This window comes from Lampris incognitus, chromosome 9 (assembly GCF_029633865.1).
Source record: "Lampris incognitus isolate fLamInc1 chromosome 9, fLamInc1.hap2, whole genome shotgun sequence".
Lineage (NCBI taxonomy): Eukaryota > Metazoa > Chordata > Actinopteri > Lampriformes > Lampridae > Lampris > Lampris incognitus.
In genome coordinates, this window is record NC_079219.1 from 16,478,824 (window position 1) to 16,550,912 (window position 72,089).

At 44.0% G+C, this 72,089-nt stretch overlaps 3 protein-coding genes across 8 annotated transcripts; 1 reads left to right on the forward strand and 2 right to left on the reverse strand.

The window, feature by feature from the left end:
• Positions 1–9,885: 9,885 nt before the first annotated feature.
• Positions 9,886–43,846, reverse strand: hpn (hepsin). 6 transcript variants are annotated; one of them, XM_056286577.1, is made up of 13 exons: positions 43,449–43,846; positions 41,478–41,617; positions 27,535–27,638; positions 27,196–27,237; positions 26,358–26,487; positions 26,123–26,242; positions 25,232–25,272; positions 22,436–22,601; positions 20,475–20,665; positions 17,869–17,964; positions 15,030–15,172; positions 14,510–14,674; positions 9,886–11,896 (listed from the first exon to the last, which is right to left on the reverse strand). In XM_056286577.1, exons 3-13 carry the CDS (start codon positions 27,599–27,601, stop codon positions 11,852–11,854), a joined length of 1,206 nt encoding a protein of 401 aa, XP_056142552.1. In that variant the 5' UTR covers positions 27,602–27,638; positions 41,478–41,617; positions 43,449–43,846; the 3' UTR covers positions 9,886–11,851. The 6 variants fall into 6 exon arrangements, 4 of the variants coding, with proteins under 4 accessions (XP_056142552.1, XP_056142550.1, XP_056142553.1 ...); XM_056286575.1 differs by having other exon boundaries at positions 27,531–27,638; XM_056286578.1 differs by lacking the exon at positions 17,869–17,964 and having other exon boundaries at positions 27,531–27,638.
• Positions 43,847–47,280: 3,434 nt separating this feature from the next.
• Positions 47,281–56,968, forward strand: cd22 (cd22 molecule). Its single transcript, XM_056286927.1, has 7 exons — positions 47,281–47,466; positions 47,778–47,851; positions 49,953–50,158; positions 52,470–52,733; positions 53,655–53,936; positions 55,934–56,033; positions 56,882–56,968. The coding sequence occupies exons 1-7, from the start codon at positions 47,281–47,283 to the stop codon at positions 56,943–56,945; spliced, it is 1,176 nt and encodes a 391-aa protein (XP_056142902.1). The 3' UTR covers positions 56,946–56,968.
• Positions 48,487–48,906, reverse strand: ndufs5 (NADH:ubiquinone oxidoreductase subunit S5). Its single transcript, XM_056286579.1, has one exon. The coding sequence runs from the start codon at positions 48,904–48,906 to the stop codon at positions 48,592–48,594; it is 315 nt and encodes a 104-aa protein (XP_056142554.1). The 3' UTR covers positions 48,487–48,591.
• Positions 56,969–72,089: the final 15,121 nt, after the last annotated feature.

The window sequence follows — 72,089 nt, forward strand, 5'->3', positions numbered from 1 at the left end:
TCTGTGCATGGAAGTCCATTTGACAGGCACATGCAGCTTGGCATTTTGCATGAATGCACACACTTGCATGTTAGCATTTCCAAGATCACATCTGGTGCAGGTGGGGAGCGCATCCAGTAAATGGCCAGCTTGCCTTCATCGTCTGTCCATCCATACTCAGTAGGGCTTGGCACCACAGGGTTAGCCTGCAGACAGCACTTCCATATTGCTGCCTGATAGTTGGCTCGTTGAACATGCATAAAGAGACAGTCTCTACATGGTGGCAGCTGGCTGGACTCAACCTCTCCCCTTTTGGTGCAGAAGAGCTGGTAACGCAGTTTGTTCACCTCAGCAGTGCTGCTATTAGCAACATACATCCGACAGGTGAACTGCTCAATTTTCTGGAACAGCTCATCACTCACATTCCATGTCTGTCCCAGTTGACTAAAAGTCTCTTGGCAGGAAGTGTGCTTTCTCACTATCTTCAGGGCATTCAGCTTCCCTCGACCAGCGAATGCACTGACAGTGTCGCAGCCTGTGAAGGCATGTAAGCCAATTAGGCTGTCACAGATGCTGTCTCCAAGTGAACTTGCCAGTTTGGTGATGTCCCACACTTCTGGTAGATGGGACAGGTGATGTCCTTCTGGAAGCCAAGACAAAGCACCATGACATCAGTGTCCTCAGCTGTGATGATAACTGACTTTGAGCCTGCATTTGCTGCATGCAATGCATGCAGGAGCAGACGGGTGTCAGCTTCTTCATGTGTGGAGTGCAGTTCTGCTGCTTCCTCACACCCATCTTCTGTCAACTTGTAGCAGGTTTCCTCACAGGTCATGTACATGCACATCTGCTTCATCTCTCTTGATCCTTGGACTCTGTAGATCTGGATGAGACCATTTGCACCTGCCTTGACCTGTCAGGTCTCTCAGCTGTCTGAGGTACATGCTTCTATACTCAGCTGTGAGATAATATTTGGTCACAGCTCCTGGCTTCAAGCTGAATCCCTTTGTCCCTCCAGCTGTTTGGGTGTCTTTGTTCACCGTTTCTTCTATAGCGTGGTCAACAGGGATTCGGCCAAAGGGATTGGTGGAGCCCAGTTGGACTGAGAAGCCTCCTTCCATGAATTCTGTGTACACATCTGGGTGTGTGATGGGCAGCTCAGACATCTGGGCGTAGTAGTAGGGGAGGTAGCGTGCATAATTCATCCTGTCATAAGCAAAGCACCATGGGATCATTGCTCGAATGCTAGCCAAGTGTAGCATCCAGTCTCCCTCTCTGGATGCTCGGATGAGCCCCAACAAGATTTCAACCATGTCCAAATAGGACATCCAGAAGTTCGAGAGGCTGCCGTTTCCACCTCTAAGGAACTCACGGTAGACTTCAAATAGATCCATGATGCATGTACAAGAGCTGTTCTCGAGGACCTCTTTCAAAGCATGTTGTGAGACTTCTTTCCCAAGGCTGTCAATGGTCTTCAGTGTCTCATTCAGGTGAACCATGTCATTCCTGTGAGTTTCTTCCAACCAGGACAGGAAACCATTCAAGGTCAGTCGCATGAGAGCCTCATACAGGAGCTTGTGTAGTCGCACTGCCCTGTTGTACTTGCGGCCATCCATAACACCAGCAATTGAGTCTTCTGCAATCATGCCAGACTCAATGCAGAGGTCTTTGAGTCCAGCATCTTGGAAACGCTTTCCTATTATTGCCAGCAGTGTGCAGATGGTGTGGAATACCCCAAGCCTAACGATGATATCATGGAACTTGTCATGGTGTTTCCATGTGATCTCGACAGCCTTCGCATACAGGGCTTGGTCAAAGACACAGACAATCTTCCTCAGGCCTAAGCACTGCATGATGCTCAGTGACTGGTTAAGCACCTCGTTGACAGTAGACATTTGTGTCGCTGGAGCATTGATGGTAGGCAGATAGCCTATATTGTCGGGGATGACCGTCATCTCTCCTCGAGTCAGGATGTTGAAGCCTGTCCAGCTGCTGACTGACTGTTCTTCTTGTTGTGACATGCGTGCTAGGACCCAAAGAAGGTTTTTCTCTCTGGCAAGCTTAGTATTGGCTGCAGTATCGGCATCTGACTTTTTGCTTTGTGGTGGCCCTACCCGTTGTCCAGCATTGTAAGTTGGTAACATTGGTGGGGGTCCATCAATGCTTCTCTTCTTTGTTTTGGGAACAGTGGGCATGGGTTGGACAGGAAGTGGGTTGACTGGCTTTGCTTGCACAGCAATCCCATTGATTCTGTGAGATGTTCCCTCACCACTGACAGTTTCTTCAAGACGGTCGATATTGTCCCAGGCTAAAGTTGTGAATATGCCAGGATGGATGTTAGCTGGAAGGGCAATGCCACTCCCTGATGATGAGAGTTTCTGGAGACACAGGGCAGTGTTGATCTCTTCCATCTGTGAATAGGACACACTGTGACCAAGTCGGTTGAGGATGTTTATCAACTCTACATTTCCTGTCAACGATTTGACACTGAATGGCAGAACAATGTGCTTGGAAGGCTTGGTATTTCCACATGTCACTGCATATACTATGTCATGGCCAAATGACTGCAGAAGGCACTGCACTCTCTGGGATGCATGATCAGGATCATTTGAGCCTGTGAGTAGAGAGTACAGGAAGATAATGAGCGACTCTGGAATGGTAGGACATTCTGCTTCTGGTTTGACTTCAGGCGGCCAGGTTTGAGGAACATCTTGACTTTTAATGTCTGCTCTCAATTTGATGGCTGCTTTGGCTATAACATCTTGTGCACTGACACTTTTCAGGGTCTGCAGCTCCCTTTTGAGAGACTGATTTTCTTTGGCAAGTTCCCTCATGGACAAGTTATCGGGATAGAGGAGGAATTTTCCTTTCTCATCAGGGAATATCTGCAAGGCTCCAGCAAACTCACTCTCCAGGTTTCGCCTTATGTGCTTCTTGGTTGATTCCTTGACTTGGGCAATGCCTTGGGAGTTCATTGAAGCTACCAGTCTAGAAGAGAGATCAGTCATTGTCATCACTTGAGGATTGCCAAAAAGCTCCATCCTGATGAAGAGGAACAGCTCATTGTATGCCTTATTCACAGCAGCTTCATACTGGGCTGCAGCATCATCATCTTCATTGCTGGCAACCTCTCCTTTGGAAACCTCTTCTTTGGTGTAAAGTCTATAGCATGACCTGTGGTAGTGCCCTTCAGCTGCTACAAGGTCTCTACTCACAATGGCAAGGATTCTGCTGTCCCTTTTCTTTGTGGCTGCACTCCTGATCTTTGCATCAGCTCGCAGTTCTCGACACTGCACCAGTACTTCTCTCGTATTCTGTGTCTTGGAATATTTGCTGTTTTTCTGACAAAATATGCACTCTGCATCATAAGTCCTAGATGTACTTGGAGCATGTCGAGCTACTCTCTTAGATTGTTTCTCTTCAGCAGAGACACAACTTTTCTTTTCTTTTGCAAGGAGGCCATCAAGAATTTGCTTCATAGTGAAGATACTGCGACACTTTCTGTGGTAGTAGATTGCTGGAATCTGTCCCTCAGGAATGTCTTTTGCCAGTTTCAAAACTGGTGCATGATTTCGTATCTGAGCTGCCCTGAGCAGAGTTCTCCATGAGTCGACACTTTGTAGTGAAACCAGCTTATCTGTATCATCAGAACAGTGGATAATGCACTCCACCCGTGGGCGCTTTGGTATTGGGTAAAAACTTGCTTGTTCACCAGTGGCCATATTCAGTCAGTTTTCACCTGCCACATACAAACAAATACATGTAACTTAGGTGTATGAACACTACTAAAAAAAAGTTTACTTTGCTTCACCAGCGTCATATTACCATTATTTATCTTACATAGCCACAAATACATTATCTAGTTGCTATGCAACAGCTGTATTTTGTCCACATGAGGCCGCTAAAATCAACACAAGATGAAAGTTCCTCGTAGCCACTTTAACTAATCATATTAACATATACATTAAAAGAACATGCTAACATTATGGGAAATTAGCTTACAATCTTCTCCAGAGTGAGACAAGAAGATAGATACCAGTTTCCTCTATATGTGTTTAGTAGAAAGCTATCTGGCTGCACGTTAGCCTAGCTTAGCAAAATGAATGGAAGTACACAGTACTGGTTATCCTTGGTTGTTGGCCAACTAAGAACTGTCCCAGAGTTTAAGCTAGGCTAATCAGTACCAGGGGTGTTGAAATGCTATATTTGTAAAAATCTGGGCAAATACACAATCGTGAGAGGCACAGAAACAGGTTTCCTGAAAGAAAAATGAAATAGCTGCTCATTTGGAAAGGTTATCATGTATTATTTTACTTCTGTTAGTGTACCAAATAAAATGGCACCAGTGGAGTTGTGTCACCTTGGGTGATATCGATATCTGGTCTGACCCATCGACTAACTGGCTTTGGTCTAGTTAGTTTCTTAGTAATAATGCCCTTCTAATTTAAGGTTCACACAATGAAATAGTATGGGTATATTATACATTTCCTGAATCTTTACAGTCCTGTGAGTATTCCAGTTTTTGTGTTTTGTGTCCCTGATATTCCTAGATGCCACAGGGCTAAAAGAAAGTATATAGTTTAGGCGAACATTGCAGAAAGATGTGTGTTATTGACGGGTTGAAGAGCTCAAGTGACCTCTATATTTGTGAGAAATATCCACAACAGGGCTTGAATGAAAGCTAAGAAGGTCCCCTTTAAAATGATACCAAAGACAATATTATAGAACATTGAAAAATGTCCTGACCATGAGGCTAAACCAGGATATGCACCAGCGTCTAAAATGCAATTTACTTTAGGGGGTGGTTAACTTCATGAGCTGATAACTGTGATACAGCTGCCACTCAGGAATGGTTATCATACCAAAATATCATCTACAGACATGGATCCTTTCAAAAATTATAAGTAAGTTTTGCCACCTTGAGTGTACCGAAATAGGAAATTTTGGGCTCTGGCCCATGGACTAGAAAGCCAGATGTGGGTATGAGTCCTGGTCGCTGCACGGACGCCTCCTCGGGTCAGTCGGGGCACCTGTTCGGAGGAGGGGGGGAATAGCGTGATCTTCTCACGCGCTGCTTCCCCCTGGCGAAACTCCTCACTGTCAGGTGAAAAGAAGTGGCTGGCGACTCCACATGTATCAGAGGAGGCATGTGGTAGTCTGCAGCCCTCCCCGGATCGGCAGAGGGGGTGGAGCAGCGACCGGGACGGCTCGGAAGAGTGGGGTAATTGGCCAGATACAATTGGGGGGGAGGGGGGGTCCAAAAGAAGAAAAAAAAGAAGAAAAAAAAAGTTGTGAACATTTATTGATTATAGATGATTAGCGTGCATTTCCACCCTTCAGATGCATCCTTTAGATATTACATTGTGGTGACCCACATATATATAACGAGAGACATTCACCTAAGAGGACGGTGTACCTTTAAGGGAAGAGGCGAGGGGTCAGATAATGCACTTCCGCTTCACGGTTCGGTGTCATTGTCGAATGTATGACATGCTAAGTTGGAGCTAGTAAACTACCTCGACTACGTCTACTCTCACGTCTCCTGTCTCGTTGTTTTCTAACTCCACATTGGTGACCCCGACGTGATCGAACTACTAATACGAGTATGTCTGACAACGACGACGCCCGCTCCCGACGCCGGTGCTAACAACATGGCTATTGCTAACGCTAGCATTTAGGCCGCTACTGTGAAGCTACCCGACTTTTGGCAGCATAATCCACGGCCGTGGTTTCAACATGTGGAAGCCCAGTTCCAGCTGAGAGGGATAACGCAGGATGCAACGCAGTACTTCCACGTAGTGGCGGCGTTAGACGCATCGACAACGGCGCGAGCAATGACACTGTTGGAAGCTCCGCCAGCTGCTGGCAAGTACGATGCTATAAAGACATTCCTCCTGAAACTATTTGAACTGTCGGAGCTGGAGAAGGCAGACCGTTTACTGTCCCCGAATGGCCTCGGCGACGGCAAAACTGTCTGAGTTAATGGAACAAATGCTGTCTGTGCTGGGATCGGCTGATCCGGCCTTTCTTTTCACACACATTTTTCTGAGGCAGCTCCCTGCACCTGTACGCACAGCACTGGCCAGTTCTCCTCTCGCCGCCTCCAAGGACTACCGTTCTCTGGCTGCTGAAGCAGACAGGGTTTTCCTGGCCAACCGGCAACAGTTTGTGCATGCCCTGCTACCCCACCAGACCGCCCCACCACCACCTGTGTACGACTATATGGACACCGCGGCTGCGGTGACAGCCCGCCGCCAACCTGACGACGGGCTCTGTTATTACCATGCCAGGTTTGGGGCAAAAGCAAAACGGTGTCGCAAACCCTGCAGTTACAGGGTTCAGGGAAACGCCAAGGCCGGCGCTTGTTAACGGCTATGGGCGCCGGCCGTGACTGCAAGCTGTTCATCAGAGACTCCTTGTCGGGCCGGCGGCTGCTGGTTGACTCTGGCGCTCAACGCAGCATACTACCAGCACAAGCTGTGGACACGATGACCGACAGTCACGGCCCCCAGATGGACGCCGCCAACGGCACGTCCATTCGGACGTACGGTATCAGACATATGGACGTGTGTTTTGGCGGCCGACGTTTCGGCTGGGACTTTGTGATGGCTGCTGTATCCACCCCGCTCCTAGGTGCGGATTTCCTCTGTGCTTTCAGCCTGCTGGTGGATGTTAAAAACTCGCGTGATTGATGCCGTCTCTTTTGCGTCATACCCCTGCACGCTTGGGGGGGCTGGAGCGCAGTGCCTCGCTAACACACTCTCCACCGGGGATCCATACCAACGCCTGCTCGCCAATTTCCCCGAGCTCACCACACCCACCTTCTCCTCGGCGGTGGCCAAGCACGGCGTGGAACATCATATCACCACAGTGGGCCCCCCAGTTTACGCCCGGGCCCGACGCCTCGACTCGGCCAAGCTCGCAATAGCCAGGGAGGAGTTTTCGACTATGGAGCGCCTCGGCATTGTCCGCCGTTCTGACAGCCCGTGGGCTTCCCCTCTTCACATGGTTACTAAGGCCGACGGGGGTTGGCGCCCGTGCGGGGACTACCGTCGCCTAAACAATGCCACGACCCCCGACCGGTACCCCATACCGCACATACAAGATTTCTCTACCCACCTGGCGGGTGCTGCCAGCTATTCCAAAATTGACTTAGTGCGGGGGTATCACCAAGTGCCGGTCCACCCACTGGATGTCCCAAAAACGGCTGTCATCACACCCTTTGGGCTCTTTGAGTTTTTACGTATGCCTTTCGGCCTTAAAGGGGCGGCGCAGACGTTTCAGCGCCTTATGGATTCTGTGCTCCGCGACATGCCATTTTTGTTTGTGTACTTAGACGACATCCTCGTGGCCAGCGCGTCGGCGGAGGAACACATGACGCACCTCAGACAGCTGTTCGACAGGCTCAGCGAACACGGCCTCATCATCAACCCAGCTAAGTGTCAGTTCGGGGAGTCGTCCATCACCTTCCTCGGGCACCGCATCACTCCACAGGGGGCCGTTCCCCTCCCTGCCAGGGTTGAGGCTGTCACCATGTTCCCCCGCCCCCGCACTGTACAGTCGCTGCAGGAATTCCTGGGCATGGTGAACTTTTATAACCGTTTCCTGCCCCGTGCCGCCCACATCATGCGTCCCCTGTATGAGGCCCTGCGGGGCAAGAAGTCTAAGGGCGAGCTGGGCTGGTCTTCGGGGATGGACGAGGCTTTTGTGGCCGCCAAGACTGCGCTGGCCAACGCTGCGCTGCTAGCTCACCCGTCGCCTGCCGCCCCCATAGCCCTTACAACGGATGCCTCCGACTACGCCGTGGGGGCGGTGTGTGAGCAGTGGGTGGGGGGGGGCGGCTGGCAGCCGTTGGCGTTCTTCAGTAAACAACTCCGTGAGAGCGAGCGCAAATACAGCACCTTTGATAGGGAACTACTGGGTCTCTTCCTCGCAACCAGACACTTTAGGTTCCTATTGGAGGGCCGACAGTTCACCGCTTTCGTGGACCACAAACCGCTGACATTCTGTATGGCCAAAACCTCAGAACCGTGGTCTGGGCGTCAGCAGCGCCATCTCGCGGCGGTTTCCGAGTTTACCACGGACATACAACACGTGTCGGGCAAGAATAACTTCGTCGCCGACTGCCTTTCACGGGCGGTTGTTAACGCCGTTCACTTGGGACTCGACTACGCCGCTATGGCAGCGGACCAAGCCAAGGACGCGACCGTTCAAGACTACCGGTCGACCCCTACGGCGCTACGGCTGGAGGACGTGACGTTCGACGCGGCCAACACCACCCTCCTCTGTGACATCTCCACCGGTCAACCGCGCCCCCTGGTGCCTACTTCCTGGCGGCGCCGAGTTTTCGACACCGTCCACGGCCTTTCCCACCCGGGAGTGAAGGCCTCGACCAAGCTGGTGAGCGTCAAGTTCGTTTGGCCTGGGCTCCTTAAGGATGTTAGAGCCTGGGCTGGCTCGTGTGTGGCGTGCCAACGCGCCAAGGTGCACCGCCATACCAAGGCCCCTTTGGCGCCGTTTGTGGTTCCAGAGAGGCGGTTTGACCACGTCAATGTTGACCTGGTGGGTCCCCTGCCCCCCTCCCGTGGTTATACGTTCCTCCTCACTATTGTGGACAGGGCCACCAGGTGGCCAGAGGCTATTCCCTTGTCCTCCACGACGGCAGCAGAGGTAGCACGGGCGTTCATCGGCTGCTGGATGGCCCGTTTCGGCACGCCTGGTGACATCACGAGCGACCGGGGCTCCCAGTTTACCTCGGAGCTCTGGACGGCGGTCACTGAGCACCTGGGGGTGAAGATCCACCGCACTACGGCGTACAACCCGCAGAGCAACGGACTTTGTGAGCGGTTCCATCGGGACATGAAAGCCGCTCTGCGGGCAAGCCTCACTGGCTGCGACTGGATGGACCGGCTCCCGTGGGTCATGCTCGGCCTGCGTTCGGCCCCGAAGGAAGACCTCCAGACCTCCTCCGCTGAGCTGGTGTATGGCCAGCCCCTGCGGGTTCCGGGGGAGTTTCTTCCGGATGCTACGGCTCCTTGGTCGGCCGCCTCTCACCTCAGTTCGTCCCGGAGCGCTGCCGGTGCCTTCGCTCCCGTTCCGATGTCTCAACACTGCCTCCCCCGGTCCTACGTCCCCAAGGATCTGCCATCGGCGAGGTACATCTTCATTAGGCACGACAGCCATCGGTCCCCGCTGCAGCCCCCATACGACGGGCCCTTCCGCGTCCTGGAGGCGGGGGATAAGAACTTTGTGGTGGACATGGGGGGCAGGCCGGAGCGGGTCGCTATAGACCGTCTCAAGCCCGCTCACTTGGACATTGGGGTCCAATGCAATTGGCCCTACCCCCGCGGCGGGGGCGCCCTCCTAGGTCGGCCCCGGCACCTGCCTCTGTTCCTGCTTCGGCCCCGCCTATGGCCCGGGTTTCGGCCCCATCTGTTTCCCCTCCTGTGAAGCGCAGCCGTTATGGCCGCAGGGTCCGCCCCCCGACTCGTCACCTGTTTTCCCCGTGACTTTGCACTATGTCGTTGACTGTTCTGTTGTAGAGTCTATTTTTATGTTCATGACTTGCACTTTTGCTGTTTTGCATTGTTTTGTGTAGGTGAATTCTGGGGGGGCCTGTGTGGTGACCCACATATATATAACGAGAGACATTCACCTAAGAGGACGGTGTACCTTTAAGGGAAGAGGCGAGGGGTCAGATAATGCACTTCCGCTTCCGGTTCAGTGTCGTTGTCGAATGTATGACACGCTAAGTTGGAGCTAGTAAACTACCTCGACTACGTCTACTCTCACGTCTCCTGTCTCGTTGTTTTCCAACTCCACAACATGGACATTTCAGTCTTGCTTGTTTTAGTTGTGAATGCACTTTTTAAAGTAAACACAACTATATAGACGATGACGGTGGCTCAAAACCCATTAAATTAAGGCTTTATTTCAATACAGTGTTCAATACAACAATTTACACTTTACAGTGAATAGCGGTGTAATCGGTGACAATGTTTCATCTCGTAAATATCATAACTGATAGAAATGTACATACATTCATTATTTTTTAAGGGGGTATGGGGTATTTCATGCCACTCACTGTAAGGAAAGAACAAACCAGAAATATATATATATATATATATATATATATATATAAAAAATCCAGCAAAAAAACACAGTGGGATTCTTTCTGACTTGTGACGTAGTGAAAATTAGATTCAATAAGAAGGTGATTTTGGTCGTCGTTGCGCCCTTCCGCATCATTACTCGTGGATCATTAAAAGATCCGTCACACCTCCAACATAAACATCTACATAAACAAAATGACAGCGTCCAATATTTACAAAACATAACAAATACTGATTTAAATGAGTCTTAACTTCGCCAGCTCATCCTCAACACACGGCAAGGAGGTGTTTTCTTGCTTGATCTCACTGCATGTCGAAACTGTTAGCAAAAATATCAGTTCGCTGGTCAAACAATCAAGCCATAGACACCTTTGAAGACAGACCATTTATCAGTATTCAGCAGTAGCGGTAACGTCTACGGTAGCCTACTGCTTACATACGAAACATTGAAATGTAGTGTACCCTTACAGAATTATCCTTAATGTTAAAGTGAAACTCACCAGGGGATGTTATCAAAGCTATCAACCATATTTGGTTTTTATACACTGACATCTTATCCTTTCAATCCATCCACCTCTGAAGTCTGTTTAGCAACATTCACTTCCTGTTGTGCATCACATGCAAAAAGAACATGCAAATGGCGAGTTTGTGCATTGTATAGTTTGGCGTTTTTCTTTCTCTTAAAGTCACTGGTAAGTCTGAGAGAATGCCAAAGTATTCATGTCACCCCGTGATTGAGAGTAATATGAAAATCATTGTGTAAGGTTGACAGAATTAAAAATGAAATTTAGTATTTGCACGACTTCATGGCAATAGAACTTCATATCCAAAAAATAGTTTACAACCGTATGCATTAAATGCATACTGCACCATATTATTCGTGTGGAAATGTTTTGGATTTTTAATTGGTAGTACTAGAAAATCTTTTCTCTTAAGTTTTTTTGGAAATGTCAGGAAAATACTTTTATCATTAAAAGTAATTTGTCTGTGTCCCACATTTATCCCATCAACACTGTAGCTTCCATTTCCTTGAAGGTTAATTTATTTGAGAGGGTTTTAGTGTGTGCTTTTTTTTATATACTCTTATTTAGTATATCAGTCTTGGTGGGAATTAAGTAAAAACTCACTCTGTAATATGTCCATTTGCTGTATTCCTGCCACAACAACTGCAGGATTTGTCCAAAGAAAAATGTGCAAGCAAGTAATTGTTCTGATTACACAGATACAGATATAAATAAGAAAGGGCACATCTGTTTTATCTGCTAAGTAGTTTGCAGCTGGAAAATATCTCCCCCCCCCAAAAAAAAAATGTCCCTTTACGTATCGCAGCATCACCATGCTTAAAGAAACTCAATAGATGCAAATATAAGTTCCTTTTCTTTGGCACCTTACTGTTATGTATCATCAAAATCCTAGTATAATTCTCATTGAATAGTACGTTGCACAAGCTTTAAGACTTTTGACTCTTCAGAGCGCTGTGCCGCTCAACAGTTGAGGACAGCATGGGACAATAGGTGAATTTCCATAAATTTAACAAGGTTGATGGTTAGCAGGGTAAATCGCGTTTTTCTTTCACACCTCCTCATATGAATCTGTGGGTAGCGAGGGAAACATGGAACAGCGATGTGAAAGGGGATGCGCTCCTCTTTCATCCCCCATCAAATCAACCGTCTGCAGACTGCTGCCGAGTCCCTTCACACTGTTGGTTAGTCCTCCATGAGTAGAAATATTAAAAAAACAGACGTAGAAATCTCTTCCTCTCATGTTCGAGCCATCTTGTGAACCCCCTGTGAGTTGTGATAGTTCTGTGGAAGAGAGATCGCAGAGGAAAGGATTTAACACATCTGAAATGACAGAGTGAATGCTTGAAGTCAATTTGGATGTGTCTCATTGTATCTAACAGGGGTGTATTACAAGTTTCATCACAATACGATATTATATCCATTCTTTGATTTTTTTTGATATCACAAAGTCTGCCACGATACGATTTCGATTCGATTCAATTCAGGGGCCTGCAATCGATATGATACCATATCATATTCCCATTTAACACATTCACAGGTTGACGGATGAGATCAGGCAGGAGTCTCCATGGACTATGATGTTTGCGGATGACATTGTGATCTGTAGCGAGAGTAGGGTGCAGGTTGAGGAGAGCCTGGAGAGGTGCAGATATGCACTGGAGAGAAGAGGACTGAAAGTCAGTAGGAGCAAGACGGAATACCTATGCGTGAATCAGAGGGAGGACAGTGGAATGGTGAGGATGCAAGGAGTGGAGGTGATGAAGGCGTATGAGTTTAAATACTTGGGGTCAACTGTCCAAAGTAACGGGGAGTGCAGAAGAGAGGTGAAGAAGAGAGTGCAGGCAGAGTGGAGTGGGTGGAGAAGAGTGTCAGGAGTGGTTTGCGACAGAAGGGTGCCAGGAAGAGTTAAAGGGAAGGTTTACAAGATGGTTGTGAGACCAGCTATGTTATATGGTTTGGAGACAGTGGCACTGAGGAAAAGACAGGAGGCAGATCTGGAGGTGGCAGAGTTGAAGATGCTAAGATTTTCATTGGGAGTGACGAAGAAGGACAGGGTTAGGAACGATTAAATTAGAGGGACCGCTTAAGTTGGACTGTTTGGAGACAAAGCAAGAGAGGCAAGTTTGAGATGGCTTGGATATGTGTGGAGGAGAGATGCTGGGTATATTGGGAGAAGGATGCTGAATATGGAGCTGTCAGGGAAGAGGAAGGCCAAAGAGGAGGTTTATAGATGTGGTGAGGGAGGACATGCAGGTGACTGGTGTGACAGAGGAAGATGCAGAGGACACGAAGGGATGGAAACGGATGATCTGCTGTGGCGACCCCTAACGGGAGCAGCCGAAAGTAGTAGTAGTAGTTATATTGACATCAACTCACAAAAAGCAAATAAAATATGATTTGAAAATTTTATTACTGAGCTCTTCCACACATTAAAATGAAACAATTTAGTATGTTTAATAAAAAGAATAAAAATAAACCTCCTATTATTCACTATTAAGTGCCAGATTTCTCATGTTTAAGAGCAAATGCGTTTTATTCGTTAACTTTGAAGCCTTGATGACCTTTCAGTTATGAACATAAACCATGCACATCTATGCTTCATCATATTGGGTTTAAAAGGTTTTATCTGTGTGCGCCCAGTGGTTTACAGATATTGAGCTTTAAAATGTTCACATCCTAGGTGTATCTTAAAGACGATGATATGGCATCCAGGTAGCGTAGCAGTCTATTCCCTTGCCTACCAACATGAATTTCGCTGGTTCAAATCCCTGTGTTACCTACGGCTTGATCAGGCGTCCCTACAGAAACAATTGGCTGTGTCTGCGGGTGGGAAGCCAAATGTGGGTTTGTGTCCTGGTCGCTGCACTAGCGCCTCCTCTAGTCGGTCGGGGCGCATGTTCAGGGGGGAGGGGGAACTGGGGGGAATAGCGTGATCCTCCCACGCGCTACGTCCCCCTGGCGAAACTCCTCACTGTCAGGTGAAAAGAAGCAGCTGGCAACTCCACATGTATCGGAGGAGGCATGTGGTAGTCTGCAGCCCTCCCCGAATTGGCAGAGGGGGTGAAGCGGCGACCGGGACGGCTCGGAAGAGTGGAGTAATCGGCCGGATACAAGTGGGGGGATAAAAAGGGGGGAAATTCAAAAAAAAAAAAAAGATATGCATCGATGGTACTGGATTGTTGATCGATGGATCGATTCAATGATCAACGATGGATTGTTACACCCCTAGCATCTAACAACCTTTTGTATACTGATGTGAACATTTACACATTTGAGTGAGCATTGAGACATACATCTCTGCCTGTGTTTTCAATGCACATTTAAGTAATTCTGCCTTTTCAGGAATTGATTATTGATTATATGATGTAGACTAAATAATACCATGTTAGTGGTCATGCATCTGCTTTTCAGGACACCTTAAACTGTGAAATACGTGTTGCTATAGACTGTTTTTTGAAAGTAAACTTTATTACTTTTTACTTGAGTGATTTCCGACAGCAGGGAATTATTATTTCATACTGGCTTGGCTTTTCAATTCTAATATCGAACCCAGCTGAAATTTTTCTGTTCACGATCAGAATTCCAGTGTTTCAGATGGAAATATTGTTTTGCCATCCAATATCGTCGATCGTATTGATTTCTATTTGTCTAAAATGTCAAACTAAAACTCTTTTGTTTTTAGATATTTTGCACAAAAATGGATCAAAGTTTGACCATTTAGTAGATATATGTCGGCTGATCAGGCGAAGGGTCAGGAGTCCGAGCTGTGTCTGTATAACCAACATGTCCTCTTCGTATCACAGAGGCCACAGCAGCAGATTGGGATGAAATCTCTCGAGATGCCGAGAGTTGAGATGTTGTGTGTACACGTGTGTGTCTCTCCCTGTCTCTCACCCGCATGGCGGTAGATATCCAGGGGAGGAAGCGGGACACTCTGGTGTAGACGCCAGGTTTCTTTGCCATTGCACATCCTGTCCCCCAGCTGACCACGCCCAACAGACGATACCGGCTGGTCTTTGAGAGGCAGTCCTCTGCCACAAAGGGGCCGCCGCTGTCTCCCTGTGGTCACGTGGATTTAGGTAGGGGGCACATGAATTAAAAAAAACCAAACTCAAATACTCATAAATGGTAAATTTCAGGTACATACATAGACATACACAGTGTTTAAAGAAAAAAAGCATACATCAGACACACACAAGCATTAAGATTGCAAGTGAACACATAGGCAGCAAAAATAATTGATAAAATAAAGTGGATAACACACACTCGCGCGCACACACACACACACACACACACACACACACACAAAATCACACACCAGACAACATGTTACTTCAACGATAAACCCAAACATATGAACACAAACAAATGTACAACAAAAGATAGAAAACCACACACACACACACACACTGACCTGGCAAGCATCTATGCCTCCCTTCTCAAAGCCAGCACAGAACATACTGGTGGTTATCTGGTTGTCATAGTAATCGGGGGCGTTGCAGACAGCATCACTGATGATGGGGACAGTTGCTTCCTGGAGAACATCTGCCAAATGACCTGGGAGGGAAGAAAGTTCTGTTGTTAGGTTGGGAGTGGTAGTAGTAATTGTGGAAGCGGTAGTGGTCATTCATTGACTACTGGTGCGGTCGGCTGAGTGTACCGCCGGGACTATGCTCACCCCCCCTAGAGGACTTCTACACCAGGCAGTGCAGGACCGGGGCTAGAAGGATTATTATGGATCTCCATCATCCCAATTTAGCTATTTAGCGAATACAAAGTCCTCGAGCCAGGCAGTGGCCTCCTGATCTGCTGTATGTAGGGTGACTAGTCCTCCTTTTAGTCTTTGGAGGTCAAGCTTCAGTGATGTTTGTTCCTCTCCACAAGCACACAGTGGGCTTGGGCTGCTGTCCCACTGGAAAAGACTGTGGCCAAGCAGGGGCCGTGACCGGTTCTGACTTTGTCGAGGGGTTACCACTGTCTCCTTGGGAGGTTGGTGCCAGGGACCCATTGAGAGGGGTCTGTCACCAGATGTTTGTCTGGGGCATCCTTGGACTCCCATTCCTTTTCCCAAGCAAATTGGGTGGTAAAGTCCGCTGGTGGGGTAAACATCCAAATCGGTTGTCTGGATGGGAGATGGGCCATAGGTGGATTAAAGATGTTTGCATGGATTGGTAGATGGAGGCAATCTTTGACCTTTTGGAGCATCCTTTGAGTAAGTGCAACTCATCGGATATGTGGGGGGGTGGGGGGGTGTTATGTTGGATAGAACAGGGAGCCAGGGAAGTGGTGTTGAGCGAATCGTCCCAGTTATGATTCGCACGGTTGTGTTGAGCTGGGCCTCCACATGGTATGTATGGGATGACCTGGATCAGACAAGGCACCGTATTCTGCTGCAGAGTATGCAAGGGTCAATGCTGAGGTACGCAGAGTGGGGGCTGCCCCTTATTATCCCAATAATGGGCTTTTTCAGCCACTGTGGTCAGGCAGAAACCTCCGCAGCCACAAGGCCAACACAGAGAGACCCAGAAGGAGCTTCTTTCCCCGGGCCGTAAGGACACTAAACACCAAATAACAATAACGTTAATATCTTACACCATGTATATTGTGTAGACATTACTCAGAACCAGTGTAAAAACCAGGTCCAGAAAGTAGAAGTCCAAAGCATGTATTTGCTCCACTCATGCACTACACCAGCAGATTCTAGTCAACACTACTCCTCAACTAGTTAGGGAAAACTAGCTAATGAAATCAGCTGGTTTAGTAACATGGTTGGAGCAAATACATGGTTTGGACATTTACGTTATGGACCTGGTTTTTACACCTCTGCAGTCAGAACTGTCACAACTGTCACTGTCCCCTGACACCTTGCTTCATACAGACTATTAGCACATTTGTATATAGATATTTACCAGAATATACCTTCTGTATACTCCTTGGATTTTCAACTTTTTAAATTGTATTCCCATTTACTTCCTTTTGTTGCACGTTTTACTTATTGTGCTCAAGAGTTTGCCAATAAGCATTTCACTGCTCATTGTGCTTGTACGTGAAGTATGTGACAAATAACCCGGTGAATACTTTGGCCCAGCAACTGGAAAATGCAAAGTATGAAGCACAAACATGATGGTCGCAAAGAGAAAATGGTGTACCAGCACCAAAAGTAACGTGTCATACATAAGAGAACAGGACGAGTAAATCACTGCTGTGATCTTTTATTGAATTCTGCTTTAATGTTTAACCACACTGAAAGCAGAAGAAATAAAAACAGCTTAAAGAACTCTATGAAAGATAATGTTATTTCAGGTTTTAGATCGTGTCTTTCCCTGCAGGTACTTTGAAAGATGAGGATTTGGGGGATGGAGGGGTGTAGAGATGAATCTTTGGATTCTTACCGTTTGTACAGTTTTTTTAGGTTCTGCCGACTGATGTCAGACTTCCTTGAAATGTTCAGTATTACATCACCAGTTGGATGGAACAATTACAAGGGAAGGTGGCAGGAAAATTACATCTTTTATTATTTTAAATGTGTAATTAAATTTGTAATTTGTGATGTTGGGCTTGATGAAGTTTGCTCATAAATCTTAAAATGAAAACATTAAACTCATCATCATTATTAATATTATATTCATTGTTTGTTGTATTTTATTAGTTTCATCAGATAGAAGTAATTTGGACATGTCTAAAGCTAAAAATTGTGATTTAGGGTTTCATTGCGCTTTAATTCTACCCCCCCGCCCCCTTTTCCTCCCCAATTGTATCTGGCCAATTACCCCACTCTTTCGAGCCAGCCTGGTCGCTGCTCCGCCATCTCTGCCAATCTGGGGAGGGCTGCAGACTACCACGTCTCCTCCGATACATGTGGAGTTGCCAGCCGCTTCTTTTCACCTGACAGTGAGGAGTTTCACCAGGGGGACGTAGCGCGTGGGAGGATCATGCAATTCCCCCCAGTCCCCCCTCCCCCTTGAACAGGTGCCCCAACCGGCCAGAGGAGGTGCTAGGACAGCGACCAGGACACATACCCACATCCGGCTTCCCCACCCGCAGACACAGCCAATTGTCTGTAGGGACGCCTGACCAAGCCGGAGGTAATACAGGGATTCGAACCGACGATCCCTGTGTTGGTAAGCAACAGAATAGACCGCCACGCCACCCGGATGCCCTAATTACTTTCTAATTTTATAATCATTATCTGTAACCAAAACGATATGAGTCGAATAGTAAAAAATGACTCATGTATAGACATATAGACTCACCGTAGTAGCCCACATTTCCCCAGCCTGTTATTGTTCCCATCTGTCCATCTATTAGTCTCTGACCATATGCTGGCAGGCAAACAGGCTGGATGTATTCTACACACACACACACACACACACACACACATACACAACAATCATGAAAACACGCACAAACACGCAAGCAGAGGTGCAGATGAATACATACGTATACACCAATGGCAAGGCATCCATGCATTTACACAGATACATACATGCTCTCTCTCACACACACATACGTATACACCAATGGCAAGGCACCCATGCATTTACACAGATACATACATGCTCTCTCTCACACACACACACACACATACGTATACACCAATGGCAAGGCACCCATGCATTTACACATATACATACATTCTCTCTCTCACTCACACACACACACACACACACATACAAGAAATATTTGACCGTGATCCACACAAAAAAGAGGAAGAGAAAGTGAAAATGAAGTGCATTCGTAATATGTGGTGAATGCCACGTGATTTCCAGTGACTCTGACCATAAAGAATTGTGAAAACATCACTGTATAATCAAGGGTCAGTTCCTGTTTAGACTACATATTGCCTTCTTTATTTTCACCACAGTCAATGGGATGCTGTGACTGTAATTACAACGCTCAACACTAGATGTCAGATGCTGACTACAACAGCAGCTGCCATACAACCCCGGCGATACAACGGTAATGGTGTTGCTAGAGTTTGTGTCATGTGATCAATGCTAAGCGCTATCTTAAGACACTTTTCACACTTGCTAAGAAATGTTTCAAAAGCGGAACATCCAGACAATTCCTATAGCAGTGCTGGAATTTGATTATTGTAAATAGATTGAAATGAATTGTAAATAAATCATAAGTGATCATCTGTGATCTCCTCCATCCTTTCAACCTGTGCAAAATCTCGGGCAAGATACGTGCAGCCATAAAAGATCAACAAAAGTTGGTTAGCACCTCATTACTAGGCAGGGACAAAAAGTCAGTTAATGTTCTGTTTTCTATATAGACACAAATCCTAATATAAAATCTGTGCCCACTAAAACTGAGACTTGTGTTTCAGTGTAACCATATAGTGCCTTTGGTTCCTCACTTGCTCCTCCCTTTTTAAAATTTTGGAAACACTTTAGTATGGGGAACATAAAAAAACTTAATTACTAGTGAATTAGTAATGATCAAGATGTCACTTTAGTATGGGGAACATATTCTAAGTAACAAAACCTTAATTTACAGTAATTTAACACTATTAACACTTGTAGTTTTGTGTTTTGTTATGTAAGAGCAGACCATATTCATTAAGTGTTAGTAAGGGAGAATAACTCTTCTTGTGGTACTACCACCTTATAAAGTCCATACTAAGCAAAGCATATTGAGATGGTACTACTAATAAGCAATAATTCTGAGGTTATAGAGGGAAAACTCGTAGTTAATGGCTTACTGGTTGTATAATAAGGCCATGCAGAATAAGGCATTAATGAGTACGTAATAATGACCAATTAAGAGCCAATATGTTGCTAATTTGCATGCTAATAAGCACCTAATTAATGGTGACTACGTTCCCCATACTAAAGTGTTACCAAAAATTTTTTTTTTATTTTGAGATGCTTTATTGATCCCCATGGGGCAATTACGTTCTGCATTGAACCCATCCATGCTGTGTAGCTAGGAGCGGTGGGCAGCTGCTGTGCAGCACCCGGGGACCAACTCCAGTTCGTCTTGCCGTGCCTCGGTCAGGGGCATAGACAGGAGTATTAACCCTAACATGCATGTCTTTTTGATGGTGGGGGAAACCAGAGCATCCGGAGAAAACCCACCGCAGACACGGGGAGAACATGCAAACTCCACACGGGATGACCCCCAAGGTTGGACAACCCCGGGGTTCGAACCCAGGACCTTCTTGCTGTGAGGCGACTGCGCTAACCATAGAGCCACCCTGCCACCTACGTAAAGGATATAAGGGTCCCTGTCGGATATAAGGGACAGCGATGTAAGGGACAGGGACATGCTGTAAGGAATATATCAAAGGATATGTAAGAATAAATAATTAGTTAAGAGTCCTTAAGTCTTTCGATGTGTCTATTTAGAGATGACAGAAGAATCTTTTGGAAGTCATCGTGTCTCCCTCATTCATGTTCATGTTAATGTTTCAGTACAAAAGTACTTTCTGCCAAAACAAAAAAAAAATCTAGTACTTTCTGCTGTCTTTGGGAGTCCAGGAAAGGGAGAAAGGGACAGCTGGAGGGAAGAGGTAGTTCCTTCCTGTGACATCCTGATATCATTATTTAAATTAAAAAGGACCTTTGTCTTGGGTGAAAGATGAAACCTGAAGCTGGGAATTTCCACATGACTGACTGACTCTCTCTCTCTCTCTCTCTCTCTCTCTCTCTCTCTCTCTCTCTCATTGCCCCATATCACTCATCATCATCATCATCATCATCATCATCATCATCATCACCCAGCAATCAATGTGTGCTCGTCTGTGTGACGTTTCCGCGTGCCTGTACTGAACCCACGTTGCATGTCTCTGCCACGCATTGTGTGTGTGTCAAAAGCACAGGGCTTTCAACAAATATCCACCTGTGTTTCCTACCGGTGAAAAGGAGAGGTTGAGAGAGGGCCAATACGGCGATGTCTCTGCTGTTGTCATCGATGTTGGCGTCTACGAAGGGCAGGTAGCTGCTGTGGTAGACAATGGTCTTCACCTCTGCTACTTTGGCGTTGACCAGTTTATTATAGACGGAACCCATTAGCACTCGCCATCTCGTTACATCGCGGTACCGCCTAGCCAGTGAGAGAAGAAGAGAGGGAGGTGTAGCGATATATTAAACAAGTATTCAAAACTCAACCTGACCCAAACACATCAATTCACATAGACTTTCCGAACATGCTTACAGGAAATGTCTATGGTAATAACTAGTGTCTGTGACCCGGCATCGTGATTTTATTCTGTCAAAAGCTACATATTGACCCACCTACTTATTAATGGCTCACGTCCCTCAAATGTTCAGAATTTTTCTCATTTGCTTGACGTCACATTTGTTTATCAGCAATGTCATCAGTATGAGATGCTCAAAATTACCCCTACTGCAATGAACACATCTGTGTTCATTTCTGAGCCTGATTCATTGTAAGGGACCATGTTAATATCTAGTTTCCTTTTTGGGGGGTGGGGGTAAGTTCAGTCAGGAAACTCTTGCTGACAGCTGAACTAGTTGGCCACGTATTCCCCATACACCAGCCATAACCATCCCTGCTGAAAACAAAGAAACAACTACTTTCTGGTGCTCATTGCTGTCTTTGCTGCTGCTGCTGCTGCTGCAATGTCTGCTAGGCCTCATCTCACCTGCTTGTATTGACCTGCTTCTTTTTTTAATTTTTATTTCGAGATACTTTATTGATCCCCGTAGGCAAATTATGCTACGGGGCTCAATAAAAATTCCCCATATTGCATATAGAAGCATTCACCGCAATATGTGATGAATGCTTCTACTATATGCTGCATGGGGAATTCCTGCTTTCTAGGTTTTCTATTAACAAACATTCATCGCATATTGCGGTTCTAATGCAATATATTATATTTTCTCATATTTCTCCAATTTATGAGTTGTTCTGAATGAAAAGGTTTTGTAAGACTATTTGGTACTCACAAACTGTATGAAACTGTAATTTTTTATTTTTTTTTGGTATGTTTTTCAGCAAGACTGCCTGTACATAAAGGTACATATGACTATGTTAAGCATGTGTCCATGCAAGTGTTTGTATAGTGCATTTGTGTCTGCAGTCTTCATAAATTTAGATGTACTATACAATACTTTCTTCACTTGTCTACGAGAAACAATTGCAAAAAAAAAAAAAGTGCCTTCTTGGTATACTATTTAAAAAGAGGATTATTAGGAGCATCCAGGTGGCATAGCGGTCTATTCCATTGCCTACCAACACGGGGATCGCCAGTTCAAATCCTCGTGTTACCTCCGGCTTGGTCAGGCGTACCTACAGACACAATTGGCCGTGTCTGCAGGTGGGAAGCCGGATGTGGGTATGTGTCCTGGTCACTGCACTAGTGCCTCCTCTGGTCAGTCGGGGCACCTGTTTTGGGGGGGAGGGGGAACTGGGGGGAATAGCGTGATCCTCCCATGCACTACCCCCCCCCCGGCGAAACTCCTCACTGTCAGGTGAAAAGAAGCAGCTGGCGACTCCACATGTATTGGAGGAAGCATATGGTAGCCAGCAGCCCTACCCGGATCGGCAGAGGGGGTGAAGCAGCAACCGGGATGGCTCAGAAGAGTGGGGTAATTGGCCAAGTACAATTGGGGAGAAAAATGGGAAAAAAAAGGTTTATTTGAGTATGTGTCTGAGACTCCATGTGTAATCTGACTTTTAACCTTTCGTGATCTCCAACCTAATCTCCTCATGCATCCCACACTGGAATAAATAACTTGAAACCTGGCTTTTGTAGTTTAATACAGAAAATGAAATGCTCCAGTTTGTCCATCAAACTATTTAAAGTCAGATTTTCTAGTTTCTGTGTAAATGTGATCACTTATCACTGACCCAGGGAAACAGTGTGCTGCGGAGACAATCCAGCGATTTGAGATGATCGATCCTCCACATTGATGAACCCCATCGTACTGTAAGCTGACCTGCCAAGGCCAGCTACCCTGCCTGGCATCCACACCACCAACTATACGGTCCTCGGTCAGACTACGCCTACCACAATCTGTGGAGGGAAAGAGGAGAGAAAGAGAGAGAAACGAGCCAGTGTAAAACTACATGGCAAAAATGATATATTTGACAGTCGTCAGAAAATCACTCAGAAATATCTTTTTATCTTGCTTCAAGAAATATTTGCTCATCGTGAACTGAGTATGTATTTAAAGCCCACTGAGGCAAATTTGTAATTTGTGGTAATGGGCTATACAAATACATTAACTATGTATGATTATTTAGCATGGTTTATTTATCTTCGTAATCAAACTTAATTATTTCATCTTAAAAGAAGCATTTTAAAAGTGAAATAAGAGAACTTTTTTGTGCAAAACTGATTTAAGTTGTTTTAGGCCTCCTTCAAGTATCAATCCATCCATCCATCCATCCATCCATCCATCCATCCATCCATCCATCCATTATCCAAGCCGCTTATCTGAATTCGGGGTTGCGGGATGCTGGAGCCTATCCCAGTCATTGGGTGGCAGGCGGGTAAACACCCTGGACAGGCCATCAGTCCATCACAGGGCCGACACACACACCTAGGGACAATTTAGTATGGCTGATTCACCTGTGACCTACATGTCTTTGAACTGTGGAAGGAAACCGGAGCACCCGGAGGAAACCCACGCAGACACGAGGAGAACATGCAAACTCCCCACAGAGGACGACCCGGGACTACCCCTAAGGTTGGACTACCCCAGGGTTCGAACAATAATGTGATGCAAATGTGTTATGAAAATAAATTGGGCATCCCATTTTGCCCCACAAGTCAAGTGCTTTGTTTTGTTTCTATCTAAATATATTGTTTGCCAGTTTAGGCAAATCGACAGATTTAGGGGCGGTAAGCAGGCGGCAGCAGAATGTAATGTTGCCACCATGTGGTCACCAGATGTATTATATCACAAAATCAAATTAATAGAAAATGGGACCTCTAAACATTAGGTTTTACTGTACCTTTAGTGTATAGACGCCTCAAGATCTTCTCGATATAACAACATGTTGATCAACATTCAGTATATCAATATTTCATTACGTCCCTAGTGGATTTTGTGCGATAATTGCATGATTAAACTTAAGCTATACCAAAACATCTTAATATCAAAGCAGTGCAACTCGTTTCAAGATGGATGGTCCTTCAGGTATCTACGGGACTTTACCCTGTTTTAAGAAATCTTTCCCAGTTGAACCATCTTACTGCGCTGGAAGATTATTTTGCTCGTTTAAGGGTTTTTCTTAAATTTGTAGCTGCTCGCATCCAGTTTAAGACTGGTGCTAGCCTACAGAGCAGTGAAAGGAACAGCTCCTTCCTATCTCCAGGCCATGGTCAAGCCCTACACCCCCACCCGACCACTTTGCTCTGCTGCCTCGGGACGCCTGGTTGCCCCATTGCTCAGAGGCCCTTGCTGCTGAGTGACCCGGTTACAGCTCTTTTCTGTCCTGGCCCCACAGTGGTGGAATGAACTCCCCACTGATGTCAGGACAGCGGAGTCGCTGCCCATCTTTCGGCGCAGGTTGAAAACTCACCTCTTCAAGAACTACTACCTTGTTACTTGTTCTTAGCACTTATTGTATTCACTCATTTAAAAAAAACAAAAAAACAAAAAAAAACCTCTTTCTTGCGCTTTTACTTTAGCACTGGTTTTGCTCTTAGATGCTTGTTTAGATGCACTTATGACATCTGATGACTAGTAGTTCTCCTGATTTCCCACGTTAAATGCACTTATTGTGAGTTGCTTTGGATAAAAGCGTCAGCTAAATGACTGTAATGTAATGAAATGTAATTTTGTCTCCTGCAGTGCAACAAATAAGAGGAAAGCAGAGGGTTGAGTTGAGTGCAGCGTACAGTAGCTGGAGGAAATGGGGGCATGAGGGGCAGAACAAAGAAAAAGAGAACAAGAGCAAGAAAAAAAAACTGCAAAAAGAGAGACGACTGGCTGTGTAAATGTGGGGTAAGAGAGGTAGACAGACAGAGGGATTGGATGCACTCAGTTGTAGTTGGAGAGAAATCCATTAAAGAGAGATCATCATGGGGTGTCCAGGAAGCGTAGCGGTCTATTTTGTTGTCTACCAACATGGGGATCACCGGATCGAATTCCCGTGTTACCTCTGGCTTGGTTGGGCGTCCCTACAGACACAATTGGCTGTGTCTGCGGGTGGGAAGCCAGATGTGGGTATGTGTCTTGGTCACTGCACTAGCGCCTCCTCTGGTCAGTCGGGGCACCTGTTCGGGGTAGAGGGGGAACTGAGGGGAATAGTGTGATGCTCCCATGTGCTAAGTTCCCCTGGTGAAACTCCTCACTGTCAGGTGAAAAGAAGCAACTGACAACTCCACATGTATCGGAGGAGGCATGTGGTAGTCTGCAGCCCTCCCCAGATTGGCAGAGGGGGTGGAACAGCTCGGAATATTGGGATTAATTGGCCGGATGCAATTGCGGAGAAAAAGGGGGGGAAACAATCCAAAAAACAAAAGAGATCATAAGACTGAAAAAACATGAGTATGATTGATTTGATGGGTGAGCATATAAAAAAAAGGTCAGAGGTTAGAAAACGCTGAAAGAAAGCAAGGTAGCAGGGTTTTGTGTATAGATGTGTCAGCGTGCCAGAGAGTAGCAGTAAAACAGGTGTATGCTCAGATCCTACCTTGGCACAACAGTGTGAGCACCTCCCTGCTCTCACAGTCACTGAAACAAAGGCACACAGAAGGTCATAAGCAACACAGTGAGACTGAACAACAAGGCTTTTTAATTTAAGATGAGTGCAAGTTACGAATCAGGCAACTCTATGTACACAGGCAGGTGCAAGACAGATAGCGAGAGAAACAAAGAGGGCAATAGGCTGAGAAGACAGACTGCTGTAAAGACACAGACATACGGGGTAGATTGAGACAGGAGCTGCCACAGGCGGATGCAGAGGACACGGAAAGGTACAGAAAACGAGGAGATGTGAGGGAGATGACTGGGAACAGGGAATCCAGGCATCCAGAAAAAGCTGAAACGGCGGCACGTCCTTGCAAATTTGCACTAATGAACACAAACACTGCTTTCCTCACTCTTTCAGAACGCTAAATTGGTGTACCTTGTACTAAAACTACTAAAATACTATGGGTGTTGCTGTGAATTGGGTTGTGAGACAAAGCTCTCCAGAGTTTCAAGAGATTTCTAAGTCCTGTGTCAAAAGGTGTTGAATCATAGCCAGTGGTTTAAGCGCACATGTCAGCAACTGATACGGTACTGTACCGCTAGTATGGCTTTATTTTGTCAAATCAGTTATTCATTAATGTAACCGATACCGGTTTGGCTTGTACTTTAACTTCGAGTGACATGCTGACATGCATGACAAATGACCCACGGATAATGGACTGGATTGCTAGAGGTGATTTCACACACCCAAAATAACTGCGTAAATTGAGCCCTAGCCAAACGGCCGTAATAGTCTTTGTTTGTTGAGTGACACTAGGATTCTGCAAGGGCCAAACTCTCTCTATCTACAACTCGAATCTGGCATAGAAACAGAGAAACAGGTGTTCGTTACCATGGAAACAACGAGTCTTTGATTTTCTTGCCATAACTGAGCTCTTCTTGTTTGACGCAGAAGAATTCTCCTCCGTCGCTATTGGCCTCTGCGACCGATGCCACGGAGTAGTTCACCACGCTGAAACAAACACACACTAATGTTATTCCTGCTAACACGTTACTAGGCTGTATGAAAGTCATACAGTCATGCTGGTGAAATTACTCTTATCTCCTAATTATTAAAACAATCTCACCTGACAAAGCCCATTTCCTCACAGCTGATGCTAGCTAGCAGTTCATTGGCTGAAGAGGAGCAAACCTGGCGCCACCTCCTTTGCGTAGAGTCAAAGACTTGGAAACGCTCATCAGCAAAGTTGAGCTGGACTAAAAAGAATGGGGGAAATTAGTTTTTTTTCTTTTACCGCCGTCTTCACAATGAACGATTATCCAAACGTCAGTGTTATTAATTGACCAATCTACATTTTGTAGTTTATGACTAACCCTCTGTTCACGCCAGAGTGAACTTGGACAACAAGTCATCCAAAGTCCATTCTTTCTCTACTGAGCCAATCTGCCTGACTATTTGATCAGCTTTCCAGCTGTCAACCACTTTGTCGGGCCTAAAAATGTTCATCAAAGCTCAGCTTTTGGTGGGCATTGCCCATGAAAACATTCTACTATTTTTCCTACCGATCTGGCAACCATTGCATCGATAAACGTTCTGCTTCAACAGAACAATGGATGTTTGTGGCCGCAAAAGACAAAAGCCGGGAACTCAGGCACCAGCCACAATGTCTCAAAAGTGGCCAACCCATCACCTAGGTTGACCATGGTGTGAACGGAGGGTAAGAGAAGTGATGATGTGAGAAAAGACCAATTCATTGATATGATACCTACAACTAGAAACATTATCTTGAATTGTAGAAAGCATTTCCAAGTGCATACCTGACACATATTACTTTAAATAAGCTTATAATAATGACACATATCAGACTTTAAATGAGCTTCAATAGTTCACTGTTTCAAGGGCTGCAGATAGATAAGGCACTCTGAATCAGTCCTAAATCCGTCAGTCTCTTTAATGCTACTCACCATCATACAATCCCGTGTCTTCCTCCATGGTGCAGTAAGTAACTGTAGAGGGTGACAAACAAAACATAGATTTATACAGCCCTTCCATACTGAACATCAAGTTTTTATCATCTGTGGGAGTTAAGAGCTTCTCCACCACTACTGAGCTCATCCTACATATCGTTTAGCTGAAATATTGTGAATGGCATTACAACTTCATGGATGCAGCCAGTTTGATCTAGAGTCCATCAAAATCTGTGCTCTGAGATATTGTGTGTGTGTGTGTCTATGTGTGTGTGTGTGTGTGTGCGCGCGCGCACGTGTGTGTGCGTGTGTGTGTATGTGGGTGCTCTGACCTACGGCCCAGACTGCTGCTCCAATAGCTCCCAGGGTCATCAGCGTCACACACACTCCAAGCACACGACATGGGGTCAGCACACAGGTCAAAGAGATTCCTTTGCTTCCTGTAGACACAGACACAGACACACGCATACACACACACACACACACACACACACACACACACACACACACACACACACACACACACACACACACACACACACACACACACACACACACACACACACACACACACACACACACACACACACACACACAAATCATTGTACCTACAATGTACATACATGTATGTGCAAAGACACACATCAATTAGAATCAGAATCAGAATCATCTTTATTTGGCCTAGTATGTTTATGCATACACAGAATTTGACTCTGGTTTAGTGGCTCTCAATGTACTTACATAGAATAACAACACAACAATCTTCAGGAATATGTACAAGGAATGACTATATACAGGTGAAACAGGAAGGCAATGATGCAATGGTGCAGAACACAAAGATGCTGGAACAAATATGTTAGCAGTGTACTTATACACATGAGGTAGGTGGACATGACAGAATATGAATGTATGCATACTATATACAGTATATGCAGTATGCTTATATTTATTATGACAATGTTAAGTGTTCATCAGAGTGACAGCCTGTGGAAAGAAACTGTTCTTGTGTCTGGTTGTTTTGGCGTACAGTACTCTGTAGCGCCTACCAGAGGGAAGGAGTTGGAACAGGTTTTGAACAGAGTGTGATGGGTCACCAGTGATGCTGCCTGCCCGATTCCTGACTCCGGAGAAGTATGAGTCCTGAATGGAGGGCAGATTGGCACCAGTGATTTTCTCTCCAGTTCTGACTTTCCATTGTAGTCTATTCCTGTCCTGTTTGGTGGCCGATCCAAACCAGACAGTGATGGATGTGCAGAGAACAGACTGGGTTATTGCAGAGTAGAACTGAATCAACACCTCCTGAGCTGACAAAGAAAGTACATCCTCTGCTGGGCCATTTTGATGATTGCGTCTGTGTTGGACGCCCACATTAGGTCCTGGGAGATTGTGGATCCCAGAAACCTGAAGGTTTCCACAGAAGACACAGTGATGTTGAGTATGGTGGGGGGGTTGTTGGGGGGCTCCTCCTGAAGTCCACTGTCATCTCCACTGTTTTGAGCGTGTTCAGCTTCAGGTTGTTATGACCGCACTAGCGGGCCAGCTGTTCAACCTCCCGTCTGTATGCTCGTCACCGTCCCAGATGAGGCCAATGATTGTTGTGTCGTCTTCAAACTTAAGGAGTTTAACAAACAGGTCTCCTGAGATGCAGTCATTTGTGTACAGGGGGAAGAGCAGAGGAAACAGCACACGTCCCTGGGGAGCACCAGTGCTGATTGTCCATGTGCTGGATGGGATTTTCCCCAGCCTCACCTGCTGTGTGTCAGGAAGTTTTTAATCCACTGGCAAATGGGGGCTGGTACAGAGAGCTGGGTGAGTTTAGAGTGGAGGATGTCTGGGATGATAGTGTTGAACACTGAGCTGAAGTCCACAAACAAGACCCTTGTGTATGTTCCTGGGGAGTCGAGGTGTTGCAAGATGTAGTGCAGTCCCATGATGACTGCATCATCCACTGACCTGTTTGCTTGGTAGGCAAACTCCAGGGGGTCCAATTAATGCATGCAAATACCCATGTGCATATTTACTAATATTCACATAGAAGCTTACACATAAATCATCATGTGACATTGCACACAGACGCGTAGCTGTGGGTGGGCCTAGGTGGGCCTGGGCCCACCCACTTGGCACTCAGATCCACCCAATCAGAAGGCTTCCCTTTTTGCTGGATCATCCAGTGTGATGGCAGTCAATGAATACTGTTTCAATTATCTGAATACATGACCAATAAAAATAGAGCAATTCTTGTTTCTTGCTTCTTGATAAGTCAGATTTTTTGAGTGGCAGTGCATTTTGCAAATGCCAGATTACGAGCAGCCGCTCCTCCTTCACTCAGTGTACAGCCTGCACATTGCAGAGGAGCAGAGAACTATTACTACTGTAGGTTTCAAAAAAAAAATAAAAAAAATCAGGCAGTTTACATAAGTTTCTAAAGGGAAGACATTGTGAGAAGGAACAGCGGGGAGAGACAAACTCCTGTGCCAGTTTCTCAACAATTGCCAAGTGGATGCTAATTCCGCCCTTTCCCTGTCCGCAGCAGCGTGTGATTTAGCACTTGATTCTCCAACGACATCCACCCCTCCATGCCAAAGCAAAGGTACCTACAGCCATACACTCAGCAAAAAAATTAAATATTTTAAATGCTCAGGAATTAATATAAACCATATTTTACTAGTGTTCATTTGTTCCAGGCTCAGCTCAGCCCAGCACTGAAAACGTAGTACAAGACCCCTCAGACTTGTCCACTATAGATGAACCTGCAACCCAGCCCAAAAATAATTCATTCCCAGTGACCACTATAGCAGGCAAAGCTGGTAGTTTTTCTGCCCGGTGGTATGAAAGATTCTCATGGCCAGAGTACAGCACTTCAATGGACATTGTATTTTGTAAGGCATGTCACCATTTCCCTGATGTGGCCACTGAGGGCCGATTAATAAAAACTGGCTTCAAAGACAGGAAACATCTTTCCCAATTTTGTGTTAAACATGAGGGTAGCGGGACACATGCTACAGCACAGGGCAGAACTGAAGGATACAAGCAAAGCCATCAGCCAGGACGGGGAAATATCATCAACAAGATGAACAACAATGCTATCAACGGGGCATTTGTGGAAAGGAATAGAGAGCTCATTAAGGTTGTAATAGACCTCGTTTTATTCTGTGCAAAACAAGATATCCCGTTGTGTGGGCATCATGAAATGAAGAAGTATTTAACAGAGGCAACTTCTGGAATTATTTCAACTGATCTCTAATTATGACCCAGAAATAAAACAGCAACTGGAGGAATTACCTAGAAACGGGAAACTTATGAGCTCCGACATCCAGAATGAGATACTGGAAATTGCAGCATTGTTACTTATCTGCAAAATAAAGATGGATTTGCATGACGAGACAAAGGTACTATGCAATTTTGTCAGACGAGTGTAAAGACTTATCAAAACGAGAGCTTGTGGCAGTCTGTATCAGGTACATACACAAAGGCATGTTGAAGGAAAGGACTCTGGGTTTTGTGGCGACTGGAGACATGAACGGAAATGCTATATCAGCAAAGATCCTGCACATGCTGGAGCCGGTGCAGCTGGACCTCGCACTATGTGTTGGATTTGTTTCGATGGGGCATCATTTATGTCCGGCAACAAATAAGAGGTACATATGATTTTAAACAAAACGTTTTCCCCACGCCATATATGTGCATAGCAATTCCCTCGCCTAAGCCTTGTCCCGTGCACAGCATCAAAGGTGTCCCCCGGCATGTCAATATTTTTTGATGTCATTAACAACCTGCATAGACATGCTAGCTTTATGGAAATCCAACAACAGCTGCGGCCAGGGAAACAGACTTCGGAACTAGAGAGATCCCGCGATGTCTGGATGGAGCTCGTGGTCAAGTGCAGTAAATAAAGTCTTGACACTTTTTGGTCCAATTTTGGAGATCCTTGCTGAATTCTCTGAAAGCCACACAAAACCTGAAGCTGACTCTCTACTTCAGCCAATGCAAATGAAAAAATTTGTGTTTCTACTTGTCACATTCCACACGTTTGAAACGAGTGACTACGCCACTATCGGCTTGCAATCTTCCAGTTACAGATTGCATTGATCTGACTGAGTGTATTAAGGAGTGCTACAACACATTCAGGAACACAGAACATGTGTATGTGTGCTGCATGTGTGTGGTTTATGTGGCTGCAGAGCCAGGCTATGTTCAAGTGTCATCCTTAACGTTACTGAGCATGTTGGTGCCGGTGTACCTCTATCCATAGCTAATGATTAATGATGCTGCTGTGTCTGTCAGCTGTGTGTGTGTGTGACTATGTGGCCGCCGTGCCAGGCTGTGCGATATTGTTAATGTCCGTCTTGGTGCCTGTAACATGACCTCTGATGATGTATAAGCCTTGTATGATTAAAGTGTGCCGCATTCAGGCAAGTACAGATTATATTCTGTCTCCACGGGTACCAGCCTGTACCTGTAACATATAGTTGTAATTGCCAATGCCTATTAACATATGCATTTCAGAACCTATTAAGTATGAATGGTCTTGGACGGGATAAGCCCACCTGATCTTCTCTGTGCCCCCCCACACTGTGATTTCTGCCTATGCTACAGATTGCACACCTCACTGATCAGCAGTGAGAAGAACCTTGAGATGACTAAATCAAAAGTGTGAATATTGCAACTGTGACTTAAAGACAGTTGTTACTGTCGACAATAATCTACAAATGCGTTTTGCTGGTCAAGGTGAGTATAAGGTGAAAGAACGTTGTCAGATTCTGCCTTTGGGATTTTACTGGCCTCTCTGTTAAACCTCTACAACAAGCACAGTAAATTCTTGCTAACTTTCATAATGTTTGTGCTTTTGACAAAGTGCCAGTACTTTTTCTGACACAGGCGGGGCAGCATAATGACAGACTGGCACAATGTGAAAAGTACAAACGACATTGAATAAATCAATAGTCTAAAGTCTAGCATTTCTCCATGGAGCTAAAGCAAACTATTAAACTGGGATATGGTGGCATGTCTGTTTTGTGTGTGTGTGTGTGTGTGTGTGTGTGTGTGTGTGTGTGTGTGTGTGTGTGTGTGTGTGTGTGTGTGTGTGTGTGTGTGTGTGTGTGTGTGTGTGGTCGTTGTCCTGTGTATGTGCCTCTCTGTCCTTGTCACTCCCCTTGCTCTGGGCATGGGGGATATCTTTCTGCACATCTTTCAGCTGTACACAACCATGAGCCAAAGTGACCATGATCGTTTAGACGGGTTCCTCAAATGAATGTCAGTCATCAAGTGGTGGATTTCACAAACGTTTTTGCAAGAGAGCAAATCGGGAATTGTTTTCACTGAGCCGTAACATCACACCATTTTTATTCCTAATATGGCATTTTGCTCTCAAATGAAGCAACATGCTTGAAACTTCGGTGTATTCACAGACTCCAATCTAACTAACATCTGATGAGCAAGTGAGGAAAGCCGGCCAGTCGTGTTATTTTTCAAGCAAGGAACATTTCTAAAACTTGCTCTTTTTTTTTTTTTATCCTTGGCTGATTTGGAAAAAGTCACGCGTGTCTGTAGTTTCATCTCAGATTATGGCAACTCTGTCTATTCTCACGTCAGTAAAAAGTCGCTCTTCTGTCTGCAACTACCACAAAATGTAAAATGCCTGGGCTCCAAAATGTGCCAGATGCAGAGATCACGTCACTCCAATCCTTGCATTCAGTCACCACCGACCAATCCAGTGTAGGATTGATTTTAAAGTTCTATTTATCACTTTTACTACACCTACGTCTCAGATCTTTTAACCCTGTATGAGCCGAATCGCAGGCTGAGATCCCCAGGCTGGGCCCTCGTGGCCTGAAGACTATCAGGCTCCAACCTAAAGGCAGGCCCTGTGTGAGGAAATGAGACTTGCAAACTGTGTACCAACTTTTACATCAGTGCTCAAAACTCTTTTTCATAAACTAGCTTTCACATAACTCATATACTAGGTTGATTATTCACAGTTTGTATGCATGTGTTTCTCTTTCATTACCATTGCACTCATCGTTGTTGCTTTGTGCTTCTCTTCACCTAATGAGTTTGTTTCAGCTTTATTGTGGTTTTTCATTCGATCAATTTAACTTAATTGAGGTGTTATTACTTACTTTCATGTTCGCTAATTTGCTCTTACTTACATATCGTACTGCACTTGCCTTGTTTCGGGGTTTTTATTGGATTTCCCCCCCTTTTTCTTGAGAGTGACTTTTTCTTGGGAGTGACTTTGCTGCTCTGACTACAGTGGGAAGTTCGTTCCACTGTGTGGAAGCAAAGGATGTAGAAAAGCCAGGTCTTGGTGGAGTAATAACCAGACAGTCACAGGGAAGAGAGAGACAAGCATCTGGTAGTGGCAGAATGTAAAGTACAAGCTGTTCCATCGGTTGGCTGAGTGTTTCGAAAGGAAGAGGAAGATTCAGGGGTTAGGGAGAGCGAGCCTGCAGGATCGTGTTGTATCCTCTAATTACATCCAAGACATTTGACAATGAATAATGTTACATCATGTCATGCTAACGGAGACGTTAGGAGATGCTGACAGCAGTCAACATGGTGGGAAAACAACGTTAGATCTCCTGGGGAGTTGTAGGTGATGTTTCGAGCTAGCAGGCACTTCTTTCTCATATTCAACATGCTGCCAATTCATTTGCTGTCATAACCTTCCAGTCAACCCAGAGTTCAGTCAACCCAGGACAATGTGTCCTTTTGTGGATGGCTAGCCAAAACATCAACAGAGTGTTCCTGGTTATCCACCAAACTGCCTTTATCACAATTCACAACTTAACCACAATCCCTCATTCAGTCTTCATGATGAGCTGCCTGGAAAATAAGTTTTTGCAGTGTTATATTGACTTGGGACTGATGTTCCCGGAACAACTTGTGAAGTGCAAAGAGTAAGCTGACCTGGAGTGCAAAGAGTAATATTTGTCATCAATCCTTCATTTTCCTCTCAAATGTCCACAGAGGAACATATTTTTTTTTAATCAATGTGAACTGCCGGTCAGCTATCACCATCCCTTGTCATTAAAAACAACTTATTTCATTTGACGCCTCCCACCATTTTTACATAAGGATACAGTAGTCGTCATCATCATCATCATCGTCATCATTTTCATCTGAGTTAAATCAACAGGGAAGACAAAGACAGGAGGCTGGGGTTAACACAGACAGGTTAAGTAAAATCCCCTCGCAATTAATCTTGCACGGGTACACATATGGTTTTAGGCAGATACTTGACGTGTAAGTCATTCGGCCACTCTGTTGTTTTAACCCAACTTCCCTATTTTATTTTTCAGATGCTATCTTTCAGATGCTCAATCTTTATTAGGACAAACAATGGAAAGATGAGTAATGAAAGCATGCATTAAAACAAAACTGAGAAAACCGCGACACAAAACCGGGACCACTCACTGAGAAGACACTCGTTTACTCATCTCAAAGTGAATACAAAGCAATTTCAACAATTACTATGAAATAACAACAGGTTTAAGCAAACCATGAAGCTTACATAATGCCCTGTATGGGTATACCACTGCTCCCCATCTGACTTACAGTGCATCCGGAAAGTATTCACACCCCTTCACTTTCCCCACATTTTGTTATGTTACAGCCTTATTCCAAAATGGATTAAATTCCTTTTTTTTCTCATCAATCTACATACAATACCCCATAATGACAAAGTGAAAAAGGTTTTGTAGAAATTTTTTAAAAATAAAAAACTGAAATATTGCATGTACGTAAGTACATATATTTATACCATATCATATAACTATGACTATTTTTTTTCCTCTCTGAAAAAAAAAACAATTGAGTGCTGGGGAAGAAACTGGTAGTGGGGATCCACAGGACAGATACTACTGAATACTGACTTTTTTTTAAAAGCTCCCACCAGGTGTGTGTGTGTGTGTGTTAGAAAGGGGAAATTGTTAGACCAAAAATTTGACAGTAAGGACTGGGTCTTTAGGGTCTGGACTCTTTTGGTCAGAGAAACCAGGCAAATGGTGCCATCTTAAAATAGGACCTGTATCCTATATCACATCTACATGAATGGTCAGAACTGTTCAGTGTGTCAGAAAACAAGAGAAGAAGGGGGGGGGGTCCCAGATCAAATAAAATAGGCTACATGGCCTGCTTACTTCCTACCCCTACACCTCCCTCCGTCTTTCTTTTCCTCTCTCATGTTTTCTTTTTTGCCCCCCCCCCTTTTCTCCCCAATTGTATCCGGCCAATTACCCCACTCTTCTGAGCTGTCCCGGTCGCTACTCCACCCTCTCTGCCGATCCGGGGAGGGCTGCAGACTACCACATGTCTCCTCCGATACATGTGGAGTCACCAGCCGCTTCTTTTCACCTGACAGTGAGAAGTTTCGAATCATGCTATTCTCCCCCAAACAGGCGCCTCGACTGACCAGAGGAGGCGCTAGTGCAGCGACCAGGACACATACCCACATCCGGCTTCCCACCCGCAGACACGGCCAATTGTGTCTGCAGGGACACCCAACCAAGCCGGAGGTAACACAGGGATTCGAACCGGCGGTTCCCGTGTTAGTAGGCAACGGAATAGACCGCCACGCCACTCGGACGCCCCCCATGACAGTTATTTAGACCTGATCATCAAGAAACCTTACCTTCCATCTTCCTGTCTCACACCACCTCTTTTCCCTTCTTCCTCACATCTCCCTCCTTCTCCTCCTGTCTGGCTCCCCTTTTCTCCTCTACCTCTCATTGATTGCTCTTACTTCTACCTGAGCTCCATGTTTCCCTCAATAACAAGACTTCTCCTCTCTGACCAGTTCATTTCTTCCTCTGGACTCAACCTCCACATCAAGCGCCCCCCCCCCCCCCGCTCCATTCCTTCCTTCCCTATTCCTCCCCTTTTCATCCTTTCATCCAAGTAGCGACTGTCTTTTCTTCTTCTCTTTGCTACTCCCCTCTTCTTCCATCTCTCTTTTCTTTCCTGAAGTCTTGCCAGCTGATTAACAGTGCTATATTCGTGCAGCCTGTTGGACTGTAAGGATTGGGGTTGAAGAGGACGCAACAAAGACACAGGAAGAATGCTGAAAGAGACCGAGCAAAGACAGAAAGAAGTAATGATGGACTGGGATCAAAAATCAGCATTGGTGTTTATGACACACTCCCGACCTTCTTTCCAAACCCAACAGCAAGCTACTCAAACAAAAATGTACAGCATTTAGGGCCAATAAAAAAGTATTTTGGGCCACCGAAATTTGTTTATATATATATATATATATATATATATATATATATATATATATATATATAAATCCCCAAAGACAAAATTACTTGTTTTTTTCTTCTTCTTTTTTTAGATCAATTTAATAAATCATTCTGGGCATCCCAAATGGCCTAGAGTAGTATCCCTTCTGGTATTTGCCCATCTTGCCAAATGACCAGTCCGTCACTGGGATAGAAAGGAAATGGTGTGGGAAAGAGAGCATGTGTGTTAGCAACGAGTGCCGTCATCTACTACAGACGGACATTCCCCATTCTTGAGCTCATTCTTTCAACTGGCGGCTTCCAGGAAATAACTCAATGTGTCCTCCACCCACCTGATCACTCGTACGGACCCAACTCTGCCCACCGCTGTACGTCTTCCTCACACTCAATAACCTCTCTACTTTTCATTACGCTCCTCATCCCCCTCCCCCTCCCCCTCCCACTCCCCCTTCCCTTCATCACAGGGCTCTGCAGAACAAACATGCTTTTGTCTCTGGTCTCTCTCTACCTGAGACCTCTTTCTGTGTGTGTGTGTGTGTGTGTGTGTGTGTGTGTGTGTGTGTGTGTGTGTGTGTGTGTGTGTGTGTGTGTGTGTGTGCTGGTGTATCTGTTAGCCAGACTGTAGTTACTCTAACAGGGTTATGATTATAATGCCACATATAATCATATAATTATACAACATATAATTATATGTTATAATGCCACAACAGCATTGTTTCTGACTGTAAAGTCATACATACTCTGGTAGTACCTGAGGTATAAAACACATCTACAATATGTGCAATAAGATATTATACAGCAAATTTGTCCTGTATACATGAAATATAACTGGTTGAATGGGAAATAGAGAGAAGGGCTATCTCAGATCCGGTTATCCTATACTTCCTTATCCAAAGGGATTTGGACCTGGCTTACTGGTTAAGATGGAGCTTACGGAGGTCCATAGACACGGCAAAACAAGATTGTGTGTGTGTGTGTGTGTGTGTGTGTGTGTGTGTGTGTGTGTGTGTGTGTGTGTGTGTGTGTGAGCAAACCAGTCAGTTTTAATACCATAAGTCATAATAGCTGTGATGTCATGTCTGCAACTTACTGAAAAAATAAAAAAGCATGGCATTTATGTTTATATTATTTAAGAAGGGACAATGCACATTAATCAACACAAGCACTTGGGTCAGTTGTGTAAATGTGCCAGATTTAGCCATACAGGCTAATTTTCATCTGCAGTCCCAGTTGCTCTCCTACTAAAGAGATTGCCTTTGTTGTATAATAATAATAATAATGATAATAATATGATAAGGAAATGTCCATGCTAAACAGCCACTTAATAGCCCATCACTGGATTAAAAAAAACCAATTACAATAAATATTATAATAAAAAAAATATTGTTCAACATTCACATATTCAAGTCAGTTAATATTACAATGACTTAATACCCTTGATAATAGCGGCTAACTAAATAGTCCTTTACTTTTAGCCTACATACGCTTTGCTTTTGTAGTAGTAATGAAGACTGACCAACTAACTTGCCAAGTTTAAAATGAAGTTGGCTTGAATGAAACAGACCAATATCAAGCCTGTGTGATGAGGATTCACATACTGTACTAGTTATGTTTGCAGACAGTATTCCAGTGTTTGTTCAGGATCATATGGTAAATGGGCTAATTCAGGATCTTTATAAATCTTTCAAATTGAGAAGATATTAGGATCTCTCTGCTCCAAGCAATAGTCAAATATTACTAGTATAATTACTTTCTACAGAAACTTGATTCTGCCATGTGTAGATAATAACATATATCCTATACTATATAGCAGTATTGGATATATTCTGTACTATATTCTATATTATATTCAGCTATTTAACTATATTCATTAGCATGGCTGAAACACAATGATTTCTGTCCTATATTATGTGGTTTAGAAAAAGAGAAAGTAAAACACAAATCATCTGTTTTGAAAATGCATCTGTCTTTTGCAGTATGCACATTTTTGTATACTTGAAACTTGTTGAGGCCCATTATATCATAAAAACATGATCTAATCTGACTACTGTAAATAACAGCCCTGGTACGACACGATGATGTTGTACAAGGAGCCATGGCTGAAGAGCAACGTCACACAGGCCACACAGACTACATGCAGCAGTGAACCAGCAATGACTACTTTCTCTTCAACTGAAAGGAATATTTTGGAAATGTCTATTTTTTTCTCTTGCCATGATGTGACAGATAATTGGAAGAGAACTGTGTCAAGAGGTATTATTCAGAATCAATAATATGCTCAGATATGTCTTGGAATAAATAGGCAACAATGGCTGTGGCATTAGTTAAGCAGGATGAATTCCATACAGATGCACCTTGAACACAGGTGTGGTTAGAAAAGAGACTACATTAGAAGAATGGAAACATAGGACATCCAGGTGGTGTAGCGGTCTATTGTGTTGCCCACCAACACGGGGATCGCCGGTTCGAATCCTCGTGTTACCTCTGGCTTGGTCAGGCATCCCTACGGATACAATTGGCCGCGTCTGTGGGTGGGAAGCCGGCTGTGGGTATGTATCCTGGTCGCTGCACTAGCGCCTCCTCTGGTTGGTCGGGGCGTCTATTCGGGGAGGGAGTGGGAACTGGGGGGAATAACGTGATCCTCCCACATGCTACGTCCCCCTGGTGAAACTCCTCACTGTCAGGTGAAAAAAAGCGGCTGGCGACTCCACATGTATCGGAGGAGGCATGTGGTAGTCTGCAGCCCTCCCCGGATCAGCAGAGGGGGTGCAGCAGCGACCGGGACGGCTCGGAAGAGTGGGGTAATTTGCCAAGTACAATTGAGGAGAAAAAGGGTAAAAAAAAGAAGTTCGGAAACATGACATCCATGAGAGGTGACTGGCTAACAATGACTTATGTGGAATACAAGCAAACATACAGAGACAAGCAATGTCAGACATTGGGTGGTACCGTGCATCATGACGCACTGCAACAGTAGCTATGGTGAAGAGGTAAAGGAGTTAAAAAAAAAACACACAGCAAATATCACTGGCTTAAAAACCAACAAGTGTTGAAACGCACCCATATGTGAGATGATGTCTCTAACCACGTATGACTGGTTCTGTTTGCATGTCAAGACATGCATATAATTGCATGTATTTTGATAATTGCATACTAGTTTATCATGAGAACTGAATCCAGACACAGGCTACAAAAACTACAGAAACCACGCCTTATTTCAACAACCACACTCACACACAAATAGATACAACCACACAGATACAATGGCAAAAACAAATACCACACCCAGACTATATGACCGCTTAACTTCTTTCCCTGTCTTTATACTCGGCAAACTGGCGACGAGACACAACTGATGGTTTGGGATGGACTCTTCTCAGTCAGACAGCATCAGACAATCTAGGAGCCACAGAGCCATGACTGTTATTTACCACATGGATGTATTATAGTATAACAAGGAGAAAAAAACAAACAAAAAAACCCACCAGAACAAACCTTAACAAGGACAACAGAAGACATGGACATATGAGGATGTCAGATGGGTCCACAAACTATGCAAAAGAGCTGAGGATTTTCAACTGAAGAGAACTGAGTTTTGCATGGAGCTACTGGCTATGCAACGCTGTCATGACATCACCAAGTCCCTGCAATGTAAGGTAGGCCACATACAATACAAAGCTACTGGACATGATGTCTAAGGTCTAACAGAATAGAGCAACTGAACTGTTAGACAAGTCTCTACAGCCCTGGACCCTTAGAAAAATACTTGTCAAAACACAGATCTCTGGTGAAAACATTTAATGCTGCGCTGCGGTTGAGCTGCACCCAAAATACTCTTCTCTTGTGAGTAATAAAATTACTTCATTTACAACAAAGCTGTGAATGCATGTATTGGTGACATTGGTGCATATACAAAGCAACAGCTTAACGTGTTTCAAATGTATGCTGGCACGTAATAATTCAAAACAAAAGTAAACAAAGCAATGGGTCATCTTATCTTCCCTTCCATTACAATACCATAAAATATTATTCATGAAGGGCCATAAATCAGTAAAAGATCAGGCCAACACACCATGACGGCTAAAGCCAAGAAAACAAATCTGACAGAGGACAGAGAGAGAGAGAGAGAGAGAGAGAGAGAGAGAGAGAGAGAGAGAGAGAGAGAGAGAGAGAGAGAGAGAGAGAGAGAGAGAGAGAGAGAGAGAGAGAGAGAGAGAGAGAGAGAGAGAGAGAGAGAGAGAGAGAGAGAGAGAGGATCTTTGCTTTTTCTACCTATCATCAGTGGTTCTGGTAAGAAAAATGTCATCCAAATGATAAATGAGATATTTATATGGACTGCAGTAAAAGTTGCATGGGGTTGATTGTGAATGCTAGAAACGTGTGTTGTCAGGTAGTAGGGGTATAGTTAATGTAATGACTATCAATGACTGACAATGTTTGTTGACTTTTTTTGTGACCGCAAATCAAGTATTATATTGCTATTGAAAGGAGAGCTGTTAGGCGAAACATCAGTTTAATGATTTGTCCATACCCCCTCAAACCAGTTTAGCTTGCAAGTATTAACATCACTATCAAATCCCCCCCCCAAAAAATCACTATCAATAGTATTAATAATGATTAATATCACTATGAATATCACTATTAGTATTGTTGTGTAAACTAACAAAAGTAATCATGCTGTTGAAAGAACTCACTACCCACTTTCCAATCTGAAGACCTCAACACCTAAACAACAAAGCTTGGTTTCAATCGAGAGACAAGAGAGACAACAAGAAATGAACAAATAAGTTAATTGTTAACAGCTAAGTCCACTGATGATAAAACACAGCCATGGATGTCAAAGCACAGTGTGAGTGTTCTATGCATCTGTGTGTGTGTGTGTGTGAGAGAGAGAGAGAGAGAGAGAGAGAGAGAGAGAGAGAGAGAGAGAGAGAGAGAGAGAGAGAGAGAGAGAGAGAGAGAGAGAGAGAGAGAGAGAGAGAGAGAGACTATGGAAGCAACACAGACTGTATTTGTGGGAAATGTGTTTATGCTCACCCATCTTTCCTTTCGTCAGTGTCTTTTCAGCATACATTTTGTATGAGGCAATGGGCAGAAGTGGTTAGTGCTCAATATTTCCTTCTTTCTCTCCTTCTTTCCTTACTTCTTTTCTTCTATCCGTCCTCCTTTCTTTTTTCCTGTCAAAGAAAAATAGTAGTTGAATTGTCATCTTGTCATCACCTTCTGTGAAAAAGCTGTTCAAACCCAGTACATTACAACTACAGAATATGCATTGTATCTCGATATGCCACCACAAAGCACTGACCAAGAAAATCTTATATTGCCATTGCTATAGTTTAAAGACGGTATATTTAGATTAAATCTCTTTAACGACATGAAAAAAATGAATATTGAATAAATATTTGTGCAAGTCAGTGTTTGACAATACTATGCAATGGAGAGCCATATTTATATGCCGGAGGGATGTGAATATGGGAAAACAGAGAACACAGAAAAGATGATTATGATCACATGATAGCATGAAAAAAAGAGGACAGAAGGAAAGAAACATGCCCTTTCTGCTAGTATGTGCAAACTGACACGTGTGTGTGGCTACAGTTTCTAGTTATTATTGAAGGCCAGACTTCATCTCGTCCATTAACATTATAAAGTGCCATAAAGGAAGATAACAACGTTCGACTACGCCAAAGTAAACCAACAGTGTTACAGTAATCTGAAGTGGTCGTTAGACAGTGTGCAGAGTAATTATGATTATGGTGGCTGCATTCTTTCATATCATGTCACCAGTGTTGCGCCTGCTTTCCTTTCATATCAGGCTAGGCCTGTGCAGCATTTCAACAGATGAAATATGTAAATGTTTACATTTTGTTTAACATGTAGTTTGTATGCACATTCTCCAGAAAATAAAAAATAAAGGGGGGGGGGACTAATGCATTTTTAATTCAAGTTTCTCCACCTCCTGCCATAGAAGACAAGGGGCATTTCCTCTTGTAGGGTGGTCAGACGTGAAGTCTTTTGACATTTTAGCTTGAAATTTAAAGAGCTGGACTTCTACAGTAGCAAATGTACCAGACTGCAAAACACTGCGATTTCTTCTCCAAAAAAAATCTCATTTGTAGTGAGCTGATATCAGAATTTGAAATAAACAAAGGAGCCTGGGAATAAATATTTTTCAAGTCATGAATCGAAGTTCGTTTGCAAAGCAAACCGTCCCATCTACCAACACCTCCCACTCACAGTTTGACACTTTCATTACAAAACACAGATTAATTAAAATTCCCATTTTGTTATTTTCTTTCTCTTTTAGCTGCTCCAATATCCCCTGATGGACATATAGGCCTTTTCCCTATCTGGTCAGCCAATTCAAAACAAAAAGACAGTTCTACGAGATAATGACAGAGCATTTCCGGTTAAAATATAGTAATTGTTATGCTAATCATATTATAATATTTGCACTTTTAAAATGCCCTGGTCAGATTAAATGATCAATTGATGGCCCATTAGACCACTGTGCCAGTGTACAAATCTTCCTTGTCCTTTTACAGATGGACAACTTTGACTTAAATTCATTTAATGAGAAAAGAATAACGTACAACCGGCCACTCATTAACCTGCACCAAAACAAGTTTCTACTCATAAAGGAATAAGTACAGTTGCTATACGTATATCGGCTGTGTTTGGGCCTATTTAAGAAAGTCGAGGACTTCCATCAGCAGCTCAAAAACGCGAACAAGAGTTGCGAATCAGCAAAAAAAAAAAGTTGCGAATCAGCGTTTCATTGAACAAACTAAACCAACCAATGGGAACTATACAATGACTAATGATTAACGACGTCGATTTATTTATTCATTTATTTATTTTTCGTTAAGTTGTTGACATTTCTGCACATAAATGGGCCCAACAATATTCCAAACATGTCGTTGTTTTTTTCCATTTCACTCAGTTTCACTGTTTTGAGTTGACTTGAACCATGGGTCCATTTCATCGCCTCTCACGAATCACACTCACCTGTCTCCTCCGCGGGTGAAGCCGACACCAAAATACAAACGTGAGAAAATGGGCGGAAAAAAAAAACTACGGTAGTTTTGTTTAATCGCCTTTTCCTTTGAAAACAGCCTGAAATATACGCTCAGCTCCACCACGGATATATCCTACGTTTTCAGTAAATCCGTTATTGCTACCTTCGCAGGTGGCGGAGACCCCCCCCCCGCAAAAAAAAACAAAAACAAAAAAAGTTAATTCCTCTTTCCAGTTTTAGCCGTGTACGTCAGTCAGCCAAAAGACAGGTATTGTTCACTTCTAATGGGAACGTTTAAAAACAAAGGAAATGTTTTGTTTTTGTTTTTTCCCCCCAAGGTTGTCCGCTGTGTCGTCCGCTAGCCGGTTACCTGACTGCCCTCCGCACGACTGCGTTGGAGCAACTCAGCGGCCCCCCCGTCCAGACAGGAAGGGGTGCGTGTGACGTCATATCACGAATGTGACCGAATGGACAACAGGACATGAGGGTGGACTCAGAGACTTTGAACCGGCTGCCTGACCGTCTGTGTGCAGCAGCTATGTCCTATCTGTGTGGGTTTGATGGGCTGCCACACGCCGGCAAGGCCACTCTACCCAGGAGAAAACCTGCCCTCATTTATATCTTGTCACTGGGATCAAATGGTGTCAAAACAACATATAGCGTCCCCATTTAAAACACAGTATAGACTTTTCGTCACTTCTCACTTAATCGCCAACAAGTTGTGTTTTACCGATCCAGTGTTGATAACTGCGGCCCCCTATCCTCCCAACTACCCACCTGCTCACACGGACACATGGTGGGAGACAGAGACTTGCAATTTGTAGTCTCTCAATCAAACTAGTTCCGTGTTAGTCGCGCAAAAAAAGGGGAAGTTGACCCACAGTCTGAGATAATTCTCTGTTCTTGGGAGGAAGCAGGCTGAAGACTGGCTGACTGAAGCAACGGGGGGCATATACGGGAACAGCCACCAAGTTACACTATATTATACTAGAAGACGACTGCGGAAGGAAGACAAAGGTGGACGGAGCGACAAAGGAGAGCAGTACGAATAGGTGGCAGCAGTATCAGGAGGACAAGTGAAAGAGCCGAATAACAAACTGGAGAGATGGATGGAGTTTCCCACGCTTTCTGGCTGATGCTAACAGTCTCTCTGAAAGGTAAGACCCAGAGCAATGTTTGGCCAAACTGTCCCTTTTCTGTACAAATAGAGGTGTGCTAGCTGTAATATACCCTCCATAAACTCACCATGGTAAGATGTCCAGCACTCAAAAGATCAGCTAATCGCCCACAAAACACAAGAGTAAACACACGAAAAAGGTGCATTCCTATGACTATATTTGCAAAATTACTTTGCAGTATGTACGTGCACTAAGGCACACTGTCGATACTCCGTGATGTATACTGTGACGTGCATGGTCCTTAACTTACGTGTCAGACCCTTTAGTCGACTGGATAACGTTGTCGCTTGCGGAGTGGGAGAAGCGGGTTCGCGTCCACGCTGCAGCGGTGCTCAGACTGCCCCCCTGAATTTGCTACAATACTTTCTGTTCTAACTAATTTTATATGTGTAGCACGCGGTTTAAAAATGTATTCCTCACGTATGCGTCACTCACTAATAAAATTATGAACTGCCGTGGTATGATTATAAATGAGCGAGCAATATAATAATTATTATTATTATTATTATTATTATTATAAATTAAACGTACGTAGCGCTTTTCTAGCACTCAAAGTCGCTTTACAATAAATGGGTGAAACAAGACAACACAGACATGCAGGGATGGATGGGAAGGGGGGCTACGAGAGGGAGAGGCGGCAGCTACACGCGACGCCAGCAGTACTCTCCAATTTAGACAGATACAAAAGGGGAAGAAGAACAAACGTCATAAATCACAGATATCACAGATGAAAGCAGGTCTGAAGAGGTGAGTCCTGGTTAACGAGTCGAATGTGGGCAGATCGCAGCAGTGCCTGGTGTGCTTGGGGAGGGAGTTCCAAGAGGAGGGGGCGGCAGGTCGAGTGCTCGGTCCTTAGTCTGCCTCAGATTAGGGGTGGATAAGAGGGCGAGGGGGGGGGGGCACGAGAAGGCAACGGAGAAGAGGTGTGTCTTGAGACGGGATTGGAAGGGTGGGAGGGATTCTGAGTCTCTAATGATTTGGGGGAGTGAGTTCCAGAGCCTGGAAGCTGCCCTGGAGAATGCTCGGTCACCAAAACCGCGGAGGTTGGACCAATAAAAGAAGTCATAAACAATGGCTGAGCCCTGCGATGGACTGGTGACCCGTCCAGGGTGTCTCCCTACGCTTCTGCCCAGTTAGTGGCTGCAGGGGTAGACTCCAGCTCCTGAATTTGATTAAACAGCTATGATGGATGGATGGATGGATGGATGGATGGATTAATGGATGGATGGAGTGAAAAAAGTGGTTGAGCAGTTGAGCAGCTTAATGTGCAAGTCCTAATGATACACATGGTGACTTGTTTTGATAGCTAACAGTTTCCCGGCAGTTTCCTGAGCATTGATGCCACATCACGCTGATGTCACAACAGATCTAGTAAAATAACTGCAGAGACAAAACTACCATATATGCAGGTAATGCAACTGCATTGCGGCCCACAACAGTTTAGGACTCACATGCACGGACCCCTCTTTTTCTTGCCACTATCATATCAAAGATCCCAAGCACTGTTTAGACGGTATGTTAAAAATGTGTGAAGTGTGCCTACGCATAATTATGGACATGCCTACTACTGCGTACTACACAGTAGAATAGATGGCCTCACACAACCAAAAGTCCAAAAAGTGTGCCTATGATGTAATTAGAACTTATTTATTATTTATTTGACTAATAATCAACCTACACACTTGTGTTTTGTGTTTATAAGGCCTATGCGTAGGCATGAATAATGTTGTCTAGCGGCTGATGATGAGATGAGATGAGATGAGATGAGATGAGATGAGATGAGATGAGGTGAGGTGAGGTGAGGTGAGGTGAGGTGAGGTGAGGTGAGGCGAGGCGAGATGAGATGAGATGTGCGGGTGCACTGTCACTGAATATGTTTTCATGTGTCAAGGTGCACTGTCTCCAATTATGCTTTCATCTGTTATGGTGCTCAGACACCAGATTTTGTTGAGCAGACCAGTCTATCACTATCTTGACCTTGCTATTATGACTCTTCTTCTACAACACAGTGTTCTGTTTTCCTAGTAATCATTTCATTTAGGCGTCAACTGTGCAGTGCATTTCGCTGTTGATGGTCATTTTAAAGCTGCGTGATTTCACTTCTTTCTTTCGCTACTGACATCAGGTTATGTTACGACTGATTGTGATGGGCAGGCCGGGGCCGTTTTGACCATCTTGCATTGGGGCCCGGTGATGATTCGTTACACTGCTGTATAACTGTGTGTGAAGTGAAAGTCGGGGTTCTAGTAAACAAACCTTGTTCTTTACCTTTCTACTGTGACAGCTCAAAAAAGCACCGTAATGCCTGACTAGCAGGTTGTACTGAGTAGACAAAATGATATTTCTTGTTATAAACTGTAATTTGCTCTCTCCAAAACAGACAGATTTGGCAAATGTCATCTTGTGCTCAGGCTTAAAGCCAGGTCTTCCTGCAGCAAACGGAGGCGGAGGCTGACAATGTGCATCATATGAGTTCACTTCAAACTTTCGATACGTGGCTCGTCACGCTGTTTTCAACTTTTTTCCACGCTGATTTCATACAAAGGAAATCATCCCACCCAACAAGCAGATTGTTCACTTCTTTCAAGTTTAAACAATTTTGCCCCATTTTTTTATGTTATTATGCTCCTTCGTTTGGTTAAGAATGTCTTCACAGACCTTTGCATTGCTGTTACGCATGTGTTCAGGTGTTCTTGCAGGTGACTGGTCAGTGGCTCTCTCCTCGGCTCCTACCTGTGCTGCCGTGGGTTCGACTGTAGTCCTCCCTTGTTCCTACGATTTCCCCCAGAGCTTCAGCAACAAAAGCAGAAAAGGGCAGCCCTCCGGCCAGGTGATTAGATAAGGAAGGCATTGTCCGCCACTGTAATGTATCCCACATTCCTTGGTGTTTCGGAAGACATTCTTACCACGGGCCAGAATTAGTAGTCGAGTTGAAAGGAAGTAAACAACCAAAAGAGAAAATGGCTTCCGAAAGGTTAGCTGTCATAACAGACAGTTCCCCTGATATCCTCCCTTTGTTTTCCTTCGAAAGCATTAAATCATATGGTGCTTTCATTAACCGCCCTTTTTTTTTGTTCGCCTTGTGATAGTCTGACTCCTCCGTGTGTTTTTGTTTTTTGTTTTTTTTCACTTGGCCCACAGTCAGGAGTGGAGGAGGAATACAAAGTTCTGTCTGAGATGTGGTGTCTGGGAGAGGGTCGCTGTATCACTCCAAGGTATGAGAGAAACACACACACACACACACACACACACACACACACACACACAATATTTACCTATACTTGAGGGGGCCCCTCATTGAATACATTCATTCCCTAGCCCTTATCTCTAACCTTAACTATCATAACCACATGCCTAACCTTAACCCTTACCCTAACCTTAACCTAATCCTAATTCTAACCTTAACCCTAAACCCAAATCCTAAACTGAAAATGGACCCTTTCCCTCATGGGGACCCATAAAATGTCCTCACAAGGTAGGTGGTTTCAGGTTTTCATATGCTAATGGTGACATTTGTTCCCCATTAGCATTGAAAAAGCTGGTACACACACACACACTCACACACATGCGCAGCCTTCTTCAAATGGGAACTAATATTGAATTGAATGGTGTAACATGATGCTTTGTTTCACCTTGAGACAATCATGACAATGTATTTGAAATTAATTTGGCATACATTTGTGTGCGTGACTAATCATCCGGCATGAATGTCATGGAGGATAAATGATAAAATATCCTGCGGTGGTTAAAAAACACACTTTTATGGTTTGTGTTAAAAGTATCAGACATTAAGAACTAGCATTTGAAAATATCATTTGACTCGTGTCTGACACAGACATACTGTGTACTATTGGTCAATAATCACATTTATTTGCAAACGTGTACAGGGCAGAGGGACATTTGAACTTCTATACACGAAAGGATGGTGGCATGGACATTGTGTGTCCTCTCATGCTCACTGTTCTGGTTTGCCTGAATGGTGGGCAGAGGGCATGTAGGAACCCTCCTTCACCAGCTTTTCACGCTGTTTATGGATCTGATACAACCTCTGGAGTGTCTTTTGCCTGTGCAAGCGCTCGTTAAAGTCCTCATAGTCACGTCTGCATTGTTTTTTGGTGTGTATTTGCCCGATGCCGTGAGCACACTCACTCCAATCCTTCTCGAAGGTGTGGCAGCGTGCTGACCGCTTGTAAGGCTGTTCTGCACTATGCAGCAGCAGCCAGGCATCCAGGTGGATGCCCAGCTGTGACTGCAGGTCAATAAACGGCATGGCGCGAGTTTTGTAGGAGTCACAGTAACCTTCGATGTCTATTACTTAGTGCGTCCACGCGAGTGCGTCCAGCAGAAAAACAGACAAACATGCTTGCTTCATGCATATCTTATCGACACAAACACATGACCATAAGATTCTCTCTCTCTCTCTCTCTCTCTCTCTCTCTCTCTCTCTCTCTCTCTCTCTCTCTCTCTCTCTCTCTCTCTCTCTCTCTCTCTCTCTCTCTCTCTCTCTCTCTCTCTCAATTCAATTCAATATGTGCTTTATTGGCATGACATACATTTGTGTACATATTGCCAAAGCATGTAAAACAACAACAACACAATACAACAGTGATTATAATAATAACAACAACAACAATGATTATAATAATAACAGCAACAACAACAATGATTATGATATTAAACAACAATAGTAGCAATAGGTGCCGTCATCCACTGTCTCTCAGGTGGTGGCAAGATAATATAAATCTTGCTGCAATGCTCGCCGCTGGCCCCCCTCCCAGGACCACCCACAGCTTACCTGCGTCGTCCATTTCCTGGTACTCTGGAGTCACATGTTCCAGCTCCTGGACAAAAGCCCGGCGCTGTTTTTCAAATCTGTCACATTTAAGGAGGAAGTGCACCTCTGTCTTCACCTCATCTATCATGCACTGACCACATGTTCGATGCTCTTTTGGCAACCACTTCTTTTTGTGTCTCCCCTTTTCAATGGCGAGACTGTGGTCACTGAGCCTGTATTTGGTGAGGATCTCTCTCTCTCTCTCTCTCTCTCTCTCTCTCTCTCTCTCTCTCTCTCTCTCTCTGTTGTAAAAATGTACTTTGCTGTTTTGTGGATGATGAGCTGATCTTGGGGAGTGTCCTGAGATGATTTAAATTCTGTGAATCTGACGTTACTGACCATGTTGGTCTTTGTGTTGTAATTTTCTTGTGATTTTTATTAAAGTATTGTTGAAAGTCTCTCTCTCTCTCTCTCTCTCTCTCTCTCTCTCTCTCTCTCTCTCTCTCTCTCTCTCTCTCTCTCACTCTCTCTCTCTGTGTCAGCTATGTGTACCATAGCGACAGTATCTTCCCAGATCCAGCCTACCAGGACAGAGTGGAGTACCTGGGAGAACGTGGGAATAAAAACTGTTCTTTAAGGATCTCCAAGCTGAGACAGAATGACAGTGGAAACTATGTGTTTTACCTCATCACCAGTCACCCCACACAGAAAATGCCTGAACAGAGCGGCATACAGCTCCTGGTGGCGGGTAGGCCTATAGGCTACGACTCAGCTACTATATGTTATGTTTTGGAAACCCTTGAGATAATACACCAGAGGCATGTGGAAGAGCTCGACATATCAAACCGAGGGACATAGTGGTATCAAATGACGGTCCCAGTTGCAGGAGTCTTAATCAGCTCTGTTGGTTGGAACAGCTGTTAAAGATCAGATTTTGTATCGAATAATACAATTCTACCACAGCAGAATTGTGAAGTAAAAAAATAACAACCACTGGAGAGCAATAGTGATGGACCTAAAAAGGCTCTCTTCTCATGCCAGTCAAATTCAGCATAATGAATAATGTCTAAATTAGTTCATTTTTGACAGCAGTCACAGATCCTAAGTTTGTTAGTAATGGTGGGATTTGGTCTTGTGGGCCAATGGCATTTCCATACTATATGACCCTTAGATCATGACTACCAGTGTTAGACAATAGCATTGCAAGACAATGGCAGTGTGGTGTCATGGATGATGCCATGACAGAAATCAGAAAAGGATTATGAGAAAATGATTTTATTTATGCTTTCAAAGGCAGAGGTCTGATAGCAATCCAACAAAGGCAATGCCAATACAGTGGAGAAAGCATAGCTGCACAATGCACAGATCTTATCGATCCTAACGCAATATCTATAATCTTAGATGTTCTGCTCTTTTAAATGAGTTTGCAATGAGTTAAAACCTGATAGAGTGGAGTACATGCAAATGCAAGAAAACTCTTTCAAAAAAGTTGATGCTAACAGATAATGGAATAGTCACAATGCCCAGTATGATTGGAGAGCTAGTCATCCAACCCCTTGATCTGTTTGTCAGTCTTTTCCATACTGACTGATACTGGCTGTTTATCTGTCTATCCCGCTGGTTTGGAGAAGTGCAGTTTATTGAGTTGTGTGTTTATTTGTGTGTCTATCTCTGTATTATCATCTGTCTGAGTGTCTCATTGTCTATCATTCCACTTTTGTAATCACACTAGATTTCACTGGTTTGAAATCAATAGACGCTGTATGAATAATACATGTTGTGTTTCTCACACGAGGCATACCCCATTCGCACAAGTCGTGTTCTCTGAACACTTTTTTTGTTTGCCACTTTTCCACCGCTAGTGATGACAGACCGGAGTAAAACATGAAATCGCAGCAGCGCTCAGACAGTTGTCATTTCTTTTCTTTGAGATGTGACTTCATGAACATTAGAATACGGCTGCATGTGGTGAATAAACACACACGGTCAGATGTTACACACAGTTATAGTCACAACCTCAACCCTAGATTTTGAGAAACGGGGGAACCAGTCAATGCTTGCTAGGAATGAGGAGGGAGCAAGCTCCCTAAACGTTTTACTTTTGATACCCAAGGAGCTTTTAATGTGGCAAATCATTGAAAAGCAAGCCTCTCTGGGCAAGAGCTGGTCCAAAGAGCATGCTGGGAGCCATTTCCATGCTGTTTTGCCTGAAAAGGGATATTTTCATAGCTAAGAGGTTGTTACCGACACATGCTCCAAATAATTTAACTAGATTTAACTAATTCAACTATATTGTATTACATTCCCTATACCCAGAGGTGGAAAAACCCGGTCCAGAAAGTAAAAACCCTAACCATGTCTTTACTCCATCCATGTATTAAACCAGCTAATTTGGGAAACTAGTCAGTGCAATCTGATGGTTTAGTACATGGGTGGAGTAAAGACACAGTTAGGGTTTTTACTTTCTGGACCGGGTTTTTCCACCTCTGCCTATACCACAATATAAATAAATACTTGTCAGTTCCCCTATCCATCTATGCCTTCTTCATCTTTGGTGTGTCTGCGTTCTCTCAGAACTAGAAGTGAAACTAACCTGTTACCCAGTGTTAGACCACAACAACTCAGCTTTATACAGTGTTCGAAATGTAAGAAAGTCACTGTGCTGCCGTATTGTTACATCGACCACAGCCGAAATTGTTTGCTTTTTGCCAACTCACTGACAAGCAAACCTGCCGGCAGCACTTAACTGAAAATGTTGAAAGGTCTCGGTGGTGTCATCCCATGACAGCAATACTCCCCAGGATAATTATTGAGAAAAATTGAGGCAAATCACACCCTTGTGTTTGCTGACCAACAGTCTTCGCATGTGACTCAGGACAGTATCCTAGTAATGACTGGCAACCTACACAACAAACAAAGCAACCAAAAGCAGTGTGAGAGAATGTCCCAATACTTCATGAATCATCTAGCTATGCTAAGAATAAGTAAACTGATGATGATTTCATCAGTGCATTTTCTTACAGGTGTGGGCTTTTTTTCTATATCCTTTTATCCTTCAGACTCCTTGACTGCAGTCACAGCATTGGTCAGTCCTAGTGGCAATGTCACAGAAGGTTCACCTCTAAGTCTGTTTTGCTGCAGCCAGGAAACCAATCCAGAGCACCGTTACAGATGGTACAAAGACTCGAGTCCCGCCCCAGGTCATGATGGACAGGTTTGGAGCATGACCAACATCTCAACTGATGAAGCTGGCAGTTACTATTGCCAGGTCCAAACTGGAGATGGAGCACAGAGCTCACCAAAAATCAGCATTGATGTACAGTGTAAGTTGAGGTTCAGATCTGTTATGTTCAGCTTAATGCAGTTGTTTGCGTGAAACTAGCATTTACCGTCTGACATGAACTGCAGACTGCATATTCTCTGTTGATGGGCAATAGCACCATATCTACTGCCCCCGTAGCAACTTTATGTTTAAGATAATGAATGAACCTGCGTGATTTTACAAGTCATCTGTATTATGACTGAGACATTTTCTGTGAATGGGCACAATTGATTTTTTGATTAATATTTGCATATCTTAATGGGGCTTGAGTGCTGTCTGTCAGTAACACGAGATGAGTAATAACTACAAGTCAAAATAGACAAGACAAACAAACTCGAAAAGAAAAAAAAGGCAACTGATACTGTGCATGTTTGCTGACATCTGCCGCTTTCAAACACCTTCACAGGATGCAAGTTTGCTGCAATCACTGTATATTTCAATGAGGACAGCAAATCTTCAGTTCTCCTAGCTACGTACATGTTGTCCAACAAATAAATGTACTGATAACTGGCTCTCTTGGATGAAAGCATCTGCAAATGAGAAAATGTAAAAGCAATTTAAATGTAAGTCTTTTACAGGTAGAGAAATAAAAAACAACAATGTTTTTCTGCAGAATACAAAAAACCATACAAGAAATTAGCTATGTTGCTATAAGAGGTGTGAGATCACAAACAGTGGTCAAGAGTCATCAAACAATCATTTAAACCCACTCCGTCTATCCCCTGTAGTTTTGAAAGTAGAGATCAGAGTTAGATGAACCATGATTTATTCACTTTGTTTTGAATCGGTACCATCCAACATCACCTATTTATATTCACCAGTTATATAATACTCTTTAAGAGAGCCAAACTACTACACATCCCATTTCAGTGACAGAATAACATGAAATGAAACCATGCCCAATTCCTTCCTTCCTCTCCAGATCCTCCTCGCCAAACATCTGTGACTTTATTTCCTGGTGGGGAGCTACAAGGTGAGGGGTCAGCTGTAACACTGACCTGCAGCAGTGATGCCAACCCACCAGTCAACACATACACCTGGTACCAGGGTCCAGGGTGTTTTGGTTCTCAGCAAACGAAACCCCTCGCTTCACCCAAAGGGACTGGCCACACTTTCCACATTGCTAACACCACCATGGAGGAAATGGAGCATTTCTGCTGCGTCGCAAGCAACAGACATGGATCACAGAAGTACACTTTGACAGGTAGGGACATGTAGCCCCATTAAATAAGAGACTTTAGACCGGGGGTACTCGATCATGCACCATGGAAAGTAGTGCTGGGATATGGAAAATGTTATTATAATGATAGTTATAGGGAATTTTACTTAAAATCGATATCTCCTTACAAATGCAAACTTGTCATGTTCAAGACTCCAGTTGGGGTTCATTACACTGAACTGCTTGGTAATGGTAAGTATAATAATAATTAAAAAAAAATCAAAACCAGTTTTCAAATAATACTCCCTTCAAATATTTTGGACCTCATTTTGTGAGAACGTTTGGGTCATTGGGTTTGGGTCATTATCATTAATTTATACAGCAACATTTTGCATCGCGATATGACAATAATGGAATGTCATCCCGATGTCATACCATTGAAAGGCAATCATACTGAATTATTGGAAATTAATGATCCAGAAATAAATGGAAAGCCATACCTATGCAGATTTTCATTTCAGCCCGACACTAAACCAACTTGTTTCACTGACCATCGCACATGAATGACCACTGTCGCTTTAGACATTGAGGTTTTTAGTGGCTGCCATGGTAGGTCCATAGTCCTGCCTCACGCCCTTTGTTAACCAATTTGAGGTTGAACACCAGCTGATCTTTATGCTGATGGGCATCTGACCACAGGAATATTAAGGAGCCTCTTATGCCACAGTGTACCCGGGCCAAATGCTATTACTGATTCTGAGTAAATGAGAATGTGATGCTGCAGGAGTCTTTGGCCAAAAGCCAGTGATTGGCTGGCTTCCATGTGCAAAGAAATATGATGAAAATAGCAGCTCACTTTAGAAATTGCGTTGCTTTATTCAGTGCTCATCAATCACCAGGGAAAGGCCAAAATACCAAGTAAATATGCTCCAAAATGTTTAGCTCTCTAAAACAAGATTATTCTTCAAATTTGTTTTGAAAATCATCCCCATTCCTTATTTCCAACAAATTCCTTATTTTGATCTCCTGTCATCTGGCTGTAGTTCATTGCTGTGAATGAATGAATAACAGGCCTTCATAAGAAAGCTGGATTTTCCCAGTGGTTAGATATTATTGGGGTCCTGCAATAGAGATGTTTTTATACAAGAAAATGGATTTTCTACAAATCTATGCAAAAAGAATCTTGACGCAGAAACATTCTAATAAATTTTATTCATCCTTTTTGCCAAAGGCTTTAAAGAGAAATCTGGAGGCAACTGTGCCACATCTTTGATAAATACAAACAAATAACCCATTGGGTTTTGTGGGAAGGACCTTGGGTGCAGTAACTCTTCATAGTCACCAGTCCCAACCCACTCCTCCCAAAACCCAGAAACGATCAAAATGGACACTTAGGGAACAAATCCTGACCCAAGAAAAGTCCAGAGTTACAGCGCAATTACATCCACCCAGAAATTAGTCACGTATTTTATGACTGACTGGCTGGTCATGTCGAATTGGAGCAATCAGCTCAAATATCGTGCCAGTGTTACATTTCATGAAGTCCTGAGGAAAGACAAAACAAGGAATATTTGTACTCAACAGTATGTCTTTCAGATAATGGCATATTCAGGAACAAGCCGTCACCTGGAAATGCTTCTCCTGCTAAACTAATTGACTGAAGATGCAGTTGGCGAACGCATACAGTACGAGGGCGGGTGTTTGAATTAGAATAGGGAGCGATTGGCCACTAAATTGGGAGAAAAAGGGAAAAATCAAAAATAAATTTATTAAAAAAAACTGATTGATTGATTGACGGACTGACAGACGGACTGATTGATTGATTGATTGAGTCACACAACTTAATTCAGTTGATTGATCTATTGAATGATACTGGTTGACTGACTGGTTTTTGGACTTAGTGATTGATAGATTTTTGACCATAAAAGTTTCCATGTGAAAATATCCACTCTCATGCTCATGTTGTATTGCATGTACTGAAAAAGATTTCCAGGCTCAATTAAATGCAGCTGTGCTTCTCATCTGTATTCTGTGCATGGCAGTAAGAGCCCAGAGGGATTCAAAAGGATGGAGACTGGTGATAGTAACTGCGACCATTGTTGCCCTACTTGTTCTCATAGGGATAATGGCATTTATAGCACGGTGAGTCACCTGGCCTAGTATAAACTCTACTGTACGTTATAAATCTAGTTACTTTATCAATACACTGTGATGAGAACAACAATCCTCGGCTACTATTCTGTGATTTGCAAAAACTATGGATAAAATATTATTATTTAAACACCTTTAACATTTCCCATGCTAATGAAAGTACTGAAATGGCTTATTATTGATAAAACTGTCTCTACATTGTTTGACGTACAAAATATTGTACCGCTTACAAGAAAGAGAGACCTAGATGTATGACAATTTGACAAACAATATTTTTGGACAAAGAATTTGGGTAAAGAGTGGACAGATTTCAGAGGAAGCTATTATAGTATGTCAGGTACAATCATTAACATTAATTATGCAATGAAGGCATACTTCTAATTTGAATGCAACCTTTTTCAATTTCACAGCGTAATGACGGCCAAATTGGGTTTCCAGTTTTACACACATTTGGTAGATTGCCATTTTCCCCAGCCCATCATATGGTTATCCTGTATGATATCTGTCTCACTCCAGTGCTGAGAACTGGTATTCATCCCGTTTTGTTTGAATAATGCAATGTTTGCCCCTCATAAATATTGGCTCAGCTTCATTAAAGAGGATTTATGTTAACAAACGAGTGCATCCGCAATCAACAAAATCATCTGACGACTGTTTTAAATTTGAAATTCAATGGTTGTTATCAGAATGACGCTGGGTATCCACATACGGGCTGGTAAAACAGTTCCTGCCAACTGTTTGAAAAGCTGTCCTCATAAAAATAGATAAAACACTACAATATAGCTGCAAAAAATGTAATTTTCAGTCGCTCATGATGAGTATTTTTTCTGTCCTTTCAGAAGACGGAGGGCAGTCTCCAGTCAGTCCTATATCCTGACTGCTACAACCACCACAGTGCCTTAAGTCCTTCACAAGCGTCATCGATCAACACAGCTCTCTACAACCACCGAAAAGCATCGGGGAACTTATTGTTTCATCCACGTACCATACAATACAGTACTTTGACCAAACAACCTTGAAGAATACTTCACTTCTCAAACATGCAACTTTTTTCATTGCTTTGGTAAAGTCTGCCAGGCCGCTGCTGGCATCAAGTCCTGTAGGACATGAGACTGGAATCACACTGTGTATACTAAATAAATTAAGCATATTTAAACCCAGCAGAACCATAGCTATAAACTGCACGCTTATATTGATATCACTTTACATGCTGAGCATACTTCTAATGTTTTACAGCCCGCTTGGCTCCATGACTGATGCCATGACTGAAACAAAATCATATTATCCTTTAAAGCACAGATGCCATCAATGCAAAACATCAGAAACCTGCAGAGTATATTTGCTAATATCAAATCCCTACAAGCAAGATATGAATACTTGCAAGATACACAATGGATATAATACCTAGATGCAAATCTTTACATTGTGGATTTGGCTCAAAATGACTGGACTCAGCCAGAAAAGATCTGGATTGGAGTAAAATAAAATAAAGTGGACTTATATGTACATTTATACATATACATACATTCATACACACACACACACACACACATATATATATATATATACACACACACACACACACACACACACATAACTTTGTTAAAAGAAACACTCAATGGTAGGGAAAGTGCTCAACAAATAAGGAGCAAAATAATCCAGTTAGTGTTTGTGAAATTTTGTATGTTGCACCTCTCCCTTCCCCATTGGACAATGTGCATGTGATGTGCATGACGAGGCAGTAGGTGGTATGTCCTTTCCTCGAGTAATTTTATTGACAGCTGATGATTGCTTATGGCATGAAACAGGCTTGTACTGTCTCATAAAGAATTTACTTGACTAACTGGATTATATATATAAAGGCATTTCAGTGGAGTTCTGCGTTGGAGTTTGTGTTATACAAAATTTTGACACCAAGATTTTTATTTTTGCTGCAAATGTATATCAGCTCCAAATATCAGTTATCACTCTCCTTGATTACTAATAATCAGTATGAGTATCAGCCCTGAAAATCCATATCGGTCAACCCCTAAAATGTAGGTAGGTACGTCCATATGTACATACGTATATGGGCTATGATAGATAGGTATCAGAACACAATGCATCACAGCTTGCTGTGTATGGGGCTGCGTAGCTGCAGACCGGTCAGAGTGCCCATGATTTCTGTGCTCTCCACCATTGAAAGCATCTACAATGGACACTTGAGCGTCAGAACTGGACCATAGAGGGCGTCCGGGTGATGTGGCAGTCTAATCTATTGCATATCAACACGGGGACCGCCTGTTCGAACCCCCCTGTTACCTCCGGCTTGGTCGGGCATCCCTACAGACACAATTGGCCATGTCTGCGGGTGGGAAGCCGGATGTGGGTATGTGTCCTGGTCACTGCACTAGCGCTTCCTCTGGTTGGTCTGGGCGCCTGTTCGTAGGGGGAGGGGGAGCTGGGGGGAATAGCGTGATCCTCCCACGTGCTACGTCCCCCTGGCGATACTCCTCACTGTTTATGTTTATGTTTATTTAGATCCCCATTAGCTATTACCCAAGGCAACAGCTACTCTTCCTGGAGTCCACATTAAAAACATCCATGTATACACATGCTTTCACATGCATGTATGCATGCATACATAAATAAACACAACTACATCACTAAATTCAATTCATCCCCCACCCCATCCCACCCACCTCAATTAAACCAGCATTATTAGAGAAGCCAAACACATACCCCACTCACACACACACACACACTCACAATAGCTTCCATCACAGACTACTCCTACCAACTGCTTTGATCCACATATTTCAGAATAAAAATATAAAAAGTTATGTATTAGACATTGTGTATGCCTGTACCCAAAAATAACCTCTTAAGTTGCTTTTAAAACTGTCTTTACTTGTTGCTTGAGTAATAACGTAAGGCAACCTAGTCCACTGTGAAATGGCCCTATACATAGCAGTTCCTTTCATTGCATTTGTTCTGGGTTGAGGAATTGTAACATGACCCCTGCTAACTTGTCTTGTTCCATGTTCATGTCTGTCCTAGGGAAAAGTTATTCTTGAGGACAGGCAGTAGGGTTGTTTTGACACAACCTGAATAACATTAGAGGACTGCGTGTTAATTTGTCTTCTACTTTCAACCAGGCAAGATCACGGTGCATTTGGTCTATACCATTTCTCATTGAACACCTGAGTGCAAGACGCGCTGCTCTGTTCTGCCCTATCCAAAGCTTGTTTAGCTCCTGTTTTGCTGCACTTGACCAGATTGCTGGGGAGTAGTCAAGGTGTGACAAAACCAAGGTTTGTATAACCTGTAAGATGGTAGTTAGGAAAGAGGAATATCTTCTTATCATAGAGTTTCCTCTCCCCATTTTTCCAATTATTTTGTTTATGTGATTCTGCCATGATAGTTGTTCATCAAGAATGACTGTCAAGTGAAAAGAAGCGGCTGGCGACTCCACATGTATCGGAGGTAGTCTGCAGCCCTCCCTGGATCGGCAGAGGGGGTGGAGCAATTACTGGGATGGCTCGGAAGAGTGGGTTAATTGGCCAGACACAATTGGGGGGGAAAGGGGGGGGGTCTAAAAAAAAAAAGGAACTGCACCATGGAGCAGTGGAAGAAGGTGGCCTGGTCTGATAAAAGCATGTTTTCTTTATCATGTGGATGGCCATGTGCGTGTGCATCACTTACTGTGAGGAAGAGATGGCACCAGGATGCACTATGGGAAGAAGGCAAGCTGGCGGAGGCAGTATGATACTCTGGGCAATTTTCTGCTGGGAAACCTTGGGTCCTGTCATTGATGTGGATGCTTGACACGTACCACCTAAACGTTGTAAAACACCCCTTCATGGCAATGGTATTCCCTGATGGCAGTGGTCTCTTTCAGCAGGATAATGTTCCCTGCCACACTGCAAAAACTGCTCAGGAATGGTTTGAGGAACATGACAAAGAGTTCGAGGTGTTGCCTTTGCCTCCAAATTCCCCAGATCTCAATCCGATAGAGCACCTGTGGGATGTGCTGGAAACACAAGTCCAACCCATGGAGGCCCCACCTCACAATTTACAGGACTTAAAGTATCTGCTGCTACCGTCTTGCTGCCAGATACCAGAGGACACCTTCAGAGGTCGTGTGGAGTCCATGCCTCGATGGGTCAGAGCTGGGACAAGTGCAGTCAAATGGTGGCAAAAAGAGGAAAGGTGGTGAGTATTGAAGGGGTTGAATTACCAGATGGCAGGATAACAGACATATGGACAGTTACAAGTACCTGGGTATTCCACAGGCAAATGGAAACCATGAGGAGGCAGCAAGGAGGTCAGCTACAGCCAAATATCTCCAGAGAGTGAAGCAGGTCCTGAGGCGCCAACTCAATGGGAAGAATAAGATCCTAGCCATCAAAACATATGCCCTACCAGTCATCAGATATCCAGCTGGAATAATGAGCTGGCCAAAGGAGGAGATAAAGGCCACAGATATCAGGGCACAAAAACTCCTTAAAATGCACGGAGGGTTCCAGCCTGAGACTGTACGATAAGTGAAAAGATGGGAGTCAAGGGTTGGTGATTGTCAGTGCCATTATCCAGGGTGAAACAAGGGACATCCATGAGTACATCAGAAAGAGAGCCCCCCAGGACGAAGTGGTGAGTGAGTACCTCAGGCAGAAGAAGACATAGAGTGAGTAAGATCCTGTGGGACTTCAAGTTCCCGACTGACAAGCAGGTGCTGGCTAACCAACCAGACAGTGTGGTAGTCAACAAGGAACAGAAGACAGCAGTAGTGATTGATGTAGCAATCCTGAGTGATGGCAACATCAGGAAGAAAGAGCATGAGAAACTAGAGAAATGGCAAGGGCTGAAGGAAGAACTACATCGGATGTGGAAGGTGAAATCCACAGTAGTCCCATTGGTAATAGGAGCACTAGGGGCTGTGACCCCCCAAACTGGGAGAGTGGCTCCAGCAGATTCCAGGGACAACATCTGAGGTCTCTGTCCAGATGATTTATATTAAACTGGACTAAATTGAACTGAACTGTACTGAAATGAACTTGACTGAATTGGATTGAATTGGATGGAGCTGGACTGAAAGCATCCTAACTCCATGGGCGGTCATGACCTGATAAAAACAATGTGCTCTACTTTCATAAATAAAATTGTACTGTGGAAAAACTTAAATGGCCCTGCCAAAAATCTCCAGAGGCTCCAATTAGAGAGCATCCTTATCTCCTCCGGCTGTAGCCGGACCCTGACTGACATAATAATACAATTTTGAACAGGTTCCCAATAACAAAGATGGTCTATTCTTCTTCTGTACAAACAGAAAAAAGTCTCTTATCCTTACTTATCAAACATCTTCACAAAATAAGCATGCATTCAGATAGTGCTGTTACTCATTATTTTTTTGAAGTCTCAAACAAAAATTTTACAAAACAGGGTCATCTCCGGTTCTTTTCTACCTGTAAACTCCTTTATACAAATGTACCCAAATTGTGCGGCGGATGTGAATTCCAGTAGGACTTCCTGGGCTCATTGTGCATCAGCAACACCAGGAGCTGTTTTAAGCACCACTATTTTGAGTAAAATTTCGGTCAGACGCACAAAAAAAAAAAGAAGCTGTTATCAGAGGACTGGTATTGATGACGGAAAATACACTCATAATGATCCAATTAACTGGTGTTTTAGTTTAGCTTACGTCTATGTAGCTTGTATATACTCCTCAGTGTGATAAGGTACCAATAGATACCAGAGCCTGAGGGTGAAAACCAAGAGTTCAGCGACTCTGGCCAGCCGCAGGCCCTCGTTTCTAAAAATATGCTTCCATTTCCCTTGATCCCAAGTACATTTTTCCAAACGTGAACAAACCACACACACACACACACACACACACACACACACACACACACACACACACACACACACACACACACACACACACACACACACACACACACACACACAAATTAATGTTACCGTTTTGGGGGGCGTCCGGGTGGTGTGGTGGTCTATTCAGGTACCTACTAACATGGGGGTCGCCAGTTTGAATCCCCGTGTTACCTTGGTCGGGCGTCCCTACAGACACAATTGGCCGTGTCTGCGGGTGGGAAGCTGGATGTGGGTATGTGTCCTGGTCGCTGCACTAGCACCTCCTCTGGTCGGTCGGGGTACCTGTTCAGGTGTGAGGGGGGACTGGGAGAATAGCGTGATCCTCCCACGCGGTACGTCCCCCTGGCGAAACTCCTGTCAGGTGAAAAGACTGGCGACTCCACGTGTATCGGAGGAGACATTGTGGTAGTCTGGAGCCCTCCCCGGGTCAGCAGAGGGGGTGGAGCAGCGACTGGGACAGCTCGGCAGAGTGGGGTAATTGGCCAAGTACAACTGGTGAGAAAACGGGGGGGGGGGGTCCAAAAAATAATGTTACAGTTTTAAATTTAAACTATATGTTTTGTATTTGTATTGTTCTCTGATCGCAATTTCAGTTGTATTTTAGACTTCACCTCCTGCAGCCCTAAAGAAGAAGAAGAAGAACTAGAAGATGAAGAACGAAGAACAAGAACAAGAACAAGAACAAGAAAGATAGGTCCCATCAATCCAAGCAGCTACAGTCCTATGTCATGTGTTACAGAATTTTGTCTGGACGTGCGTCTTCATGAGACAAAGAAAGCCCTCATCAGAGTCACCACTGTCATTCGCAGCGGATGAATTCTCTTATAGCAGCAGGGGTCAGACTGGATTTAACAAATTAATGGCAACATGCTGGAAAACGTACTGTTATAATGTTGTTTGCTAATGAGTGGAAACAAGTCATACCAAACAACTCTGTCTGAGTCTTAATGAACTAGACGCCTTGTCAGCAAGTGTGATGCAAGCTGACTGAAGCCCGTCAACATTTCATCCCCCTGGTCGCCACAGCACAGCCTGGGATCCCCAGAGCGGGTCCCCAGACCGGGTCCCCAGACAGGGTCCTCAGGTTTCTGGGCTTGAGAGTTTAAGTGACCGTGGTTTTGCCATCAGGGTGAAGAAAAAAAAGTCCATTCTTTGGGATAACGTGTCTGAGGAGTTTATCCTGTCAGATCCTGCAGAATCTGTAAAAGTTACTTGGTAAAACATATGTTTATATTTCCTCGTATATAATGTCAATATACATATGATCATGTAAGGGTAACTTCTTTTTCCTCCCATTTCATCTGAGACCTTCTTTTTTAAACTTTTAAAAATACACAGAACAATTTTTAATGTTGCTACAGAAGAGAAGAGACGAGAAGAGAAGAGAAGAGAAGAGAAGAGAAGAGAAGAGAAGAGAAGAGAAGAGAAGAGAAGAGAAGAGAAGAGAAGAGAAGAGAAGAGAAGAGAAGAGAAGAGAAGAGAAGAGAAGAGAAGAGAAGAGAAGAGACGAGGAGAGGAGAGGAGAGGAGAGGAGAGGAGAGAAGAGAAGAGAAGAGAAGAGAAGAGAAGAGAAGAGAAGAGAAGAGAAGAGAAGAGAAGAGAAGAGAAGAGAAGAGAAGAGAAGAGACGAGGAGAGGAGAGGAGAGGAGAGGAGAGAAGAGAAGAGAAGAGAAGAGAAGAGAAGAGAAGAGAAGAGAAGAGAAGAGAAGAGAAGAGAAGAGAAGAGAAGAGAAGAGAAGAGAAGAGAAGAGAAGAGAAGAGAAGAGAATGGGGTTAAACACTGGGGTCAACATAAACTGGGATTGAGTGTATAACTATTGAGATTCCCAGTTTTCTGTCGACGTGCTATCTGAGAATGTGACCACGTCAACGTGATGGTGATGCTAATGACAGAGCAACAGCGACGCCACAGCACATTATATCATCAGGCCTGACTCTATCTGTGAATGTGGTTTTGCTACAAGTAAAAAGAGAATCGGCAGATTAATACTGCATGGATGATACTCACCTAAGTAATGTTGGATAGTATTGCTGTATGTGTGTGTGTGTGTGTGTGTGTGAGTGTGTGTGTGGGTGTGTGTATGTGTGTTTATCACAATGTAAAATTTGTTAATTCTAACAGTCATTTTTGAATATAACTTGCATCATGAATGCTTTATATAAATTAACAAGACTGAATACGAGTGACTGAATAGGTATGACAGAAAATTAACATTAAATATTGCACAATGTCATCTGAATGATATATTTCTTAATGATTGAAAAACTATGTGCCCGGAGGTCACAAACAGAGAAAGAGAATCGCAGTAACACACAGCTGTCTCATGTTCACCCGGATCCGTCAGTTGTCCCTCTTTACTTTACACACTAGGGGGCAGTATCGCCATAGGCTTCAGGTTTTTAATATGGGAAAATTATTGTATCGTTCCAATTTTAGCGCCTGGCGGCCTGTCCAGGGTGTCTCCCCGCCTACCGCCCAATGACTGCTGGAAGCGGTTGGGATAAGGGATGAAAAATTATAGCACAGCTATCATTTAACTCTCCCTTTTGAGAAATAGATCAAAAATATTGTCATCCAGACCATCACACCATTTACATTATGTAATTATTATTATTATTATCATTATTGTTATTATTATTATGGACTGGCAGCATGTCCAGGGTGTCTCCCCGCTTGCCGCCCAAGGACTGCTGGGATAGGCTCCAGCATCCCCACAACCCTGAGAGCAGGATAAGCAGTTCAGAAAATGGATGGATGGATATATGTGCTAATATCACTACTGCTACCAGTGCAACAACTACGATTACTACTACTGGATTACTACTACGATTACTACTACTGAAGCCTATCCCAGCAGTCACTGGGCGGCGGGCGAGGAGACACCCCGGACAGGCCACCAGACTGTCACACAGGGCCGACATACACCCACACACACACACACACCCACACACATTCATACCCAGGGACAATTTAGTACGGCCAGTTCACCTGACCTACATGTCTTTGGACTGTGGGAGGAAACCGGAGCCCCCGGAGGAAACCCACGCAGACACGGGGAGAACATGCAAACTCCACACAGGACGACCTGGGACGACTCCCAAGGTTGGACTGCCCCGGACCTTCTTACTGTGAGGCGACCGTGCTAACCACTGTGCCACCATGCTGCCCCTTGACATTAGCACATAAAAGAATAAAATGTATTTTAAAAAATCTGAAGTTGTACTATAATAATAAGTTATAATGTAATATAATCCGACTATGGCCGGACTCGATGAAGCAGCGATCATTGGCAACGCTGTCTTCGGGAGGGGGGCGGAGTCGGCTTGTGTTCGTCATATGAATGCGTCTCTGTGTGTGTCGGAAAAACAGTGGTTCGGCTTGGATTCGCCTTGTCACGAAAGTGGGGAGGCGCTTTCCTTCGAGACTGCCGGCCGGAGAGATGCAGTTGGCGAACGCATGCAATACGAGGGTGGGTGTTTGAATTAAAATAGGGATCAATTGGCCACTAAATTGGGAGAAAAAAGGGGAAAAAATCAGAAATAAATTTTAAAAAAAAATAATGTAATATAATGAAGCCCTGTGATGGACTGGCTGCCTGTCCAGGGTGTCTCCCCGCCTGTCACCCAATGACTGCTGGGATAGGCTCCAGCATCCCCGCGACCCTGAGAGCAGGATAAGCAGTTTGGATAATGGATGGATGGAGGGCAATATAATGATATAATAGTCATATAATAATGTCTCAGCCCCATTTGGGCTTAGCAATGGTGTCAGACAAGGGAGAATTTTTTCCCTACTTCTCTTTAATCTATATATTGATGACATGTCCAAGCAGTTGAAAGCCTGTAACACTGGGTGTATGACTGGTAATACTCTAGTGAACCATATTATTTATGCAGATGATCTGGTGGTCCCTAGTCCATGTAGTGCTGGTCTCCCACAGCTCCTCGCTATATGTTCTGTGTATGGTGTGGGACATGAATCATATCAAATACAATACCAGTAGGAGTGTTGTCTTGATCTGTAGAAACAAAGGGGACAAATGGCTAAAATTTCCTGACTTCAACTGTCTGATAATTATCTTAGTGTCTGTAAAAAGGGCAAATATCTCAGACATTTCATCACAGAACAAATGAGGAAATGCTGATGATATTTAATCAGTATACGGCATGTGTACAGATGGAGTGAAGATTTCTCTGTTGAGAACATATTGTCCACCACTCTATACTGCACACTTGTGGTCAAACTATAAAAAAGCAAGCTTACAGAGACTTCAAGTAACTTTTAATGATGCCATGAGGATGTTACTTAAGACACCTGGATGGTGTAGTGCAAGCGAAATGTTTGTGGTTGCAGGAGTCAGTACTTAACAAACTATTTTAAGAAGTCCCATGTTGTGGAGTTAGAAAACAACGAGACAGGAGACGTGAGAGTAGACGTAGTCGAGGTAGTTTACTAGCTCCAACTTTGCATGTCATACGTTCGACAACGACACTGAACTCTGTACCGGAAGCGGAAGTGCATTATCTGACCCCTCACCTCTTCCCTTAAAGGTACACTGTCCTCTTAGGTGAATGTCTCTAGTTATATAGATGTGGGTCACCACAATGTATACGTTTATGCACTGGCTTAATGACTCTGTAAATGAAATCATCTTGGTTTTATCAAGTATAAGGTTTAGTGCTACATGCTACAGTGGTCTCCTTGTAAGACATTAACATATATTTCTTCTTTCTTAAACCATGATCTTTTATGGTGCCTTTGTATATGTAGTATATTCTATGAAATGTCCTACAGATAGATAGATAGATAGATAGATAGATAGATAGATAGATAGATAGATAGATAGATAGATAGATAGATAGATAGATAGATAGATAGATAGATAGATAGATAGATAGATAGATAGATAGATAGATATTATTATTATTATTATGGACTTTTATGTCATTATTATGGACTATCATTACGTGCAGTTGCCGTACAACACATGGTGCAGTGGTAGAAACTGGTGAGAATTGTGGGGGATACTTACAGCTGGTTCAGAGATCTGATCTACTATATCAAGGGGCCAAACACACAAATAAAATGTAATCGGTTAAATGGGGGGGAGAAAACTGACCTTTATTTTTGGTGACTAACTTGCTTGAAGAATTCGGAGCAAATTTGAGCCATGCCCTGTCTTATCATTCAGGTTGTCTTTTTTATTTTCTATCTGAATCGTCTTTTGTTACTCCAGGTTTACATGAGATTCAAAACACACTTCCTGGAGTCATTCCCCTTTGATAGAAAGATGTGGGGATTAGTTTATGGCTGAAAGCAACACTATATACAGTGCATCCGGAAAGTATTCACACCCCTTCACTTTCCCCACATTTTGTTATGTTACAGCCTTATTCCAAAATGGATTAAATTCCTTTTTTTCTCATCAATCTACACACAATACCCCATAATGACAAAGTGAAAAAAAATTGTAGAAATTTTTGCAAATATATTAAAAATAAAAAACTGAAATATTGCATGTACATAAGTATTCACACCCTTTGCTATGACACTCAAAATTGAGCTCAGGTTCATCCTGTTTCCACTGATCATCCTTGAAATGTTTCTACATCTTGATTGGAGTCCACCTGTAGTAAATTCAATTGATTGGACATGATTTGGAAAGGCACACACCTGTCTATATAAGGTCCCACTGTTGACAGTGCATGTCAGAGCAGAAACCAAGCCATGAAGTCAAAGGAATTGTCTGTGAACCTCCGAGACAGGATTGTGTCGAGGGACAGATCTGGGGAAGGGTACAAAATATTTCAACAGCTTTGAAGGTCCCGAAGAGCACAGAGGTCTCCATCATTCGTAAATGGAAGAAGTTTGGATCCACCAGGACTCTTCCTAGAGTCCTGGTCAGGGAGGTGACCAAGAACCCGATGGTCACTCTGACAGAGCTCCAGCGTTCCTCTGTGGAGATGGGAGAACCTTCCAGAAGGACAACCATCTCTGCAGCACTCCACCAATCAGGCCTTTATGGTAGAGTGGCCAGACGAAAGCCTCTGCTCAGTAAAAGGTACATGACAGCCCGCTTGGAGTTTGCCAGAAAGCACCTAAAGGACTCTCAGACCATGAGAAACAAGATTCTCTGGTCTGATGAAACCAAGATTGAACTCTTTGGCCTGAATGCCAAACGTCACGTCTGGAGGAAACCAGGCACCTCTCATCACCTTGCTATTATCATCCCTACAGTGAAGCATGGTGGTGGCAGCATCATGCTGTGGGGATGTTTTTCAGCGGCAGGAACTGGGAGACTAGTCAGGATCGAGGGAAAGATGAATGGAGCAAAGTACAGAGAGATCCTTGATGAAAACCTGCTCCAGAGTGCTCAGGACCTCAGACTGGGGTGAAGGTTTACCTTTCAACATGACAACGACCCTAAGCACACAGCCAAGACAAGAAAGGAGTGGCTTCGGGACAAGTCTGTGAATGTCCTTGAGTGGCCCAGCCAGAGCCCAGACTTGAACCCCATTGAACATCTCTGGAAAGACCTGAAAATAGCTGTGCAGCGATGCTCCCCATCTAACCTTACAGAGCTCGAGAGGATCTGGAGAGAAGAATGGGAGAAATACCCCAAATATAGGTGTGCCAAGCTTGTAGCTTCATACCCAAGAAGACTTGAGGCTGTAATCGCTGCCAAGGGTGCCTCAACCAAGTACTGAGTAAAGGGTGTGAATACTTATGTACATGCAATATTTCAGTTTTTTATTTTTAATAAATTTGCAAAAATTTCTACAAAACCTTTTTCACTTTGTCATTATGGGGTATTGTATGTAGATTGATGAGAAAAAAAGGAATTTACTTCATTTTGGAATAAGGCTGCAACATAACAAAATGTGGGGAAAGTGAAGGGGTGTGAATGCTTTCCGGATGCACTGTGTGTGTGTGTGTGTGTATATATATATATAGAGAGAGAGAGAGAGAGAGAGAGAGAGAGAGAGAGAGAGAGAGAGAGAGAGAGAGAGAGAGAGAGAGAGAGAGAGAGAGTCCAACATTATTCAACCTGTATATAAATGAACTTGCAGACCAGCTGGACCGTTCAGCGGCCCCAGACCTCACACTCTATGATGCAGAGATTAAATACCTGCTCTATGCAGATGACCTTATTCTGTTGTCCCCAACCAGTGATGATCTTCAACATAACCTGTCCATCCTAGGAAAATACTGCCAAAACCGGGCATTGAATGTAAACTCTAAGAAAACCCAAATCATGATCTTTCAGAAAAAAAACCCCCAGACGCCTTGAAAACAAATACCACTTTACTTTGAACAACACCCTAATTTAACACACAAAATATTATACATACTGTAACGTGCATGGATAAGAAGACACGCTGGCCGCTGGCTCGCGGGTCTGACCCTTTAGTCGAGCGGTTAGCGATGTCTCCTGCGGTGCGGGCGATACGGGTTCGCTTCCCGGCCGCGGCAGTTCCTGTGGTTGCGTTGTCCCCCGAATTCGCTACATTGGTGTCAGAAGTGGGATGGAGCGACCGTAAGGCCATCGGAAGCGTATGCGCCCCTGAGGCGTGAAGGAGCTGATATGCTTAAGCGCGGGAACGCGCTTCCCGAAGGAGGGTGGTAGTGTAACGTGCATGGGTAAGAAGACACGCTGGCCGCTGGTTCGCGGGTCTGACCCTTTAGTCGAGCGGTTAGCGATGTCTCCTGCGGTGCGGGCGACACGGGTTCGCTTACCGGCCGCGGCAGTTCCTGTGGTTGCGTTGTTCCCCGAATTCGCTACAATACCTTGATCTGTCCATATCTGCATCAGGAAGTTTCAGTATGGTAATACACGTGCTCAAAGAAAAAGCATGCAGGGCAATGTATGCATTAAAAACCAAACTATTAAACATTAAGAGATCCGAAGCAGAGACGAATTCTGACCACATACAGGCTCAGTCACCACCAGTTGGCTATAGAAACAGGAAAACAAACATGGCTACCCAGAGAGGAGTGTATATGTGGTCACTGCTGGACAGAGGAGGCAGAAACAGAGATGCACTTCCTCCTCCACTGTGAGACCTTCTCTTCAGTAAGAGACTCCCAACTAACCAAGAAAGTACCAAACTTCCTACTGTTGAGCCCAGAGGAGAAACTGGCAGTTCTCCCGGGTGAAGGAACAACAGCTCCTCTGGCAGCTAAATACGTAATCTGCCTGCCACAGCCTGCAGGACTCACAACCACTATAGGATCCCCAAAATTATATGCTATTAAGTAATTGTATTAAACTGTACAACATTTATTGCACTGTACTGTATGGCAAAAAAAAAATTCTGACTGCTTCAGTAGGAAAAAATGTGGAACCTGCTTATGTGATGACATCTATGTATTTAATATGTGAGGTAATGTGAATTTAATGTGTATTTAATATGTGATGTAATGTTTGACTTTCCTGGAAACTGCTTTAGCAACAACATATGTTTTGTTCATGCCAATAAAGCTATTTGAATTTGAATTTGAGAGAGAGAGAAAGAGAGAGAGAGAGAGAGAGAGAGAGAGAGAGAGAGAGAGAGAGAGAGAGAGAGAGAGAGAGAGTGATATCTGCCTCGAAACGAGAGCCTTATCAGTAAAGGGGAAGATGTGTTATCACCAATTCATTCATTCATAACACAGGGGAAAATCCATTTACAACACACAAGTGGCGGGACTGAATCACAGACCCTGTTGTTGAGCAGCAGTGTCAAGTTTAATTTAGTTGTAAAATGAAAACAGATATGCCGGGCGTTATTTCTGTATGCATAAAGAAATGTGGTCACGCCTCTTGTGGTTCATTTGACTGTAATTTCCTCCGCTAGTGGCAAAATCTACTCCAACCAGTTGTCTTTCACAACGTGGCCTGCATTCTTGACATATACGTAATTCCTCCATACCCTGCACTCATTCAGGAAGAAAGAAAAAAAACAATTTGGCATCATAGCAAAATGTGCATTGCCATTCCATCCATTATCCAAACCGATTATCCTGCTCTCAGGGTCGTGGGATGCTGGAGCCTGTCCAAGCAGTCATTGGGCAGCAGGCGGGGAGACACCCTGGACAGGCCGCCAGGCCATCACAGGGCCGACTACAAACATTCACACCTCGGGACAATTTAGTATGGCCGATTCACCTGACCTGCACGTCTTTGGACTGTGGGAGGAAACCGGGGCCCCCGGACATGAAAACGTGCATTGCAAAATGTGCATTGCCATGAAAAAAAAAATATATATATATATATATATATATATATATATGTGTGTGTGTGTGTGTGTGTGTGTGTGTGTGTATGTGTGTGTGTGTGTGTGTATATATATATATATATATATATATATATATATATATACACTCACTGGCCACTTTATTAGGTACACCTTGCTAGTACCGGGTTGGACCCCCTTTTGCCTTCAGAACTGCCTTAACCCTTCGTGGCATAGATTCAACAAGGTACTGGAAACATTCCTCAGAGAGTTTGGTCCATATTGACATGATAGCATCACGCAGTTGCTGCAGATTTGTCGGCTGCACATCCATGATGCGAATCTCCCGGTCCACCACATCCCAAAGGTGCTCTATTGGATTGAGATCTGGTGACTGTGGAGGCCATTTGAGTACAGTGAACTCATTGTCATGTTCAAGAAACCAGTCTGAGATGATTCGAGCTTTATGACATGGCGCGTTATCCTGCTGGAAGTAGCCATCAGAAGATGGGAACACTGTGGTCATAAAGGGATGGACATGGTCAGCAACAATACTCAGGTAGGCTGTGGCGTTGACACGATGCTCAATTGGTACTAAGGGGCCCAAAGTGTGCCAAGAAAATATCCCCCACACCATTACACCACTACCACCAGCCTGAACCGTTGATACAAGGCAGGATGGATCCATGCTTTCATGTTGTTGACGCCAAATTCTGACCCTACCATCCGAATGTTGCAGCAGAAATCGAGACTCATCAGACCAGGCAACGTTTTTCCAATCTTCTATTGTCCAATTTTGGTGAGCCTGTGCGAATTGTAGCCTCAGATTCCTGTTCTTAGCTGACAGGAGTGGCACCCGGTGTGGTCTTCTGCTGCTGTAGCCCATCTGCCTCAAGGTTCGACGTGTTGTGCGTTCAGAGATGCTCTTCTGCATACCTCGGTTGTAATGAGTGGTTATTT

Coding starts and splice junctions, on each gene's coding strand:
- hpn (XM_056286575.1), bottom strand. CDS start 41,514: ATGTATGCTGAAAAGACACTGACGAAAGGAAAGATGG. Junction 15,173..17,868: donor GGGAAATGTGGGCTACTACG/GTGAGTCTATAT, acceptor CTTCCCTCCCAG/GTCATTTGGCAGATGTTCTC. Junction 11,897..14,509: donor GGATATCTACCGCCATGCGG/GTGAGAGACAGG, acceptor TCTCTTCCACAG/AACTATCACAACTCACAGGG.
- cd22 (XM_056286927.1), top strand. CDS start 47,281: ATGTCTTCACAGACCTTTGCATTGCTGTTACGCATGTGTTCAGGTGTT. Junction 47,467..47,777: donor AAGGGCAGCCCTCCGGCCAG/GTGATTAGATAA, acceptor CTTGGCCCACAG/TCAGGAGTGGAGGAGGAATA. Junction 50,159..52,469: donor CATACAGCTCCTGGTGGCGG/GTAGGCCTATAG, acceptor TTTATCCTTCAG/ACTCCTTGACTGCAGTCACA.
- ndufs5 (XM_056286579.1), bottom strand. CDS start 48,906: ATGCCGTTTATTGACCTGCAGTCACAGCTGGGCATCCACCTGGATGCC.